A 60,948-nucleotide genomic window follows, 5' to 3' on the forward strand; every position below is an offset into this window, starting at 1 on the left:
TGAACTAGAGGTACGAGTTTTTCATCCAGGGTTTTGAACTCATAATAATACTCTGGTTCCATAATCGAGAAATACCACTCCAGTGACTTAGCTCGTGGTGAGCGTGAGAAGATGGCGGAGATCTAATCACGTGTGCCTTTTGTCTAAGGTAACAGGCTCGAGCTTTGTTTTCGAAGGATCAGGGGGAGCTGGCACAACGCTGGGGGAGAAGATCCAGGTGAACGACTCTCTCAACCGTCGACGATAACATAAAGAAAAACTATCAGTTGATACGTGTGTCTCTACTTAGAAGCTTCCAGGTCTGTATTTTTTTTACAGTTTATTACTTCCCGATTCTCCATATATTTGTGGTGTTTTGTGCTGGTGACGCAGAAGCAACAGTAAGATTTTCCTTACAGAAGATAGCTGTCGGGATTAAGCCATGAAAGTCGTTCTTTGAGACTCAGCTGAATTACGATTATAGATGTTTAATGTTATCGTTGATATAACAACCTATATTTGTTTCAAAAATAAAAAAATAATAAATGTTAAATCCTTTTTAACCTGTTTGTGTTGAGATGTTAGGTTGGAACCAAAATATTTAAATTTAACATTTATTGCAACATAAGTAAACTTCTGTCAACATAACTTTGTTTTTCTTTTCGGCAACAAAATATTTATTTATGAGTTCTTAGGTCACCATCTGTTTATATGAAGTTATCAGTTACTCATTAGAATGATCATACTGATTTTGTGTACAATCACGAAAATAAAATAAACAAACTGTCTTTGTCTTTAGATAGGAAACTGTTTTGTCTCATGTGAAATAATGTCAGTGTGTGTATTTTCTTATAGCAAAGCCACATCAGGCTATCAGCTGAGTCTACTGAGGGGAAACGAACCCCTGATTTTAATGTTATAAATCCGTAGACTTATCGCTGGACCAAGGAGGGCAAAATAATAGTATTTAAGAGAAAACTTGGCGTAAAAACTAGGTGGCAACGTTTGAAATACAACTATAGCGACCCTCTTTCTAAAATATTTGTCTTGTTACATCTGAAAATATATTATGGATATTCTCTGCGATTTTATCGTTACATTGTGATTGTATTGTTAGGAATTCATAAATAAATTGAGCAGTCTTTTCATTGTTAATACCCACGGTACAGTTTATGAAGCAAGTAATTTTTATTTCGTCTCAATAAGACAGGAAAGAAATAATGAGAAAAAATCACCTTTTAATGAAAGTTCTGCACATTTACAAAATGGCGTGATTACTGATCCATAAAATAAAGTAAAATAAAAGAAAAAAAGGCCCGGCATGGCCAGGTGATTAGGGCGCTCAACTCGTATTCTGAGGGTTACGGGTTCGAATCCCCGTCACATAAAACATGCTCCACCTTTGAACCGTGGGGACATTTTAAAATTACTGTCAATCCCACTATTCGTTGGTAAAAAGAGTACCTCAAGAGTGGGCGGTGGGTGGTAGTGATTAACTGCCTTCTCTCTAGTCTTACACTGCTAAATTAGGACGGCTAGCGTAGATAGCCCTCGTGTAGCTTTACGCGAAATTTAAAACAAACCAACTCAGATTTTATAAAAAGTCTCAGTAGGTGATGGGGTGAAGTTATACTAGATTTTTGATTTTTTAAAACAGCACATTAATAAGAAATATAGTTTGTTTATTTAATTTGATCTTTAAACTTGTCATTATCACGGACGTTGAAATGCAATTTCCAGTTTTAGAAGATAATATTGCGTCCCTAATTGATCAGTGATAAATTTCCGAGGTTTGCTCTGACACAGTGACAACAATGTCGCTGGTGTATTTTCTTTTACGTAACAACTTAAAAACTGTAAAACTACGTCTTCTTTGTACAAAATGACTTGTTTAACGTTGATCTGTTTAAGATGTTTATTAGTAAATATAAATTCAGTATGTTTATCAGTGTGTTTATTCAAAAACTCGTGTGCCCAGTCGCCAGAAGTTTTCCTTTGTAAATCAAATACGTTTCAGAGCACTTCATGAAGTTGAAATTCGACACGAAACCATTGGAATAACCTTCCCAGCTTTTCTACCCACCACGATATTAGTGTAATCCACGGCTTTAGTTAAACCTTTTTTTTTATATAAATGTATTACAAAAATGAAGTTGTTATTTCGTTGAAAACATGTAATTAGACGTAAGCTTCGATTTACGTAAAATATCCCTCAAGTGTGGAATTTTCAAAAAATATTATAGAGTTGAATATTTCGAGGGTATGAGGGTATTCCATTGACTGAAATATTTCTATTTAAGCGTAATTTATGTATGTTACAGTTGGAGTGACCCATATTAAAACAACAACAGTCTCACAGTAGTTTTTAAAATGCTTTAAAATTCGAGGTTTGATTTCCAACTGTGGACACAGCAGATAGCCCAATGCGACTTTGCTCCGAAACAAACAAACTGTTAACTGTTTCCACGTCAGAAAGATAGAAGTGATTTATCCAAAATTAAGACGTAACATAAAGGGAGGTATAGGGTAGGGTTTCCAACCTTCATTTCAGGCCTAATTAGTTACTTTGCACAGTACTGAAGTTGATGACTCGTTAGTTTAAGGCAATCACAGCTGTCCCGGTCTGCGTCACCCAACAACTGCTCGTCTTGCGTCCTACCGCTTGAAAAATCACCGGCTAAAAATTAGTGTGTCAAGGCTCCGGATGAATCCGAGATTCGAGATCTGCTCAGGAAGAATAGGATCTGTGCTTTTAGTTGAGGGACTGAAGAAAAACAACAATTTCTGAACACTTCTGATAGTCGCTAAATCCCCTTTGAGGATTGTCAGATATTAAATCAAAATACAGGCAATGTTAGTTGTGGCTGCGTTATAAAGGCTTTGACGTAGTGCATACCGCTGGCTGGCTGTCCTACACCTGGCCAGGTGGTTATGGTGCTTGACTCGTAATCTGGGGGTCGCGGGCTCGATTTCCCGTCACACCAAACATGCTCGCCCTTTCAACTGTGGGAGCGTTATGAAGTTCCGATTAATCCCCCTATTCGTTGGTAAATGAGTAGCCCAAGAGTTGGCGATGAGTGGTGCCTTTCCTCTAATCTTACACTGCTAAATTAGGGACGAACTGGTGCAGATAGCCCTTGTTTAGCTTTGCGCAAAATTCAAAAACAAACAAACAATATTCCTGGCCATCATTTTGAGATTAATGTCGAGTACTTGAACATTAGAGGTTTATAATGTGGCTAGTTAGTTCACATGCATAAAAAAGTGCCGCCCCGACTGGAAGTTCAATGTTCATAATTATTTGAAACACATTTTTTAATTTTCTCCATTGACTCGAAAGCTTTAGTTCATATATGACTTAGAACTATGAGAGGTCTTCGTTAACGATAAATTAATGTTTCTCAGCGTTAGAAGGTTTTGTATTTGTTTTTCACTCAAACAGCTGCAAACCCGATGAGTAGAGGATTTCTTACGTTAAAATTCAAAAATTTAGTACAGTTACCTCGCTTAGCAGCTTCGCAATAAATCAGAAAATAAAATTCACAGTGTATTCAAAATCTTGCTTTACTGTTTGACAATATTCAGGCTATTATCAATATCATAAAAAATAAACCAATAATTCTGGTTCATTTAGGGTACAAATAGGATTTCAAATGTTTTATTAATTCATATTTCCACTACAAACTTGAAAATATTCCAAACATAAAATAAGAACATGGTTTACTCGACCCATTTAAACTGTCAATACTTCACCCCCATATATTGTACCTAAGGTTTTTCATAACTTCATTTGGCTCAGCTTCATGCTGGTATTAGGTAGTACAAAGAACATTTAAAAATTATCAAAAATACATCAGTTTTCTTTATTCTTCATGACAAGAAACCCACTTGAAATTAAAATGTATTTCAGAACGGCTGGTGTGGGTATTAACACTTTTATTAGAGTTCGCAAAGTCTCTCTTTGTTAATCTGAAGATGACTTAGGAAAGTTGAAACGCTATTCGCTGCTTTAATAGGAAAAGTGTTAATACCCATACAAGCTGTCCTGAGATACATTAAATTACCTAATTAGTTTATTGACATTTTTAACAGTTTTAAAGCTATTAATCTTTCACAATGTCATTCTAAGTCTTATTTTGGATATTAGAAATTTGTCACTCAGTAGTCCAAGACACTTGTTTGCTAGGTCTGTGAAAGGAAATGGATTTTTAAGAGATATATATATATATTTAATGTTTTAATACTGTATTTACTAAGCAACCCATAAGTATTGACGATTTTCAAAGCAGACTGCGAAAACAGAATTAAACAAATCATTGCGAGTAAACATAATTTAGAAAATGCAGAAATGTTTGTTTTGAATTAAGCACAAAGCTACACAATGGACTATCTGTACTCTGCTCACCACGAGTATCGAAACACTATCTGTACTCTGCCCATCACGAGTATCGAAACACTATCTGTACTCTGCCCACCACGAGTATCGAAACACTATCTGTACTCTGCCCACCACGAGTATCGAAACCCGTATTTTTGCGATTCTAGTCCGCAGACACCTCGCTGTGCCACTGGGGGGCGCTAGTTGTGGGATATTCCTTATGTTATCAAACATGCAAAGAAGATATAGTTAACGTAAGTTATGTTACTTAGATGGAGACAATTTTTATAATTAACACACTTCTTTTTTCTAAGATAACTGGCATTGAATAGATGTCATAAGATCATTTTTTCAGTGATACCCAATCCGAAGTATAAGACTTATTATGTATGGATCAGTAGCTTTTAAAGAGAAACCGTGTTCTTGGCGGTGCGTTACTAAACATCCGTATATACAGACAAGCGTAAATCGAAACTTCCGTGTATACCTATACTTGAGCTGTTGTCAAGCTTGAATGTTGAATGAGTGCACGTGTCTCACAAGCGATCTTCTAACTCGAGAGTGAGGTCGAGTGGGTTTTAAAGACTTACAGAAAGGGATTAACAGTGATTACTGGATGGATAGTGTGAAGCATTTGGGACTTCTGAATACGGGGTTCCACCAATAAAGCTGTGCAGAGTCGCCGTGAAAATCCTATTTTTGAACCCTAAGGTGGATGGAGTTTGAAAGCGTTATTTCTCTGGAAAAGCTGAAGTGAATTTTCGGACAAGAGCTTCCTTTATGTGTATTATGCCATTTACTGTAAATCCAAATTTCGAAGCACTTACACCATTTTGCAAATCGACTTTAAACACTACAAAGACTTTTTGTAAGCAGCTTAGCGTTCAATGAAGAATAATTCTCTTAACACCACGCAGGTGATCTTTAGAGAAATCCAAAAGCGTCGTTAAACACTAAGTCTTCTGTTACAGTTGTTGATTTCCCGTCACTGATGGATCAAACTTGTTAACAAAGGTCTAATAACAAGATCTGTAATATTTCTACACACTGTTCCTAACCGCTCAGGCCTGGCATGGCCAAGTAGTTAGGGCGTTCGACTAGCAAGACGAGGGTCACGGGTTCGAATCCCTTTCACACCAAACACGCTTGCCCTTTCAGCCGTGGGAATGTAATAAGTCATCCTACTATTATAGTAATAGTATATAGTAGTATAGTTAATCCTACTATTAGTTGGTAAATGAGTAGCCCAAGAGTTGGCGGTGGGTGGTGATGACTAGTTGCCTTCCCTCTAGCCTTACACTACTAAATTAGGGATGGCTAGCACAGATAGCCCTCGAGTAGCTTTGTGCGAAATTAAAAAAAACAAACAAACAATAACGTGCTTCAAACGTTTCATTCGTTATACCCACATAAAAAACTAGAACCCTACTAAATGGTAAAAACATACGTTTGTCCCAAAGTATGACTAGAGACAGTCTTGATTTAAATGAAACGAGGACCGATTTTAAAACAATCCATATCCTCATAAATAATAAACATTCTAAAACAACTGGTATTTGTATCTTAAACTTTTAGATTGACTCTAATAAAAAAATCTATGCAGTGTAAAACTTGTGGGTTAAAGAGTAGAAGACTTGTGAAACATCCAACCCAACGTCTCTGTAAGTAAACCTAAATGTGGTAAGAAAAGAAAAATAAATGAGATGAACAATCAGAGACACCATTTGTTTTTATTAACACCTTTTGTCCATGGTGAAAATTAGTAGGCACACAAGATTTATTTCGAAATGAATAAAACATCTATGTATTATAAAATGACGTTATTATGTCAATATACAGAGTGGACGACAACGAATCCTCCAATAAAGAGAAATAAAACTATAAGTACCATAGCAAACTTATGTTCATGTTTGGATATTATCTGTGTGATCTAATATTAAAATATACATATATATCAATGCATATGCCACATAAAAGTGTTTATAAACAGTCACATTAGTTAAAGTAAAGTTTTTCCTAAGCAAATGGGCCAGTTACGAATAAGTAGTCAAACTGAGTCTCAGATTTTACTAAATTAGCTAAATACAATGACGGAATCCTAGCAGTGGCGTATTTCTATATGGACTTCAGGAGGCTCAGTTCCAGGGTTCCAGGTCTTTATGCAGACCCATTGATAATTTTATCCTATATAAAATTACATGGAATGTAGGGCCCACAAAAATTATGAGACCACACAACCTTATATCTGCCACTGACGCCTAACGTGGCGGCCCGACATGACCAAATAGATGGTTAACGCACTCGACTCGTAAGCCGAGGGTCACAGGTTCGAATCCTCATCACACCAAATATGTTCGCCATTTCAGCCCATGGGGGCGTTATATGTGACGGTCAATTCCACTATTCGTTGGTAAAGGAGTAGTCCAAGAGTTGGCTGTTGGTGGTGATGACTAGCTAGCTGCCTTCCCTCTAGTCTTACACTCTAAATTAAGGGCGGTTAGCGCAGATAGTCCTCGTGTAGCTTTGCGCGAAATTCAAAACAAACCAAACCTAACGTGGAATGTCAAGACAAAAACTATAGCTGTAACTGGAAAAGTATTTATTTATTTAATGTTATTCTATAGAAAGGTAAGAATCTTACAATCACAGACTTAAGTATAATATTAATAGTATTAACCCTCATAGAATCGTCTTATAAACAATGTCTTGACAAGTTTGAAACATTATGAAGTTATGACATCGTGCTCGGAATGGAATATGAAACTCAATTTGCACCCTAAATATAAATAGCGAGTTGTATTTTCGTAAAGAGACCTAGAATTTTATAAATATAAAAACTATAATAAATATATTTAATTTCATGAGACAAATGTTGAATGCCGTTTTATAGATAATTTACAGCAAAAATGAGTATCGGGTATGACATGGAATTAACGTGTGTGTAATTCTCTAGTTTTATTAGCAGAAAAGCGGTTTAAAGTAATTTAAAACTAATATCAAAAAGTTCAAAAATTGCGTATTTAAATTACATTCTAATCCGTGCAGCATAATCATACGTATGATGTTCCATATTATTTAGAATGAGAAAAGTCGGAACGATTCAATGAAAATTCACATTGGTGTCGTAGTCAATTTCTGAAAGGGCGTTAATAGGTTCCTGGCCAGATTATAAGTCCGCCAAAACTCGTGTGTAGCTGACTTTATTTGGGTAGGTGACAAACCGTGATCGATTGAACTGCGGCAACTTTAATAAAATACAGCCAAAGCGAGACTTAGGCAAGGACATTAAACGAGCAGCGACACCGGGACTAGGGATGAGAAAACCCGGCGAGAACCAGCATGAGGCAGGACGTTTCCGCGACTCAGCGTGAGCCTAAAGCCTCTCGCAGTCCGTAGTAGCAGAACGGGAGTGTATCGAGCATGTAGGAGGTCGCGGGCGTCTAATGCAATATTCGAGTTGAGCGATGTATGCGACACGCCGTGCACTATATTACAATGACGTGGTCTTGCTGTGATAGATTCGCAGGAAAGCAGAGGTGTCAACTATACATTAACATTTGGCTCAAACTAAAGCCGGCGTTGGTCGATGAAACGAAAGTTGCTATCACTTAAGTTACCAAAAATTAATCACTAACAGCATTATAGAACACGAATTATACAGAACGTAGTTCTAAAATCGATATGTTAAAAAAAATGATCAGTGAAAACTCACCAAAATAAACAGAGGTGTATCAAATCAGTTGAAGTTTTAATGACCTTATAATAAACACCGGGTTACTGTGTTAATGGGTCTACACTTCCCATTTCCAAGGAATCAAAACTTGGGTCCATGAGTCATGTGGGAAATTTTTATTAAAATATTTTTAAAAAATAAAATTATTTTTCGTATAATTAGATTTACATGAATTAAAACATTCAATTTTACAAATAGTTTTTAATGTTATGGAAATGTTTTTTTCAAAGTAAGAAATATCAGTAGGTTTGAGGGTCTACAAAAAAATTCACTTACAAAGGGTCTTTCGGTGACAAAAGTTTAAGAACCCCGATCTGGGGATTAAAGAAAATTTAGCTCAAGTTGAAATAAAGTCTTCAAATTCAGCTGATGTTTGTCCAGATTAAGGCGTGGTTTTGTATACTGATTTTGCACTGGTTTTGGTAAACTTCAAAACGATTTTCTGATTCTAAATATAAACAGATTTTCAAATGTTTTTGTTATTCTCTAAATTTATTTTCAGTTTAAGACTGCTTGCTTGGAATTCAGCACAAAGTTACGTAGTGGGCTATTTGTGCTCTTCCCACCACGGTGGTCGAAATCCAATTTCTAGCGATGTGAATCCGCAGATGTACCGCTGTACCACTGAAGGGATTCAGTTTAGGATTACAGAGAAATTGTAGCCTGAATACTTTAAGAGTAAGTTACTTATACATTATTTGAATGAATGTAAAAGGTTCTGCTAATACTTCTTATTGTTTGTTTTGTTATTTTTTTTAATTTCGTGCAAAGCTACATGAGGGCTATATGCGCTAGCAGTCCTAAATTTAACAGGTAAGACTAGAAGGGAGTCAGCTAGTTAACATAACCAACTGCCATCTCTTGGGTAGCCCAAGAGGTGGCGATGGGTGGCGATGACTAGCTGCCTTCCCTCTAGTCTTACAGTCCTAAATTACGGACGACTAGCGCAGATAGCCCTTGTGTAGCTTTGCACAAAATTTAAAACAAAATCAATTTAGATAATATTTAGACGATCATTTAACGCTGAAGTTAAAACAAAGGGTTTGTTTTAATCATTATTTTTAAATTTTTAATTCGCCAATCTAAAGAAACTACTGATTTGTTAAGACAACAAGCTCTTAGTTTATATTCCCAATGGTTTGGAAACATAAACATCAAATTAATAAAATGTTTAGACGATGTAAGAAATTAATTTAATAAAAATAATTAATTTACGAAAATATTGAGTTAACAACACACACACATATGTATAACAACCCTATCCTGTAATAATTGATCATCCAAGTGTTTCATTGAGTGCAATTCTAAAGAAGACTAGTCCTTAGTTTGAAATTTACTGTACTTAATAACTTAAGTTTCGAAGATTATTGATCAGGAGAGTTTTTTAGTAATAATAAATATCAAGTAAATAAATGGAATAGCGTTACCTTTTTTAACGACGACTTTGTATAGTTCAGATTACCAGTTTCTAATTATAACTCAAATTATTGGTAAAGAATAATTGAAAATGACTTCGAAAAAATAATAAATTTGTCATAAGTAAAAGTGATAAAATTAATTTTAGAGTAGTACTGTTATTTTAAATATCGAAGTGTAATAACATTTAGTATTAATAAGTTAAATTAATGAAGGTTCTACCAACGCTCGTGAAACTAAAACGCAGAGATTTTCTTGAAATTAAAACAAAAAGAACAAACTTAAACTCAGAAATTACTTCACTAAGAATCACCTGAGGATTTTTTTCAGGTTTCTAAAAGTGCATAAGGAAATTTTTCAATTAAAACTTGCTGTATAACCTCAGAACAATAAGATAGTGACCTTTAATAACAGGAGGTTTAAAAAGATAGCTATTTTAAAGTGATGATTCATGAATCTGTAAGAAATTAGTTTGTGAGAATGAGATAAAAAATTGTACACTTGTACATCTCATTTGTGTTTAAACGAGAATATCCAACAATCTTGATATACTATTTCAACCGTCATTGAAAGTCATTAGTGTTTACATTTGTACAAGTTTATAGTCAGAACCCGTGTTACCTCAATAAAATAGCAAAGAATGAAATAAGCTACAACAGCACCAACTTCAGTATATTCTATGACCAATCTTGTGCGTATATTTTATAATAGGAGAAAAATATTCAACGTTTGGAAATGCATAATAATTTATTATGTAAACTAAAACGTGCAATTAAAAACTAATTGTTTCTCTGGATAACGTTCCGCCATCTTCAGGAAACCAGAAGAAACGGTAAATCTCATTCTTTAATTTTTATACTGGCAAGTGCAACTGTATAATTTGCATATTATACAGTGCCCTCTACAAAATGGATTTTCAAAAATTCACTTTAGTTACACCAGGACCTGGAACTCTGTTCAAAGCCCTCTTATATTTAATCATTTCAAGAAACTTTCTTGCTTTTACTTCATCGTAAGCTTAACTTCCTCAATAAGTATTTTGAGCCTTATTCCATTCCGTGTTATGCTAAGAGTATTACATGTTCTGCCAGCGCTGACTCATCGGTTTTTAAACGTTCGACTGAGTTTTTCTGCTCATTAATTCGAAACTTCACATTTCTACCGTTTTATCCAGTATAATTCAAGCCACAATTGCAAATGATTTTATATATCCCACTTTTACCCTTTTATTAGAGTTTGTCCTTAATACCATTTAACCTATATAAAAATCAATGTGTGTCACGTTACGCTTGCTTTCATTTGATTTCTCGAAATAGAAATCATAAAAGTCAAAATCCATTTATCTAAATCCAGATTAAATAGTTTAGTTTACTGTCTGCTCGTTACGAGGGCGTAAGTTAGGGGAATGTTGTGAAATGTTATAAGTGTAATGAGAGTTGATATAATAAGCGTAAAGTATAGTAAAGCCTAGAACAAAGTGCATACAATTTATATTGAAAATAAAAATATAGATCTAATTTTAAACGTAAATTGTTTCTGAATCAAGCTACTTTCTGTTATATCACCAAAGTTTCTAATAAAAAAACATTTTTAATAAACGGAGATACCAAATTAAGAAACCAACAAATTTATCTTTCCACTTTTATTCTATATTCTGTTGTATTAAGTTATGCTTTCGTTGCTATACAACATGACATAAAATCCACTTTTGGAACGTAGTGCTACCAAAACGCACTGGTTTTTATATGTATTAGAAGTTTTTAATCTAACTTATTTTCATCATTAATCATTCTATGAATATGCCACGAATTCATTTCGTGAATGATTTTAATCCTGATTCACTCACAATGGAATTTACCAACGTTTGACTACCTTGACTGCACTTCTCTGACTCTTTCATTCGTTCAGCTTGATTTCACAAATTGATTTATTTTAATTAGCTATGAATTAGTTTAGGATGTACTATGGGGTTACTACTTTCCCTGCCATTTTTTATTGGTTAAACCCAAATTAATTATAATCCTTAGTTTTAATTTAGTAGTAAATGCTAATATGTATTTTTGTTAACGATGACAGAACGCATTATTTCTTTATCAACCTTACGTATTATCTGTAGTTTGGTGTATTATGGAATTTGCAGTTTGTTATACATGTTATCTTTAATACATGGTTCAAATCCTCTAATGATAGTTATATAGCTTAAGTAATTCTGTTCATGCCTCATTACGTGTGAAGAATTTAATGGTTCTATGGGCAAATGATAAAAAAGGAGATTGTGTTGTGATCACGATGGATATAATCTTGCGTACGGCACCATAGCAACTGAAAACGACTTTTTGTGTATCGAAATAGACAGAAACTCATTCTCTCTCTTCACCAAAACACCCAAAAAAATTTGAACAACTCTCACCCATTCATAAAGTGGGTTGTTTTCTGGGGGTTATATAACTAAGAACACATTCTTGAGCATATGTTATGTGAAGATTGCTCATACGTTGACTACCAGCTAAAATCTGAATAATACTGCACTTAAGTAAGATGTACATTTCTACATCACATTTGTTTCCATTTCTTTACTTCGAGTCTGTCCTCAAGCTGACCATTTATTTTAACTTTAAAACCAATAAGATTTAAATTTACCCTGTTTAAATAGTGTGTTAACTTTCTCTCATCAGGTGTTAACACTTGCACACAACACAGACATTAGCGGCGCAACGGTAAATTTGTGGGTTTATAAAACTAAAAAAATATTTTCGATTTCCATGGTGGGCTGAGCACACCTTTGTACTTAAGAATAATCAAATAAATTTTTAACTGCGAATTTCGGCCCTCTTACCAGAGCCCATAACTTGTCAGTCGAAGAAGGATCCAGTTAGTGTCAAAATCTCACAGTTAGGCCTAGCATAGCCTGGCAGTTAGGGCATTCGACTTGTAATCTACAGGTAACAAGTTCGAATCTTTGTCAACGAATGTGCTCTCTCTTTTAGTCTTGGGTCGAGTTATCAATCAACGGCCAATCCTACTATTTGTTGGTAAAAAGAGTGGTCCAGGAATTGGCGGTGGGTTGCGTTGACTAGCTGCCTTTTTTCTGTCACTGCTGAATTAGGAACAGCTGGTGGACAAAAACAACGCAAATGGAACACTTTGTTTATTGGAATTTCGCACAAGACTACAGAAGAACTATCTGCGCTGGCCATCCCTAATTTAGCAGTGTAAGACTGGAGGGAAGGCATCTAGTCATTACCACCCACCGCCAACTTTTTGGCTACTTTTTTACCGACTAATAGTGCGGCGGACCGTCATATTATATCACCCCTACGGCTGAAAGGGCGAGCATGTTTGGTGTGATGGGGATTCAACCCCCCGACCCGCACATTACGAGTCGAACGCCTTAACCACCTGGCTACTATTCTAGGACGTGAATTAAATTATTTTTATTCTGTCAGTTTTTTAAATTACTGAAGGTTTGATTAAGCAGCGTCCCCAAAGATGGCGCTAGTAGTTCCTGGCAATCCAACGGTTTGAAATAAAGTGAGCTAATGGATTAAAAGTGTATATTCAAATTGGCAAGCTATAATCATTGAAAACTTTAACTGTGATATCAAAAGATGGATTGTTTCAAAGCTGGTAGTTTTTCTTTCCAATGTTAGCTTCATGTTTAACGTTACAATTTTGTTCCTTGCAAGTCACACTAAGTAATCTTTGTAGATTTTTTTCACACCATACAATAACTGCGTTGTATATTTCAATTAAAACCAGTTATTGCATTGCGTAAGTCCGTGAAAATTTCTTAGACCTACTGTTTCTTTGTTTATTAAATTTCGTGTGAAATTGATCAAGCCGTCTTTAATTTTAAAGTGATAGACTAGAAGGAAGGCGGATAGTCAACACCACCTATCACTAACTTTTGGGCTTCTCTTATCAACGAATAGTGGCATTGACTCAATTTTAAAGTGCTAGACTAGAAGAAAGGCAGCTAGTCAGCACCACCTATCGGTAACTCTTGGGCTTTTCTTACCAACAAATAGTGGGATTGACTTTCACTTTATAATGCCTACTCGGCTGAATGGGTGAATATTTCGGTAAGGGCTTTTGATCACATGATCCACAGACTGTGAGTGTGCACCCTAATTACGAGACCCAGGCTTTATGTATGATGACCTGGATAAACATCTATTATTTAATATACACTAGATACTATAGCAAATTTTCTTTTTTTAAATACCGAGTTTTACAAACGTTGCAGTTCTTTCTTTATTTTGCAGTTCTGTCAAGACAAATTTGTTCAAGACATACTTGAGGTTTCAACGCTGTAGTTTCGAAAAAGTTTGTGTTTTCGTATAGAAAAGCCACTCTAGTTTATCTGCTGCGTCCACCGAGGTTAATCGAACCCTTGATTTTAGCGTTGCAAATCCGAATATTTAGCGCTGTACCACCGGGGGACTCGAAAGTGTCATGTCTTTAATATAATTATTTTTCCAAAATTAATATTTATTTGCTATATATCAATTTCAAAATCAATATTTTTCACATTCCCCAAAACAAAATGATAAGACTTGGAAGATCTCTCGGACTTACAACACTATAAACTGGGTTTCCATACCAGTGGTGGGTATTGCACAGAGAGTTCTTTGTGAAGCTTTGTACTTAACTTCCAACAAACAAACACTTGCGAAATTATCTGTTATTGTGTATTGTACTTATTTGATTTTTTTACATAAAGAAAATTAGATTAATATATGATCTTTTTTTTTTTTAATTCACTTCTCTTGTTTCATAGATAATTTAGCTGGTGGAAGTGTGACCTGCACGTGCTTTGTGTACTCTTTTAAGTAGATTCCTGACTTGCCAGTAATTAAAACGTTGGAAACTGGTGTGTTGCTCAGCAGGTTTCAGTTAGGAACCGTAACACTTGGAAGTTACCATCTAGACCTTTACACAATGACGCTTATATTGACAATCTTTTAGATGTTATTGAAACTGGTGGTGTGTTTGTAATCCCGAGGATTTAGCAATAAATTACTGTTGGTAGATCTATACCAGATTAGGGGATTAACCCTTGTCAAAAGTAACTGAATGAATAGCTCTGCAGTGGAGCCCCTACACTGTCCCTGGTTCGTGTGAAAGGCGAACAATTTCTCATGCCAGACAGTGTTGAGTAGAAATACAATCAAACTGTCGGGTAATTACAGTTGATAATGTTTGTGTTTATGTCGATTAACAACGACAACAACTCCTATGTCAATTCACGTTTATACTAATTAAGAGAACATTCAAATATTCAGTTACTGGAATTTAGTAAGACGATAATAAACTCCCTATAGATCTCTGGAATGTGTTTTTTATATGTCTTAGGGACAATGTTACAAGATAATCCTTCACGGTGAAGCACACAACTCGAAACATTGTTTCTCCCATAAAAAAACAACAAAAAACCCCAAAAAACACAACCTTCCGTTCGAAGTACACTGTGCAGATCCATATTGAAAATTCCTCCATATTAGTTTGTTCCTAAACATAGAAACACTAAAAGTGCTTTCAACTAAGTTAACGTTTTCATGAAATAGTGTAACATGTTTTGGGATTTTTTTCTAGAAAGTGAAAACTGGTAACAAAAATATATACACTTTTAAAATGAAATGAACAATGACAAATTAGAAAATAAAACTAACGACCCAGTAAGTTCATATCCATGTTTGTTGATTAAGACACAAATCGGTTTTAGAACTATTCTTATAGGTTATTTGAAAGTGAATCGGTTTCAAACTTCCTTCACTTGAACGTTTTCCGTAAAATGATGTTTTACAATACGTAAGTATACAGTGTGCATTTGCATTTTAATTATAACCGCATTAACCAAATAGGCCTGGCATGGCCAGGTGGTTAAGACGCTCGACTCGTAATCTGAGGGTCGCGGGTTCGAATCCCCATGGCACCAAACATGCTCGCCCTTTCAGTCTGGGTGCGTTATAATGTGACGGCCAATCCCACTATTCGTTAGTAAAAGAGCCCAAGAGTTGATGGTTATGACTAGCTTCCCTCTAGTCTTATACTGCTAAAATAGGGACGGCTATCACATATAGCCCTCGTGTAGCTTGGCGCGAAATTCGAAAACAAACAAACTGATTTAATCTGATAGTCATGGTACCTAAAAATTCTTATGTAATAATTCTCTTTTGATACTTGGTATTATCATTAATCAGGTTTAGTTTCGTCAGGTGCTCTTGGTTTAAAGGTCAAAACACCGATAGTAGCCAGCTACGGTACTGATGACCAAGAGCATAGTGGTCATAGAAGAGTTTTCTTAGTTTGTCTCTTACACAAAACTATTTAACTGTAACTATCGTTAGAGAGTTCTAGTAATTCTTCGGGTAGAAGTTACTAAATAACTGCAGGTTTTCCACAGAAAGAAAGTGTTGATGTAAGAAAATAATAAATATAATATATGGTTGAACAGGTATTGGTTTTTAGTTTTGAAAATAAATTATACATATATTTTAAGAATATTTTGACAGTTTGAAAATTACAGCTGAAATCACAGAATTAAGATTTTTTTTTTTAAATGAGAAAGCTCTCCAGAAAGTATATAATTATTATTTTCATATCGTGTTATTAAGCTTCTTAAAACTGTAATTGACTGTTGGTTGCATGAATTTATTTTACGTACAGTTTTATACTTTTATTTTCCCTAAAAGTAACTGCAATTTTTATCTTACGAAGCAAACAGCAACAAGATAAAGAATTTGTGCTAATTTGATACACACACATTGTCATTATGTATCTCAAGGTATATTTATGTTTTAATCTAGTGTTTTGATAATAGCTCGGAAATGATAAATTATCCAAATCGATAAGTTTGGTTTGTTTTGAATTTCGCGCAAAACTAATCGAGGGCTATCTGCATTAGCCGTTCCTAACTTAGCAGTGTAAGACTAGAGGGAAGGCAACTAGTCATCACCACCCACTGACAAACGCTTGGGTTACTCTTTTACCAACGAATAGTCGGATTGACCGTCACATTATAACGCACCCATGGCTAAAATGGGAAGTATGTTTGGTGTGACGGGGATTCGAACCCGCCATCCTCGGATTAAGAGTTACATGCCTTATCCACCTGGCCATGGCAAGCCCATGTATGAAGGGAATTTGTTCCTTCGCTTACATAACTGAGCATTTTCTAAAGATATAAAAATATCAAGCACTCAAAAATCGTTATTCACAACAACGAAAGGTGAAACATTAAAATAAACTTAACTGATCGTGACGTAGTGTTAAAGTGTCGATCCGACGATTTGCGGTCCAAGTTCTGTTGTTGGATAGTTGCGCACCGCAATTTGAAGTCACAGATGTACTTTATAAAACTGATGGTCAAATCTAAATATAGTAGGTCAAAAGCTGGTGATGTTGGTTAGCTGCCTTCTCCTTAGTCTATTAGTTTATTCTTAAAAACTGCTATTATAGATAGTCCTTGTGTAGCTTTACGTAAGTTCTCGAAACAAATAAACCTAAGCAAGTAATAGGCCCTCAAATTTACTGCCCAGCACGCAGGCCATTTGCTCGTGCTCGGTTCCAGGTGAACAGTGGTTACTTGTAATTTAATGAACAAATAAATTATATGAAGTTTGTTTTTTTATTCTTCATAAATTAGATTGTAATTCATCAATCTTATGTTTTGTTATTGTTTTTTTATGTTTTGCACCCTTCTTCATTTCAGGTTACATCTGTTATAGAACAAATTTGTTTTAAATAGATTTACTTGACCTAACATAAAGAAAAAGAGCTTCCACTTTAAGGAGAAATGGCAAATAGCAAATTTATCGATTATTCAAAATAAAATTGACAACATTTTACGTATGGATTTGAAAAAGTGTAGGATGTACGCTATCTAAAAATGTATATTAAGACAAATGACGACAACAGTTCGGTGAATAATTATGTATATACTAGCAAAAATATTTGGCTTCGCGCGAGTTATCAGGTTGATATGTTTCAGCGAGTGCATAAACTTTACAAAAGAAAAACATATCAATCTAATTTTAGACATAAATCGTTTCTGAATTACATTTTTTGTTCTACCGCCAACGTTTTTGGTAAAAAGGAACAAACCTCTTTAATCAACGGAGATTCTAAGTTAAGAAATCAACAAGTGTTCCAGTTTGGTCGTTTATACATTCCACTTTATATTTTCAGTACATAAAATAACAACAATATAAGATTATACTTCTGTTGCTAAGTAATATGATGTAAAAGCCATTGCTGAAACGCATTGTTATTAAAACTCACTGGCTTTCTATGTATTAGAGGTTGTTAGTCTGGTATACTATAGATATACTGTGAGATGTGCGTGCTCATACGCTCGTAGATAAGTAATAATACCCAGGTGCACACCCTTAGGGTGCACTTAGGATTGGTGCAAAATTCCATGTTTTTTGGTTCTTTCCTCTTGGAGCTACGGCGGTCACACACACATACACGCACAGAAACACGGCCTTTTCATGTTACTATAGATACATATGTATGTTAGCATAACTTCAAGCAATTACTCTTTATTTATTATTATCTCAGAATGAAGAGGATAGAAGCTGGCGACTCAGGTTCGAATCCCGCTTTATCACAAGCTATTCGTTACATTTTATTTTCTACGTGGATGGTGAGAGGGAGATAAGATGTTAACAGTATGCCTTCCCTCTGGTCAGGCAGTAGATAGCTCAGTTGCTTTGCCATAGATAAATACAAAATATTTTGCTACAAATTGCGTATAGTTAATACGTAGGCGGAACAAAGGTGAATTAAGAAGTTTTACAAATGACCGATTCAGCACAGAAATAGAAAAACGAAAGAAAGGAGAAAGATATATAATTAGCCATTCAAATGTTTAAATATAGTCCTATTTGCCTCATTTCACCTTGTTTCCATTTCATCTAAAACCTAAAAATGAGCTAACAAGCTTTAAATTATGTAAAATAAAAGAGACAAACATGATCATCCTATTGTAAAAAAAATCTCACTCTCTATTTTCGGTCAAATGATGCATTACAAGGGTGTCGGTTAACTCCAACTTTACGGTCAGACAAGAGTTGGCGGTGGGTGATGTTGTCTAGCTGTCTTCCATCTAATATATTAGTTCAAAATTAGGGGTGGCCCATCATGGCCATATGATTAAGGCACTCGATTTGTAAACCGAGGGTCGCGGGTTCGAATCCCCGTCATATCTAGCATATTCGCCCTTTTAGCCGTGGGAGCGTTATAATGTGACGGTTACTCCCACTATTCGTTGGTAAAAGAGTAGCCCAAGAGTTGGCGGTGGGTGATGATGACTAGCTGCCTTCCCTCTAGTCTTACACTGCTAAATTAGGGACGGCTAGCACAGATAGCTTTGCGCGAAATTCAAAAACAAACGAACAAACAAACAGGAAAGTGAGCTAATAATTTGTAAGCAATAATAAAAAAGAACAAAACGAACGATTCGATGAAAGAGAAAGAACGATAATAAATAACAAGCCACTGACAATGTTAAGCATAGTAGCAATTATATTATTATTCCTGTGGCTTTCAAATCCTTTCAGACCTCTGGTTTTCACTGCCTTAAAAGTCGTAGGTTTATATTTACGGAACTTCTTTGATGCACATAATGCTTAACTTTGCGTTTAAGAGTTTTAGCGTTTGATCGATGTTTCAATGACAAATCACGAAGAAAGTTCAGCCTCATACGAGCTAAGTGTGTCAAAAACTGTAACTTTCTGTTCAGTGAACCATCCACGAAACCAATAAATCAAAATTCCACGCAAAGACTGCAACAGATTCTCTCCTTCATAACGTCACAATAGAACTATCGCCAGAATGACTGACTGCTAGATACCGACACTTTGCTGTCCCTTCGCGTCCTTCTCGCACGTTACCACAAACACGCGTTACCATCGCTGGCATATTTTCTAACAAAAGTTTTTCGAGAGAGCAGTTAGTTGGTCATGCGATTTCTGTTCCTGCTTTTTGGGTCGCCAGTCTTTTAAAAGTCATTTGCTGTTTAATGATTCGAGTGTCTGATAAGTGAATAGACAAGAAGTAATCGTCCCGTTTAATAGTTTCTGTCTGTTTATTTGTTTATATCAGTGTTTACTATGACGTCACTTCTCCCTTATCAACTTTAAATAGAGAAAGTTTTGATAGCCTTTCTTTTTTTCGCAGAAAAGAAAACCACAAAAAATGTGTTGTGTTTCGTACACTGTCTTATGATCCTACTTCAAGAAGCTATGAGAGTGTGTTGTGTTTCGAACACTGTCTTATGATCCTACTTCAAGAAGCTATGAGAGTGTGTTGTGTTTCGTACACTGTCTTATGATCCTACTTCAAGAAGCTATGAGAGTGTGTTGTGTTTCGTAGATTGTCTTATGATCCTACTTCAAGAAGCTATGAGAGTGTGTTGTGTTTCGAACACTGTCTTATGATCCTACTTCAAGAAGCTATGAGAGTGTGTTGTGTTTCGAACACTGTCTTATGATCCTACTTCAAGAAGCTATGAGAGTGTGTTGTGTTTCGAACACTGTCTTATGATCCTACTTCAAGAAGCTATGAGAGTGTGTTGTGTTTCGTACACTGTCTTATGATCCTACTTCAAGAAGCTATGAGAGTGTGTTGTGTTTCGTAGATTGTCTTATGATCCTACTTCAAAAAGCTATGAGAGTGTGTTGTGTTTCGAACACTGTCTTATGATCCTACTTCAAGAAGCTATGAGAGTGTGTTGTGTTTCGAACACTGTCTTATGATCCTACTTCAAGAAGCTATGAGAGTGTGTTGTGTTTCGTAGATTGTCTTATGATCCTACTTTGATGAACGATGAGTGTCGTGTTTCATAGATTGTCTTATGATCCTACTTTGATAAGCTATGGACCCGGTATGGCCAAGCGTGTTAAGGCATGCGACTCGTAATCTGAGGGTCGCGTGCTCGCATCCCCGTCGCGCCATACATGCTCGCCCTTTCAGCCGTGGGGGCGTTATAATGTGACGGTCAGTCCCACTATTCGTTGATAAAAGAGTAGCCCAAGGGTTGGCGGTGGGTGGTGATGACTAGCTGTCTTCCCTCTAGTTTTACACTACTAAATTAGGGATGGCTAGCACAGATAGCCCTCGAGTAGCTTTGTGCGAAATTAAAAACAAAACAAATTGATAAGCTATGAGAGTGTGTCGTGTTTCATATATTGTCTTATGATTCTGCTTCAAGAAGCTTTGAGAGTGTGTCGTGTTTCGTAGATTGTCTTATGATAATACTTCGAAAGGCTTGTTAGCCTTTTCTGAATGAGCAATCGAAATGAATAAGCACAGTGTAAATTAGTTCAATTAACCCACAGCGTTTAATGAACCACGCGTGACCTATCATTTAGTTTGTCGCTATGTGAGTTAAGGGTCTGTGGTTCGTGACTCCATGCTGCTCCGTATTTTGGACTGTGGACTCGTTATAATATGTAAATATCCTTGTATGGTTTAAAATAAATAAACAAATCTCTTGTGATGGTTGCCCAACTTCTGGTTGGTATTTCAAAATTAAGGATGGCTATACCTGAATTCAATAGGAGTCTCTGACTGGGTGAGTTCACGTACTCAAAAGGTACCATCCAAGTGAAAATTCCATTTCCATAAAGTTTAATATATAATCTCAGTAGAGACCGAACGTAGCCTAATGATTAGCTTGCTCAAAGTGTGTATGCTGTGGTTTACGACTCGCATCCTATTTCCATATAAAAACACATTCCGCACTATGTGCGTTATAAGAGTGACTGTCTAATCCCACCATTCGTTCAAACAAGAGTTGGTGGTGGAAGCTGTTGTTCAGTTACCATCCATCAAGTTTGTGAGTTTAGAATTAGAGATGACTAGGTACAGAAAGCTCTTTGCGCATCATTATTCAAAACAATGTGTGTGACTTCCTTATAGCAAAGCTATATAGGGCTATCTGCTGTGTCCACCGAGTGAAACCGAACTCCTGATTTTAACGTTGTAACTCCAAAGATTCACCGCTGTCCCAATGGGGGACTACCCAAAACAGATAAACAAAAATATTATCGATTTTACGCCATTATTAAATTTGGAATTTGCTATCGAATTTGCGTAAGGGCTCGTAAAAAGGGGGTTATTTTACCTTTAATCTATAGTGTTAGTTTTTATTTACTTCTTTTATTTAAGGGGTACATTAAATCCAAAATATTTAACCGATTGAGCACATTTTTGTCTTTAGTCTGTTATTATCAAATACTGATACATATTCATATTTATTATGAAGAAATAATTGGATACACGAGGGCTATCTGCGCTAGTTGTCCGTAATTTAACAGTGTAAGACTAGAGGGAAGGCAGCTAGTCATCACCACCCACTGCCAACTCTTAGGCTACTATTTTACCAATGAATACTGGGATTGACCGTAACATTTAATGTCCTCACGGCTGAAAGGGGCGCGCATATTTGGTGTGACGGGGATTCGAACCCACGCCCCTCGGATTACGAGTCGAGTGCCTCAACTTTTGAAATAAATGGCACATCATACTTAACACACTTTAGAAAAATCAACTACGTCACTGTAAGCATTTGGTTCGTAGTGCGGTTAACACTCGGTGTATAAATGTCCTTTGGTGAACAGCAATAACTCGCATCCATAGGAAATGTTATTACAGTGTCGTAATATTTGTGTATGAACAGAATAGCGAGAAGCTGGAATGTAAGTGTTAATTATACAACACAAGAAAAACTAACTGGCTTGAACTAACGTGCCACGTTGAAATAAACGTCCCCATGATGAACTAATTTAGTCGAATAGATGTCAAACTAAATAAACTACTCTTATCAACTAGAATTTTCAACCCGAACGGTATCATATCCGCATTTAGACTAAACGACCAAATCACAGATTCTTAGGTATAGTCGTCCATAAGTATGAATTATTCATAGAGAGAAAGTAACCAGCTAACGGCACCATCCGCCACAAGAGCTTTGTCTGGTTCTTTTGATAAACCAACATGGTTTAGTGCAAATTTTATAACACTCCCAGAGCTGACATTGTGGATGATTTTAAGCAGAATCGTTTCTCAAACCACGGACTCTTGATCCAAGGGCAGAAACATTAGCCATAAATCACACTGGGACCAAATTATCGTAATCAGAATTACAAGGTATAAGTTGAAATAAAAAAACAACAACACTTGTCGAGTATTATTTGTTTTATATATATATCATTACACATTTCTTTAATACCCAAACATCAATTCATTACTATTGGAAAGTGTCGTATTGAATAAATAATTCATTTTTGAATAAAATATTCATTGCATATAAAGAAAACGTATAAATTTTGAAACTTTGTACAAATATATAAATGATTTTCTAACCTTTTAGTGTTTTTAGGAAATTGTAAAAATTAGATATACTTAATTTATATTTGTATTTAATTTCACATATTTAGCGCGGTATTATGTTTTAAATTTTATTGCTAAAAGCGATAGAAACCATTTTTTATTGATTCTCTTACTTTGCCGTCTCTATATGTAAAATGTCTAAAATTATATAAATAATCTTTTGTATGATAGTAACATTTCTATAAAAATACAAGACCAGTTTCACGAAAGCATCTAAGGAACAAGTCGTTCTTAACACCTAACTCAGGAAAGGTCCTTTCCAAACAGCATCGCCCTTCAGCAGCATATCTGCGGATTTGCAACACTAAAAACCGGGTTTCGATACCCGTGTTGGGCAGAGATTTGAGCTCAGTTGAAAACAACACCTAACGATATTGCTCCTTAGTGGCATGGTAGTATGTTAGCGGACTTACAACGCTAAAATTCTAGTTTCGATACCTGTGGAGGGTAGTCCATTGTGTAGCCTTGTGCTTAATTTCAAACAAACATCAAAATTTACGACAGCGACAGATAATTTTAATAGCTTTGTAGTATGCAAAACAAAGCTTCTCCCAAAACAGTTTTATTCATAAAAAATTATCCACCAGATTAAAAATTCACGAAAAAGAGGTGTGTCTAAACTGTTTTATTTAGGCTTCGATAACAAGGGGAGTTAGTGGCAGTAACATTCACTTTTACATACTTGAAATGTGTTTTTCCACAGAAATATCCATCTGAATATATACATTGTACTTTTCATTTGAACCATTTCCTAACTGTTCTCATAGCTGAGCTTCTATGAGTTGTTTTTTCCTATGATTATTGAAAACATATATACAGAATTATTAGCAAGATCACGGATTTTCTGATTACCCAGCTTCAAAACAAATGTTTGTAGTTGGAAGTTATATCACTGTGAAGACATAAACATGACGACATGTCTCCTTTGAGAAATTGTAAGAATTGGAGAACCCTTTACACCTTACTAGTACTATCAATGCTACGAATGACATGTCCTGTACCCCTTTCGCTACTTTTTTCTGGTGGATTTGGTTCTGACTTCAATGTAATCAGTGACAATAATGCCCCACTCCCTCTTCATGTTAAATTGACCAAAGATATTTGACCGACTGAAGTGGGCTTCATACACACCGGACTTCAATTCTGTAATGATCTGGTTGCTCTCGGAAAGTGTGTCACATTTCGTCAAATGATTTTAGAAAACAAAGATGTCCTGGAAGTAGTTCTTTTATAATCCAACCATAGTATCAACTTCTTTTATAATCCAACCATAGTATCAACTTCTTTTATAATCCAACCATAGTATCAACTTCTTTTATAATCCAACCATAGTATCAACTTCTTTTGTTATTTCTAGTTACACTATTCTATACTGAACTGAAATAATAATAATCGTAAAATATAACATCACACTTACTACCTGTTTGTTTCCGAGTCTAAGATGAATGACCAGTCATTTGCCCTTAAGGTCATATGCGTGATCATAAAAGGCCTGAAAATAAGAGAGAGAACTGACTGATGGTATTTATATAACGTTTCTATTGTCCTGTAATAACAGAGTACACGAAAAAATCCAGTTGTCCTTTAACTGTCTTGAGCAATGCTTTTTTGTTACACTGTACAGAAACAACAAAAAGATATATGTCAATTTCAAAACTGAAGATTTCAACCTTATCCATATATAATATACAGGAATTGGACTTTTAAAGAAAAATCTTGTTTAAAAATTATGGGAGTAATTTATTAACTTGGCAAGCGCTCTTTTTCTCGTCAGAAACAAACCTGTGACGCCACCAGGTAAATAGATTACTACCATAGTTTTTAAAAGCAACTTTTCTTTAAAAGTCGGGCCCGGCATGGCCAAACGCGTAAGGCGTGCGACTCGTAATCCGAGGGTCGCGGGTTCGCGCCTGCGTCGCGCTAAACATGCTTGCCCTCCCAGACGTGTGGGTGTATAATATGACGGTCAATCCCACTTTTCGTTGGTAAAAGAGTAGCCCAAGAGTTGGCGGTGGGTGATGATGACTAGCTGCCTTCCCTCTAGTCTTACACTGCTAAATTAGGGACGGCTAGCACAGATAGCCCTCGAGTTGCTTTGTGCGAAATTCCAAACAAACAAACTTTAAAAGTCTAATTTCTTTATTTTATCAGCTTCCAGTTTTTTCTACTTATAATATCCAGAAACCGAATGTTAAAAATTATGCTCAAATGATGAGTTTTGAACAATAAGGTTACTTTATTTGTATAAACATAATCCTGGAAATTCGGTTAACATATTATAAACAGACCAATAAATGATAATGCCCCGTGTACAGCATGTCGAACGCATCGTTGCTCTGTCATTATGATATTATATTACTAACATAATCATATAGCTAACTCTAACATATTGAGATTTACTAAACATACTTAATAAATACGTTGAGAAAACTATTGTTTATAACAAATGAACCATAAGACGTACCAATTAATTTTCTCTCCCCCCCTGCGGCACCAGAAGTTACATAAATGTATAGGTGAGTACGATGTCATACAACTTATTAATTCACTGAGATACTCATAGAGATTATATACTAAGACAGAACTATTAATATATCAACTATTTTCAAAGTGTGTTTTGTGTATTATTTTATACCGTATTGTTTTCTGATACATCTAAATTATTAAAATGTTTGAAAAAAAATAAATAAGCTTTTTGAAAAAATAAAAAAGTATCTTTAGTGATGCCATCTAGTAACCGTGAATAACAGCTTTTGTCAAGTTTTTTTCTGTTTTTGAATAATATTCATCTTTCTTACAGAAAATATTTTAAAGTTATATATATACAAATATTTGTAATTCACCGTGGAAAGTGTCATAATTTATTTTTCTAATAGTGTTTATTTAGTGATATATATTTATCAAATCATATACTTTTCACATCAGTGTCTAACTGTAAAATCAAAGAAGTCCATAGTCCGCGTACTTGTAACAAATTTGTTGCACCATTGCTATTTTTTGTAATCTCGTAACACTTAATAAAGTAAACAAAGTATCAGTGCTTAAATCACGAGTAATTTGTAAAACAGTATCCGTGTTTATTGAAAATAAAGAACAAAATCAATAAAAACAATTAGACACAACATTATACGAATACAACAAATTCGAAAAAAATCCCACTAGTGACGAAATTTGTGATAAAATGCTTTCCATCTAATCTATAGCGTAAAAAATTAATTCTTAAGTTATGCTAATAACTATAATTACTCACGAAACAAGACACCAAAAGTTTACGTAAAATATCACAGTTGTCTCAGTTCTCAAATTTTGCGTATTTTATTAAATGTTTTGTGTTAACGTTATTATAACTATCAAAAGTTCTGTCACGATCCAATGTTATATCAATTTTTTTTATTTTTGAAATTTAAAAGTGGGCATAAAACTAAGCAGTTAAATGTCGAAGTTTATAAATTGTTTAAATTTGCCAACAATATATATTTTTGTATGGTGAATTATAATAAAGTAAATCACCAACGCATAATACTAGATGTTCTGTTTAAAAATATTTAAAACCAAAATTAATACATTTTCATTTATTTCTTTTGAAATTCATGTCATGTTGCAGTCTACAGAGTGGATAATTCTTCTTGTCATTCATAGCCTGCGCTCGTTTTACTGACTTCATGATAGTATATGTTGCAAAGCTAACCATTCCTCATTTGACGTCATTTTATGTTCTACTGACTGACAGATAAACAATACACTGCACAGGAGAACCCTCTAAGAATTCTCAAGCCCCCATTTCGGGAAAAATATGAAACTGATTTGATATTTGTAAGCTCAATTTTTATAGAAAACTCGATTTAACCTGTTGCAAACATGAATATATTTTGTGCTAAAAAATGATGAGGTCCACCCAAAGAATAATTTTACCTTCTTGCTACAAAACTTACTGATAAAGAACTAGCAAAAAGACATCGCAAACCATAGTAGTAATCTGTAAAAATAACAGAACTTGAGGACATTTTTGTATATATTTGTGACCCGATTTTATTTTCTTAGTGGAAAGTTACATCGAGATTGTTGTGTTTGTATGTTTGTTTTTAAAATTTTGCACAAAGCTATGCGACGGCTATCAATGCTAGTTTTGTTTGTTTCTGAATTTCGCGCAAAGCTACACGAGGGCTATCTGCGCTAGCCATCCCTAATTTAGCAGCTTAAGACCAGAGGGAAGGTAGCTAGTCATCACCACCCACCGCTAACGAATAGTGGGATTGACAGAACATTATAACACCCTCACGGCTAAAAGGGAGAGCACGTTTTGTATGACGGGGTTTCAAACCCACTATATCCTTCTGCAAGGAATCTTAACCAGCTAAATTATCATATTCTTTTAATCACGTATTTGGTCCAGCATGACCAGGTGGTTAAGGCACTTAACTCGTAATCCACGGGTCGCGGGTTCAAATCCCCATCACACCAAATATGCTCGCCCTTTTAGCCGTTATAATGTGACGGTCAATCCCACTATTCGTTGGTAAAAGAGTAGCCCAACAGTTGGCGGCGACTGGTGATAAATAGCTCTTTCCTCTAGTGTTACACTGCTAAATTAGGGACGGCTAGCGCAGATAGCCCTCGTATGGCTTTGTGCGAAATTTAAAACAAACTAATCACGTATATAGCTGTTTTTAAATACGATAAATTATAATTTTGGTGGAAACTACTTTGTAAAGCACCTTCATTTTCCAAGAACGTAACAAACTCAACTAGTTTTCTTCCTTATCCTTACAAGTGTACAGAAGTCCAAGGGCAGATGTTCTATCAAAAGCAGCCAAACAAACTGTTAAAATCAATGGTGTTTTGTTTATCAGTGTGTGAAACAAAGATTAATTCAAGGACATCCATATCTGTAATATTACTCCACTTAATCACTATCTATATAACAGAATATCAATTGGAAATAGTTTATATGACAACAAAAAATAATTCAATGGAATGTGATAGTCACAGAGCAATTTCTTTTGTCAGGTTAGTTTCACTTGTTAAAATACTGAAACAAACTACGAAGGAGTTCACTACCGATATTCAGTATTGGTATATATTAAAATACCTATTTAGAATGAACACACACACACACACACACAACTCCGGAACCGAACTTTAGCTTTCTTTTGTTAACCTGAAGGTGACCTTGGAAGGTCGAAACGTTGTTCTCTGCTAAGCAATAAAAGTCTTACCCACACCAGCGGTTCTAAAATATATACAGAACTAACTTTGTTTCCAAATTTGATTTGTAACGCTTCAGTCTTAAGCCAATCGTTGTTCTGCAGGACATTCACAGTCGCTTTATGATGAATCTTAATATTAGTATTATGTGTTAATTTATCGTCCATGTTTTTTTTTTTATACTTTTTTATTTATTAAGAGTTCGATGATTTATTGTATATCTTAACCTCTCCAGTGACTTCTTGAATGGTAGTTTCGGACATGGAGGTCTAGTTATTGTTTTTGTTTGTTTCTGAATTTCGCGCAAAGCTACACGAGGGTTATCTGCGCTAGCCGTCGCTCATTTAGCAGTGTAAGACAAGAGGGAAGCTACATTATAACGTCTCCACGGCTGAAAGGGCGAGCATGTTTGGTGTGACGGGAATTCGAACCCACGACCCTCGGATTACGAGTCAAGCGCCTTAACCACCTGTCCAAGAGGTCTAGTTAAGAAAAAAATCAACACTAAGCTCCCAAATATACATCTGCGACTATGTAATACTTCTAACGTATTATAATCACAACAGTAGTGCCCGTAAAATCTATTATCCTGTTAAATTACCTCATCATCAAGTTGAAAAGCCGAGGGCCCGGCATGGCCACGTGAATTAAAACGCTCGACTCGTGATCTGAGGGTCACGGGTTCGAATCTCCGTCGCACCAAACATGCTCGTCCTTTCATCTGTGGGAGCGGTCAATTCGTTGGTAAAAGTGTAGCCCAAGAGTAAGCGGTGGGTGGTGATGACTAGCTTCCCTCCCTCTAGTCTTACACTGCTAAGTTATGAACGGCTAGCGCAGATAGCCCTCGTGTAGCTTCGCGCGAAATTAAAGTAAACAAAAGCAAAGCCGAATGTTAACATTGTGATATACATAGAACGATTGTTATTTCCCATTTGAATTAGAAAGGTGGACGTTTCTTACATATTCAAAAGTTAAGAAAGTCGTAATCACTTATACACGTTGCTTTCGTTTTTATTTTATTGATTGATAAAGTATATCTTATTACACTTTACGCATATATTATAGTATTGTACTGTATGTTACATTATTAATTTATTGTGAAAGTTTTATTGTACCGTTTCTAATTCTTTTAAATAACTTTTTTAAAAAAATTACTTTTTTATCTATTAAGCAGCAATACAATAAATCAAAGTTACAACGTGACTCTTTTTAAACAAAATTCAGCTTCATGTGCAACAGTTTTGCTGCTGTAAACTGTTTCAGTTTTTGTTTATTAATCGAATACTTTTCTATTTAATTCTGCATACACATGATGCAATTACTGAGATGTTGACATAAACAGGTCCTAAAATCCATGAGGTTGCCAAGACATTTAAACAAAGCTACGTTTCATTTATTTTCAGATATATTTGCTAATAATATATTAAAGAGTAAAAAAAACAAAAAAGTGACATACGATAACACAATGAAAGCTAACATCTTTATTATCAATTAAATGTTCCTCGCTAATACAGCGGTAAGTCTAAGGATTTAGAACGCTAAAATCAGGGGTTCGATTTCCCTCAGTGAACTCAGCAGATAGCCCGATGTAGCTTTGCTATACGAAAACACACCCACACATTATGAATTACAGTCGACTAGTTTGTTAACACAGTTATCATCATTAGACCTAGTTACCATAATCAGACAAGTCCCTTTTTGTGTTTTTTACTCACAATAAATTATGCTTATTATTTAAATGAAACACATACCATGTTTATTTCTTTAATTTATTTGCACTCACAGGAAATATTACGTTAAAGGATCTTTGATAATTAATAACACTTCCTACAAGTAAAGATTTTATTTCTACAAATTTTGATACGTTTTAAACGTATCATCAAAAATACAAAAATATTTACTTCTTGTCTGTAGCACTACCTATATAAACTACATACAAGAAAATTGATTGCAAAAATTACCTTACAAGGAAGTTTCTCACAGAAATGTGTGTTTTCTTATAGTAAAGCCACGTTGGGCTATGTGCTGAGTTCACCAAGGAAATCGAACTCCCGATTTTAGCGTTGTAAATCCGCAGGCCTCAAAGAAATGAAACCCCAAACAATAAACAGTTCTTCTGATAGTGTAAATGTGACTAACATACATAAATGATACTGCTGTTCATGACACACAATATGCAATCACCTGAAAACTGAGCTTAGCATAAGACAATTAGCACAATTCATGGGAAACAATTACTTTATAATGCCGGAAGAAACTTGGCACAGTAACAAAATACTTTTTATATCCTTGTATACAGTAATGCATAAGCTCTGTATTTACAACAGTAACAATACACACCTGAACGTTTTTTCTATCATTCAATGCAACTTTTACAGAAACTTTTACAAATGTAAAGATTTTGTTATCTCCATGCCATCTAAACTGTGGCTCATATTAGTCATAAAGCCATCAATAACTTTTATTCAAAGAAAATGGTGGTGTGTTTTATCATACATACTGTTTACTAGAATGTACACTGACTAGGCATAAAAAACAAAACAATTTTTCAATAAAACAACCCACATCAATCTTACTACATTTTAGTTATGAAAAAAGTTTGTGTATTTATGACTTGTAATAGTTTAAATCAAATATGACTAACACTCTGATATAGTGCCATACTGACAGGTGAGCTACAGTAGTGTCCTGAGTATATACAAATATAATGAGTATTTATCAACTGTATATGTTGAAATCAAATATGGTTAATAGTTCAGTATTAGTCTCAAGTGCCATACTGACAGATGAGCTATAGTATTGTGCTCAATATAAAAACAAATTATATTTACTTTAATGAAACACCAAACAATTTATAGATGTCTGCCTTAATTTATATTATTATTAAGGTCAGTTTGATAAGAAAGAAAACATAAACATACTTTTTAATGATTTCACACAAAATATGTGTTACACATCAGTAAACATATAATCTCTCTGACAGTATTACAATTTACATAAAGACATTTGTAAAGGCCATTCATTCAATCCATTGGTAACAAATTTGTTACAAAAAAAAATATTTGTTTTTCAATTGACTCATGAAAATCATATTTTGAATTAGCAACATTTCCTTTACAAATCACTTATGATTTTGATTTTCCCAAGAGGAACCTCAATTGAGGATGGATTAATAAAAAATCACACAAAATGACTTATAAAAAACATGCTTCAAAACTAGTGGACAGACAAAACTGAAACTACCATAAGAAATAGAAAATTGTGAGATACAATAATCTCTGGAATTAGTCTTACAAAACTAGAATTTTAATGCTTTGTAGCAAATTGTCTCAGATATAACTAACTAAGTATAACAATGAAAGATAAAAAACCTCCCAAAAATGATATTGTTAGTATGAACTTAAAAAATTTGGGTAAGTAATTCTACAAGAACTAACATTATCATCTGTAATTTTTTAACATCCAAGTTATTTATACTACAGTTGGGTTATGTTTGATTTTTGTTTTCACAAACTATACTTGCACTTCTGTTATACCATAAATGCTATATAATTACAAATAAAAGAAAATAATGTAATAAATGTTTATGATATTTGTAAGATGTATGGTGGGAATTATTGCTGTTGCTGTAACTAAGTCATCTTTGTTTAGGATTTAAAAGGATCTCCATTTTTAAGAATAGTAAACCAACAAGTATAAAACAGTAACAAATGAAAAGACAAAAACTTAACCTACATTACACTCAATGTGTTCAGTATTTAGTTACAACATACATAAACAAATATAAAAAACTATTAGCAAATATACTGATTGCCTCGCAGAACTAATAAAATCTGTCATGTTTACATGAGGGATGTTGATGTATACATCAGAGTGAAATCTGTACAGACAGAAACGGGATTTTATTTCCTCCACCCTAACTACACCAGGAGCAACATGCCTACATCAATGACTGCCAAGGACACTGATAAACAGATGACACTGATTATGGTTTGTTACAGTTTCTATTAAAAATAAACAGTTTTACACATTTCATAATACCATATATGAATCCAGTTAAACTTTTTTACTGCAGTAGCACTTTATGTACATGTGGACCAATCAGCTTGGTCAGTTTGCTTACCTCCCAAGTTTAAGATGTACTCATCCCTAATTTTGAACTATAGTCTGCAGGTAAGGCATCAAGCAAGCAGCACTCACTGCTAAAAAAGGTTTTATCTGGATCTTTAAAATGAATAAAAGAATTGATTGGCACACACAATTGAAAGTGCAAAGAACTATGGACCCTTTAATATGCAGCCTAACACGATAACACTCATCCTTGATTAGCCCTGTACAATTAAGTATAGCCACTTTAAGATCATCAACTGTCTGGAAGTATCATCCACACAGACTATCCTATATTTTTAGATCCATAGTTCCTCCACTTGTTACAGAAAAGTTAAAAACAATTAGAAATAATATCTTATCACTCTAAATGTCCTTATTCATTCATTTTCTTTTATAAGGAAGGTGAAGTCTAGTTTTCAAGACATATTGCCCTGCTTGGGTTATTTTATAGTTTTTGTCTTCTTATAAAATTTCTGTGAGGTATTCCTAGTGTTCTGATATTAGGTTTATTTTTGTTTTTAGTTTCCCACCAGGAAGCCATTCTGATTTTCTACTTCCTGTCTTGAGGTTTTGTAGTTTGTTTGTTGTTTAATTAGTCTAATTTCCAATTATCTAAAATTGTTTATTTTCCTTTGACTTCATGGGAAAAATATTTAATTTAAGTTTTAAAAATGTTTACTTCATTTTTGTTAAAATTATTCAAACAGAACAGAAAGAGCTGTTTTTCATATGCAACCAAGCAAATGTAGTTGTATGGTTAAGCTTTAATTTAATGACAAACTTATTACACTCGGGATGTGATGCTGTTTTAAGTTTATTTGATTAGAAGTTTGTATGTTTTTTCAACTATGCTCAGTGGAAACGAAACTAAGAGTCATGTGTGAGATAGCTACAAATGTTATTTCATTGCACTATTTACGATAGTGTGCATTTAGCTTTTTTATTATACACAGCTTTCCGAGTGCATTTTCACATTTCAGTTTAAGCTGTACTGTGTCTTCTAATAGGTATGTTTCTTGTCACATATTGGTGTTACATTTATGTCCAATAAGTCATGCATGCCTGTATACACTTCCCTTTTCTAAGATAAATGTTTCAGTTCAATTAACAGATATGCAGTTTAATGATAGCTGGATTAAAAATCTGCAAGTGAAGTTAGCCACAGAAACAACATAAAGTAAAGGAATGGGGAGATGTGGTTGTTATATCATGATTTCATACCCCTGTAATATCTAAATAGTTCCTGTATTTGTAAAATGAAAGTTAAAGGTCTGTTATAACTTGAAGAGATAGTTTATATCTAGAGCTGTTTTGTCCTGTCCTTAGATTCATCCTCATTTCCATAATAGTGAGATAGCCCTGCTTCTATTTTACTTAGGAATATCATGATCTTACTATTACAGCCTTATATAACTATTTAGTACATAATTAACATTTTAATCCAATAACATTTTGACATCAGTTTCTTTAATGTGCTTCACCTGTCTCTGTGCCAGTTTAAAACTGTAATTATTTTCAGTAAATGTATAATATTCTACCAGGTCTCAGCTTAATGTTAATTTATGCAATCAGTACAATAATGACTGGTACCTTATGTAATCAATACAATAATGACTGGTACCTTATGTAATCAATACAATAATGACTGGTACCTTATGTAATCAGTACAATAATGACTGGTACCTTATGTAATCAATACAATAATGACTGGTACCTTATGTAATCAGTACAATAATGACTGGTACCTTATGTAATCAGTACAATAATGACTGGTACCTTATGACAGACATTGGTTATTGTTCCTTTACTCACTGCTTTCATCTTCATCTCACATCCATGATCTTTCAACCACTGATCATGTGGAAATTAAGTGATTAAATATTTATAACCATAAATGTTATACTAGGCCAATCTTATTCTGAAACAGAAAAGGCCTTTCATTCAAAATTTCTCAATTGACATCCTTACTTAATTGACTAATTGATTACAGCACAATGTTCAAAACCAATATCATTCATAGATGCAGCTACTGTGGTAACACAGCACACAGTGCCACAAAAAGCAAGTGGGGTATCAAGCAATTACTTGAGAAAACCTTAATGTGTTCTAACCATCATGTTCTTACCTAAATGAGTTTTGTTTCATTTTTCTAATAAGATAAATGTTTGAACCTAAAGAGTTGGCTACCCTAAAACAATATTGCAAGGGGGGGGAACTGTATAAACCAACATTCTGAGTCTCACCCAATGATTACTGAACTTATTTGTACTACAAATCTAGATAATAGTATCTTATACACATTAAAACTTGTTGTTAGCTGGTCATACTATAGGAATTGTTGTTTGAAGCAAGTTAGTAATTTTATGTTTATAACAGTACCATATACTTACTATAAAAACTTCATCTTAATATTATATTACACAAGCATAGCAAAAAAACTAGACTAACCTTTATGTGTCATTCTTCCTTCAGTATTAAGACTTATGTAATTATGCATTATAATTCTAAAAATATAATTTAAAAGTATCAAGTAGAAAGTAATTTAAGATATTATTTTAAATCTTACATAAAGTACTTGTATAAATATAAGAAAAATATAATTCCTGAGGCACATTATGTGGGTTTGATAATTTATAACTAAATATTTAGAGGTTTCTTAACTTGTCATTTCATTAACAAGCTTTTTTCTGAGGTATTTCAGCTAATAATTCAAGAATAGCATTTAAAACCATGTAGAAGTTCTGTTAACCCTTTTGCTACAGGCTCATTAAATACACACAAGTTTGTCTACACATTTGCACATGTTAAGTATTTGCAATATAACTTTTGACACAGAAAGTGCATCTTCATAAAATTTTGTAGACATTTAGTAGAGATTACATTTGTTTGCATACAAAAAATCAGATTTTTTTAACAAAATAATTTTACTAAAGATTTGTTTGTGAAAATAGAGTCTGTTTTGTTACTGGTCTGAGTGCAAAGCAATTTCATGTTATGATTAAAAAAAATTCTTCATTCCAAAAATCTCAACTATTATTTGTGTAATCTCTAAAGCCTTTTAAATACATTTCAAACATTTGTTTTCAATAAGACTTCATACTTTAAGTTATTTTCTATATTCTAACTATGTCAGGTCTGTCAGTTGACCAACCTTGTAACCATCATAAAAAAATTAGGAAATAATTGTAAGTTACGTTGTTTTTCATGCTAGAATGACTACTTATTATAGCATGAAGATACAAATGTTTAGTGTAAGTAACTTAAGTCTCATAACACTATACATTTATTATTTTTTATTACTTGACCTTACAGTCATGTCTAGCTTTACATAACATAACATTACATGTTATGTATCTAATAATAAAAAAACTGACCTTTAGTCTTCCCTGTCTAGGCTGTGTTTCAGTGGACTAGTATTTTGCAATATATAGTCACATTTCAATTATACATTATATGTGTATATAGATTATTAATATTTAGAAATAAGTTATGAAACTTACTCTTCTTAAAATATAAAACAGTAAATCTAGAAGTAAAGCAAACAATTATCTCTTCTTGCTATGATCTTCAAACCCAGTTGCTGCTGCACACATGCAAGTTGCTAAGTCTTTTAAAATTCCGCACACAAGATATCAAAAATTTTTAAACATTTTTCATATATAAAACCTTTAAAATATTTTGATGTACACACACACACACATACATACCCATATATACACAGGTGAATAACCAAAAAATTGTAATTTATTAAGCTCAGTAACTAAGATGTATGAAATCAGATTTTTCTGCCTACCTTCTTGAAATCTTGTTTCAAAAGAACATTATGACATTTTCATAAATTAAAATGGCTGAGAAAACCATAAAAGGTACATTATAAGCTGTTAAATGGTTATTCACATATTATATACTGCAGTAAGTGTATACAAGGGACTGTTTTAAAAAGCAAAAATAGATGAATGAGGTCACTGTTTGATTCAGTACACAAGCCATATCTTGGCAAAATAAAAAGATACAATGTTCTTATTTTAAATTCTAGCTTGATGATATTAGTAATTTGAGTTCCTAATTTGTATGAAACTATAAACTTAGTGTTTTCATATCACAAACATCTAATTTTAAACAGTGCTGCAATCAATATACCACGACTCACTAAAATCTATATTTAGATGTCTTCTTTTAATATTCACTTTTAAATTAAGAAATTAACTCATACATAACATAAAAATTTGAATTATAATCTACAATTTGATTCCAAATTTGTTAACATAAATTCATAAAATAGTAGTTCAATAAAATTTTAAATGCAAGTCAACAAACATGATGACATGGTCTTTGACCCATGATGAAAGGGTCATGCAGCTTATGAAAACTTTTTCATTAATGCTGCAACATTATTGAAAATGTTTCTTCAACATCCTGAATATAAACCAAGGATACACAAGTAGAAAATGGACTTTAATTTATCACAACATTTTCTTTCAAGAATTCAGTCAGACAGTGGTGAATACTACAGAAATCCTTTTCAGTGAATCAAAATATTATTGCTATTATTGCTACATCTTTACAAATTTCTTACCAGTTAGTTAAAATCTTTTATCATTGGACCAAAATTACTATTTTTTACTCACACTTTTAAACATGTTTAATGCCATATGAAAACAAATAGCAATGCTCAACCTGTATCATGTTTGACATTTTAGTATTTCTTCTTAGTAATAACATGACACATTCAGCAAATATTTAAAAACAAATTTAAACTGAAACAGATACATCAATTTGAAAAGTTAAATGCCAGAAAATGTTACCATGTATTTCATTCTAATTAATCAAAAATAAAATCAGGTATGGAGAATACAAAATTAAGGTTAATCCAACTGTAAGTAGGACGTCTAAGTACATAAAGTTTATTCTCCAATTAGACAACAAGCATTGTTTGATGTTAATTTTTTTTTAGGTTTCTTCACCTTAAATTTATCAAGTAATTGTGAATAATTTTTTCCAATTTGCAAAATATTAAAAGTTTTACTCGACAATAAAAGGAAAACATTGATGCAATTAATCTTCACAGAAGTAACTTGAAAATCTAATACTTTTATCTCCAATAAACATTTTTGACATTACAAAAGCAGGTGTGACAAATACTGATAAAATCTCTTGCTTTAGATTATTACAAAATTTGAAGATTTAAGCCTGGTGTTCCATATTTATCCTTATATTCATTAAACAAGTTCTGAAGGTCTTCCATATACCTACTGTGAAGGCTATTAACTTCCTCATCAGTTGGATTCTCATTCTGTTCAACTTCAATAGGTTTTCCAACTATGATGATAAAGAAAAGAAACAGTTTATATCAGGCCCAAAATAAGTGATCAGTTATCACAAAGTCAAAAACAAATACACAACACTCTTCAATGCAGCAATTTCTGTGCTGGACTCTAGGTTCTGGCCAAATTAAGTTTTGTAATATAGAAACTATGCAAACAGAATTCTTATCATAAACTTACTTGCTGTGTATTTTTGTGTAATAAATAACTTTAATTATTAAATCCATGGAAACAAAATGTCTTGAACATCAATAATGTAACTTCCAGGAGGAAGTAAAGGCTTAAAACTGTTTTGAGGATGAATGAATAATTGTTTGGAAATTTTCAACTTTCTAACTGAAATCTTATAAGGATTCCTGAACAACTTTAAGTTGATATTTTAATTAAAACACAGATAAACAGTTTATTTGATATCATGCTAAGGTTAATATCTTTTTGCACTGCATACCTTTTACCCCCCAAAAAATATTTTAATTGGAAAAATTGATTATTTTCATAAAATTTAAAATATATACAATTATGTAAATATTTAAAATAATTAGATAGTTGTAATAATTAAAAATAGCAATACATAGCTGCATAATTAGAAACAATAATGTGGATCAATTAATTAAGCTGAACAAACTTGAATTAATCAAAAATGATAACGGCACTATTTTGATTACTGGATGGTTGGGATAATCAAAAACATTAATAGATTATTTTACATATCGATTAAGTTGTCCAGCATTTTATAATGAGCAGAAAAGTGTTCCATGCATTATAAATACATATATTTAAAGTCTCTCTAAAGTTATCACTTTCTAGGTCATATTAAAGAATATTAAAAGGCAGCAAATAAAAACCAATGACATACCAACAGTTGTCACAGGTCTCCTATATGGCAAGTAGCCAACATTGTACTGAAATACTCCTCTTCCATAGAAAAGAGGTGGAGAAAAGCCTAAGCGATGGGTTAGTTTATCCTGCATTTTTCGAAGCCAAGACCCATCAGGATTGTTAACCTGATCAAATAGATCATTTTCTCCAAAACAAAAGACTGGAACTAAAGGAACCCTAAATATAAATATACAGAAGTTAACAGTAGATGTCAGATCATACAAAATTTGTATTCCATCTATTTTTTTTTTTTACTGTTCATAATTTATGTCTTCTTCAGACATTTTTCTTAGAATGGTTACAGTGCTTTCTTCAAACTTCTATGAAAAATTAATAGGAATGCCTCTAAAGTTTTTGATTATTTTCAAATGGGACTCAAAACTGAGCACTTCAAACTGTCTCTACTTGAAAGCACCCAAGTTTGGGTCTTGTGATTCTGTGTGCTATCCTATTAATGAGAACTCTAAAATATTTACATCAATTACACAATAGTTTTTTTTTACAACCATTTAAGTTAACTACAAGGGTTACCCTTTAATATATAAAAAACAGCTAATACTAACCCATGTCTAAGGGCCAAACGAACAAATCCTTTTCTTCGTTTCAGAACAAGGTTAACAGTTCCTGGGTGGGCATCTAATGCTTCAACTGCACCACCAATTACAAGGACCAGAGCATTACCCTTTCCTTCCTTTGTTAACAGCCACTCAATACTTTCTTTAGAAACGGAGCAAGCACCTGCAAAGACAGATCAGTTAACTGTTAATCCATATGTGACTAATGTTCCTTTTAAACCATCCTCTCATAAAATAAAAAAATATTTTCAATCACAGATAATAACTTTAGTTTACACATTAGATGTGAAGGTTCTTTGCAAATTTAGAATCATTAGTTTCATAATATTGTGGAAGGGAGCAATTCCTACAAATGAGAAGTTTACCATCAAATTTTAACAATCAAAATTAATCAAGATTTTATAAAACACATCAATAAATTATATACCTTTTGTTTTTGAGTTAATACTAAAATCAAATGTAAAATTCATTGCATGACAGAGATGTTAAATACTAAATGATTAGTTCTTATAAAAATACCATTTACAACAAATAATGTTTTCTAACAGTCCCACTTCACTGTGATTATACTAATTGTAATATTTATTGTAATGGCATGCAAGGATCAACTGAATCATAATGACGATTTACTGATGTATGGACATTCAGCATTCTTAGTCATTCTTTTAACATTACTTTGTTAAATTATCTTAGTGTTACTCTGTTATATAATTGGCATGTTTTTGTTCATAAAGTGTAAATGCAAGGAAAACACAATCACGATACTACCGATGATCAATACATATATAAAATTCCAAAGAATATTTTCACTGAGTGTAGAAATACTGGTTGAAAATTGTATTTTCTATACAAAGTTGTAATAACCTATGAAAAGCATGTATAAGAACATGAAATTTTGATCACTCTTAGTTCTTTTAATCTAATGAACTTTTACTTGTAAAACTTTGGCTCAATTTCTCAAGTAAACCATATTTTTTTAAAGTAAAATATCAAATATTTATTTTTTTGCAAATATCAACTGAATTATTGTTTTTCTACTTGAAATTATATATTTAATAACAAACACAGCTTGGTACTTATTGGAATTTGGTAATCAATAAATCATTGTACTTATTGAGCAATCACATTAAACTAGTTGATTCTCCTCATGTTAGACAAATAGTAAGAAAATAGGTAACAATCTGAAGCATGTGTTTCAGTTAGTTGATTATTTTCATGAGTTGCGACATCAGTTAATGTAACTGAACAACCTTAAATTAATAAAAGACAATGTTTGAATTAGTTAGATAATTAGAATAAATAAAATGTTATTGTAAATACCAATTTCAATTACTGACTTATTTTCATGGCATTAATCAATTTAATTGTAGCATTGATTATTCTATTAACACTAACCTATCTAATTGTAATTTTGATTAACAAGGCCATATTTGGGGAATTTTGCTTTGACCCAATTTTTGTTGTTGTTGCCATATTTAGGGTTATTAAGTATAAATATGACTTTTCTTATATTCAAAAATGAGTGACATGCATCTGTATGAAAATTCACATACTTTCAGGACCACCTCTCTCACATTGATTTTGTTCTAACAAGAGGTATATTTTATTTTTGTAATAAATAACCCAGTTGAGAAATAAAAAACAAAATTATTTCAAACAAGGATGTACAATTCAAATGTTTGTTTTATAATGCATTCATTATTTTCCATTGTGATATAATAGTTGTGTATACATGTGTTTTTGTACCTAAACATTATTTTAAAATCATAACAAAAGCTGAAGAATAAGCCTTACAAACCAGATTCAAATAGTTCATTACAAATTTAAAGCACTGTGATTTGTATGATATGGAATTAATAACATATTGTGCATTACTCACACGTGAGTGATGAGGTACGTTACCACAAAATGATGCCATTTGTATACATAAGACTAGGGAGTAAAAGTATTAATGTGTTATTAACTAATACTAATACTCACAGGTAACAGACTGTTAATCAACCAGCTCTGTTAGCAAATATAATTTGAACTTCATATAGCAGTTTCTTTGTGTTTTTTTTTGGCTTCATGTAGATGGTGGGACAGTATGTAGTATGTATGTGCATTATTCACCGTGCAAATTTGCTGAATATTGGCAGGCAATGAGACAAAGGTACTTGTACCAAGTGTGGCAATAAGCATTACATACATTTGATATTGATTTCATGTAATAAAAACTGAAATGGTTGCTAAAACACAAACTGTTTGTCCAATTGCTTATCCATTTAAATGGAATCTTTCTTTTTTTTGAAGAGGGAGAGGGATCCACCACTTTTCAAAGTTGTTCAACTAACTAGTTTCTTATAAATACTTCTAACACAAATAATCCAGACAGATAATTTAGTTTTACCTACAGAAAACAGTGCATCAGTTGCTAAGTGCTCAATTACCATCACACGAGTTTCTTTTATTAGAGGTATTTTAGAATATCATAATGTCTGAATGTAGAACAAACATGTACGTTAACATTTTCTTACACTAAAAGTGTATTTCTGAAAGGTACTTATCTTTTTCACACAAAAGGCTATCTCAAGTGTTGACTGCCTTCTAAGCATTGCTAAAATAATTTTAATAATCAGCAAACCAATACTGTGACATTTCTAAATATGTAAATATCATGTGATTACTGTCCACCAATATTATTTTGCCACTTACAATGGTGCAGTTCATTCCCTCTGCTATTCTCACTCAATTCTCACTTTTGAGAACTGAAAGGTAGTGGAATAAAAAAAACATCAGCTTTAGTGGGGAGGAAGGATGGAAAGTGTGCGAGATAAGGTAAGTACCTATAAGGAATACATTTTCAGTGTAAAAAATGTAAACTTTAAAAAGACTTTCTTCTTCTCCCACTAAAGGTTAGAGTTGCATAGTGCAAAGATGAAGGACCAGTGTAGATGCACAAAGAACAAATTAAGTGGAAAGCTACCACCCAGAATAAATGGGTTTGTGCTAAGAGATGAAATTGTAGCACATCTGTGGGCACTGCACTACTTCTGGAAAAGGTAAGCTCTACACTCAGGAGTGAGGAAAGTAACATATAATGGACATAAAAGGTAATGCTTGCACAACTGTAAGAGCACTAAGAGGGTGTGAGCTGTATCAACATATAACAAGATTTAAAAAAAATGTAATAATAGTAGATGGCTAAAGTATATGGATTATGTGAACAATTTCCAACAATGCTAACCATAAGTGTCATATGTCAAGCAACTGTAATTATGAAAGAGAAGCAAGCAGCCCAGTAATAGCTGGAAAAATTCCCAAAACCATCATGGGAGCAAAAAGTACAACAAAGCAAAACTGACAATACAAGATCTCGGCATTGCCACGACTCAACTATTAGAACAGTGAAAGCTAAAACTGGTATTACAGGCAATGTCATTACTCAATTAATGGTAAATACAAGGTAGACATCCTGTATCCAGAATTATGAGGAGGACTTCTCCAACTTGATTAGAAAACTCACCCATGCTGCTTCCTGTAGAAGCAAACATGTGTGATTCATTAACTGTAAATGAGAATAAATATCCAGAAACAAGACTTACTGAGTGAAGATGACAAGCAAACAATTTGACAAAACACAGAGTTGAAAAGAGGGACTGAATGGCAGTGTCCTGAGCTGGAACACTTGACTCTCACGCATGAATTAAAGAAACTTACATGACTCTGGAGCAATGGTAATGTAAAGATAGGCATCAATCATGCCAAATTTGGTCATCCATTCTTGGGAAAACATCCACCAAAGTGAGAGAGAGGGCTCCATGGTCAAGCAAAGAAGTTCCAGAAAGGAATTTGGCTGGGACAATTCTATAATTGGTATCCAATCACCCCTCGTTTTGGTGAACAAAAAGAGATGAGAATAAAAATCTTAATGAGTGAGAACCAGCTGCTCATTAACTCCTTTGTATAAAGAGGTCTTGAACACCTTTGGAAAGACAACTGAGAAAAGAGAGATCCTAAGGAAGGAAGGAAGGAAAACAAGGAAAGGGAAAGAGCTTACAGATCTGTTGTGTAGTGCAGCCACACAGTTGAGAAGTGGAGCAATCTAGCACCCACAAGATATTAAAACATATGCTGTGCCACAGATAATTCATTCATGTATGAAAATGGATACAGCTACAATGAGGATAGTGATGGGAATACACTGAGAAAGGCAAAGGCCAGAATGAGAAAGAAGGGCAGGAAGCCAGGATAGGCAAATCCTGGTAGGTAATTGGAGGACAATACAAACATGTAGATAGGGAGGAACATAACCTAGCTCCATAAATTTGTGATCCTAGAAAATCTGGACAACTCTGAAAAACAAGATCATGCAGAAAAGGGCCCTTTTGGAGATCTCACAGGGAAGAAAGGGGAGAGTTAACACCTTTCAGTAAAACATTTCTCTCTAATAAGCTCAAACAGCAAAGCAGCCAAGTATTGAAGGAAGGTTTAGAGTTTGATAAACAATCCATGGTGACCCACAGGAGGGTTCTGAGCTCTTTTTAAAAGACATCAAGAGATTGACAGAAACCCTCAGACATTAACTAGAGGAAGGAAAGGTAAAATAAATGTGAGGTCAAGAAAAGGCAAATGCTGGAAAAATACACTTTACTGAAGTGGATGAAAGCCCAGGCTTCAAGCCCAACAGGTGAGGAAGATATAATCTAAACTCTGAAAATCCAAAAAGGAATCAGAGGTATGATTATATGTCAAGGAACATCATACTGATCTAACAAAAGATGGAGATAAGGCAGGCCTGTATCAGACTGTAGTTAATTAGAAAATATCTGAGAAAGAATAATAATGTTGAAATGAGGAAAAATATAACTGAAGGTGGACTTTCACCTGATAAGACACAGGAGGAATCACAGGTTAAATGGGAAATACCTAAAACATGGCATACCTGACTGACAAGTTGTAAGAAGGGAGAAAGAAGTGAAATGTCCTGAATGATGTAGATTGTGAAAGATCAAATAAAAGGAAGATATTGGAAAAACAGAGTCCAAATTTTCTTCCTAAGTAGGGTAGGCCTCTTCAAAAATGTGGTCAACTAGATGAGCAGAAGAAATCACTGGCCAAATGGAAGGCTAACTCCCCACAAGCCAAGGCTTGTACTTCTTCATCAGATAAAAGTTTTGGGAAGACTTGTCATGCATGGTGTTGTCTATGATAGAAATATCATTGTCCACCACATTAAATCTCAAATTCATATAAACAATGTAGAATCCAGGAACAAGAATTTAACCAAATCTAAAATTGCAATTTTACATTTAGGAACAAGTGCAAAATTTAAAAAAAATTCTGAGATTAAGCTTTCAATGAAAAAGTAACAAAATAAATCAAAAATTGTAGTCACATCTAAACCATGCCATGTAAACTGAGAAAGTGGGGACAGAGCAGGAATAGCAGATGGAGCTAGTTATGCCATTAAAGGTGGCACAATACTATTGGTTAAGAGTAGTCACATGATAGATACGTGTTCAGAGGTGGTGCCAAACTGGTGGGGTATAAAGACTGGGGTGCTGATTTCTACAATTGTTTTGGGAATGCTCAGAGAGTAAGAGCAGATAAGTCGGTTTTGGAAAAAAGCAAATTTAGAGTTCGTTTCTTGTATGTTTTCATGACAATTCACAGGTGAAATCACTTGTTTGAAAGCTATGAGAAATATTTTCTTCAAACTTTTGGAGGTGTTAAAAGTACTAAAATTTTCCCTTGATCATTATTACATGCTTCTGTATGAAGTTTCAGGCATCTTCCTGTACTGACCACAGTTCCTCTTTAGATTTCAGCTACATTTGCCTTGTTTCTTTTAAATTAAGATAGACTTCAATATTGTTTCAAGAAAGGTTTCATCTGCTTCCTTTCCATTTGGATACTGATTTAATGCATTCATGTTTAAGATATTTATGCTGGAAAATAATTTCTTTTCTCCCCTTACCTGTTGCTCAGAAGGAATAGCACAGTTAATGAATAGTTTTGTTTAAATTAGGTATAATCTACAACTCTTACTAGTCATGGCTAAACAGCCCCATATGTGAATACTATCCTCCCCCATGCTTGTAATCTCATTGCTCCTGCAACAAATGTACTGACATCTACTTGTTCCAAAAAATTCAAACTTTGACACATCAGACAAAGGTACATATAGATTTTGTAAACAAGTCTCTTCTGTATGCTACCTTTTCAAAACAATATATTCTTACCACAGTGGTATCTTGAAATTCTGTGGTAAGATGGCTGCTCGATTTACATCTGTCAGAGTTAAATAAGCCCAAGTTGATTAACATTTGACTGGGAAACTTTGAATTACCTTCATATATCTTTTCAGCTTTAAGTCTTGTTATATTTATCAATTTCACTACAACTTTAGATTACTTTTAGAACTTCACTTTTTGATATTTTTATATCACAATATAAAATCATTGTGCTACACCTTATTTCATTTCAGTGGATATTGGAGCCATGTTTCATGCTTGAATGTAAATTTGTGTTTGTTTGTTTGTTGCTTCTTTGTTTAATAAAAGGAAGTAACTAATAATCAATGGAAAATTTTAATACTTTTTATTATAGAAAATTGCTAAATGCATGAAATGTTGTTTAATGTTGGAAATTAATTTAATGGTGACACCATTTGAACATGTAAATATTACCTGCCTCACTTTTTATAAACATAATTGTTGTCAGTTCAGATATTTTTATTTCTCATTCTTAAAATTAATTTAATCCAAACATGACACAGAGTATATGAATAAGCTTTAGATTGACATTATTATTACATTTCAATCTCCTGCCCAAGAAACTAAAGGGTAGTCTTAATTTATACACAGAATTGCATAATTGATAAATGTGTAATAATTGTTGTCATTGTTTTGTTGATGATTATTTAAAAACTTCTACCAGTATTTTTTAATTTTCAGAAAACAAAATAATGCTTGTAAGAAAATGCAAAAACATCACAAAAAATGTCTATACAAACAATATTGAAGAGATCATGTAGATACTTGTTCCTACAGTACTAGATAAACCATAGTGTAACTAATTCTTTTGTATAAAGTGTATCTAATTTCACAGTTCACTGATTAAACTAGATATCAAAGTCCATTTGTTCTGTTCAACTGTAAGATAAGTTCTAAAGGGGAACCACTTGACAGAAGACTCTTATCTATGTTTTATCTACAGAAGTTAAAAAAAAAAAAGTTGTGCCCCTAGTAACAGAGCTAATGCAAGATAATTTTAACTTTCACAGGTATTGTGTACTAGGTTCACTGAAAGAGAAAGAAAATAATATATGCATCTTCCATGTTAATTTTATACAAATGGCAATATTTTTATGGCTTATATGCACTTTTATGGGACTATTTTCTTTCTGCCCTGGACACATAATGCCATACACTAATTAATTATACTTCTCATAAGACATTAGTATTAGGCCTAATATAAATGTTCAGTCCCTTATGACTAGCAAAGTTAACTAATTATGCTTTGCAAGATTAGAAATGGTACTCGCAATTTAAAATTGTTGATGTAGCAAATGATTTATGTATAGTGTTCTGACTATTAGGTGTTTGTTGTGTCCTAGCTGGTCAGATAAGCTCTATGAGGAAAAACAACTTTGGAATCAAATACAAAAATGTACTGTAGAAATATATAACATGTCTTATGACAAACAGTCAATTATAATCATGCTTTGCCAGATTAGAATAGGCATTCATACCATAATAGCACGAGGACTTTTTTTACTGGAGGCATTATTAAATTTGATGATCAATGTAAACTGGGTTTTATTCACAACTTGTTATCAGCTACACCTAAGACAAATACTGGAAATAGGTGTTCATCTTATAACTTCATTTAATGACAAAACTAACTAAATCAAGATCACTAGTGAGAAACATTTCTGTACAACAGAAATTACCTAACACTTGCAAGATTTACACAAACAGCTATTCTGTAGGTATCTTTTATTATAATAATGTTCACAACATAAGTAACAAAGAATTACATTCTCTAACAAATGTAAATCACCATCACCTTACATATCTTTCACCACTGACCACATATTTACTGATCATAATATTGCACTTCATAATAATGTTTTGACTCAAAATGATCAAAGGTTTAAATGCTTGGTAAAAATGACACAAAACAAGCAACTAGTTCATCACTTAATTATATTTAAAGAATGGATAAATAGTATTTAAGACACAAACAGGTTCATTACTAATAACAATGAAGATATGAATAAAAAATAGTATTACTGAATATGTAAATTTGCCGTACAGTAAATGTGTTAGATATGTGGAATTTGCATCACCTGACACACTTAGGATGTGTTTTACCATTATACTGTGCCACTTGAACAGCTAGTTTTCCCACATCATTTGTTCTGTTGGTATTAAAAAAACTTCAGGTAGAGTTTTAGGGAGTAAGCAAGATTTTGAAAATTTTTGAACTATGGAAGTCTGGAACATACATACATTTAAAAATGTGTACTTCTAAATTTCAAATGAAAACCATGTGTTTAAACAAAAATATACATCCATACATCTTCATTCACACAAATAGTAACAAACATATTTAAATTATTGCAAAAATGTTATTGCATTGCTTTCATCATGATAGGAATTTTTCAGTTTCACTACCAACTTTGAAGTACCCACATATATTAAACATCATTGACATTTGTGATAGCATTAATGTACAATTTATTTAAGTTTGAGTGTGGGTTACATGCTACAACATAAAATCCTCATGACAAAATGTTAAAAACCATAAAATACATGAAGAAGTTAGTTACGTAGAAAATACAATGTACCCTGTTCCCGGCAAAAACGAGATGTTAATGACAGTGTATTCTGTTCACTATTAAATATAATCTAAATACTAAAAGTTATGATGTACTTCTACCTATATTCTGTACATGGAATGGGAAATGAGCAACTAGATTCCATTGGATAAATTCTATTTTTTAATTTACATCCTTGTTTCTGTTAAGAAACAGTCTCTCATGATATAAGAGACTGTTTAGGGTTTTTCATGATTTGTGATGATGAGAAACCCACTTTGTTAACCTGAAGATGACCTAAGAAGATCAAAAGATTGTTTTCTGCTTTAGTAGTAAAAGTTTTAATACCCATACCAGCCATCCTGAGATAATGTTTAAGGTTGTTGTTTTTTTAATTATAAGAGAGTTAGAAACAAATGATTATTGGAAGCTGTGTTTGCAACTCACTGATGTTGATAATATAGCCAACAGATGAAAGACAGTCACATTCGGAAAGAGAAGAAAGATCTAATGATTAATATAGGCCTAACAGTTGATACGTGTAAGAATAAGACTAACAGCATTGAGAGAAATAAGAAAAATAGTTCATTTCGGCAAACAGAGTTCTAAAGTAATTAAAACTGCCTGTGTGGACTTTAAAAAAAAAAAAAGACCTAAATACAAAAAACAAGCAGACAATTTTAGAAGTGTAGGACACATCTGCGGTAACTATGAAAAGTAAATGAACTATGCTCAGATAATCTGACAATAGAGAGAAAAATAGTATGGTTTATCAAATGAAATTCTAAGGCAATTCAATAGGCCTAAATTGATTTTTGATATGAAGAAAAGAACTATATAGTGTTTATGATATGCCTATGATCATTTATAGTGTAAATTTGTTATACACAAGTTTAACTAGTTTGGAATATTATTTTTAAAACAAGTGAAGTGGGTGCTGTTCCTTTTTTTCAAATTTGTCACCAATAAGTCACAGACACTTACTGTACAAATACAACACAGTATGCATCTATACTATTAAAAAGTATAAGTAAAAGCCTCTAATTGACAACTGGTGAATATAAATCTTAAACATCATAGTCTTAAGTGTTTCTCTGAATTCAAATTTATTTTTTCCCATATGTCATAACTTAAGTAACATAAAATGCACAGACATTTTAAGAAGTACTATATTTCTAGTCTCAATAGTTCCTTACCTGAGCAAAGAAAAAGTTCACGGTGAAATGGAAATAAAAACTGACCTTCCAAGGTCAGCAGGTGGGGCTTAATTTGAGGAAATACTTCACTAAAATTGGTACCTTCAGTGGCAAAATTACAAAATGCTCCTGCACACATAATCCCATGTGGGTGGTAACCCAAAATGTAGTTTTTGTTGGGGTCAAGTTCTGCTGTCTTAATAAGCCTAATGGGAAAATAATCTCGGAAATATTTCCATATTCTCCAGTTTCTTACCCACTTCCAAGGTCTGCCACCTTTATTACAAATACTGTGATCATAAGCAAACCACGCTGCATATAGAATTGGTAAATAATACAGTCTTGTGAACAGCATAAAAATACATAAGAGTATTCCAACAGCACCAAAAAAGATAAAACTTGAACTGTAGTACAATACTGCCAAGGTCTGTAGCCGACGAGCTATTGGAATACGAAGTGGGGCAAATTCAATTCCCATAATGTTCATTGTTGTATCTTTTCTGCAAAAAACCAAAACCAAAAGTTTGTTGTTGTTTTTCTACTTTTTGAAATGTTAACTAGTTAAACTAATTGAGCCTGTTTTTACTAAGAACACATAAAGAAGTTAATATTTATGTTATTACTGTCTCCACAAATCAGAATATAATTTTGTAATAAAACAGCCAGGCAATGCTAAGTATGATGGAGTTAGGATAAGGGACCCATCAAGTAGATCCATGTTAAGCAGTAAGAGGATGGGCTATTGCCCACCCATGCCTATATTACTGCTTTATAGCTTACTGATTACATACACATGATTCATAGTCAAAACATTTAATATTAATATATAGTACATGGATGTCATAATGAATAAAATGCTACTCTGGAAGGTAAGTCTCAGATAGCTTTTAGTCCATGACCCAGTACACCTCTAATACAATTACCACCTAGTATTCTGATGTTTAAGTATATTAGCTGTGTATTTTGTTAAATTATCCTATTTTCTTTAATAGCTTGGCTACTTTGCAAAATAAAAAGTAGTTTTCTTCCAAGAAAAATATATCAGGTAAAAGTATTAACTGATTATTATAATAATATCTGCATATACATGCAACTCCTGAAATTACCCATAGGTTCAAATACATAATGTACAAAATGTTTGGACTTCAAAATCGTAGACTTACTGAAAGGACAAAATACACATTAAAAGGTTCCAAGTGCAATACCATGACATAAATCATCTTCATATATAGCTATATTTCTCTCAAGCAACATAATAGCTCATTGCAAATAATATTTAAGGTTCAATAATTAGATATGATACTATGTTACCATTTATTGATTATTAGCTGTGTGACAAGTGTTTGTTACATTTTTACAGTATATTACCAATATACTGATTATTATAAAAAAATACTTCTAATGTTTAAGCATTACAAAGTACAATATTATGCTTAAATAAAATGTTTAGTTAATAACAGAAGTTTAATTCTGAAGTAGTGTCATTTTTTTTGTGTAATAGCATCATTTAAAGAAATATTGTCTAGAGAAACTTTTCACATTATGAGATGAACAAGATAATTAATAAAACTAGAATGTTGTTGTAAGTGTTAGAAATTATTTGAGTTATGTACATATGAATTACACTGAATTTCTTTAGCAGAGTTAAACGAATTATATTAGTGAGTTTGTTAGTTCATTTGTTATTCTCAGCCACATAGTCAATTCAGTTTTGTGAACTGAGTATTTATCAGTGAATTGCTAGATACACAAAAAAGTGCTATAGGTACAAAAAATTAGTGACTAACATATGTGAAATTAGATCTACAGCTTGATGAATGTTGTATAAAACAACATTAACACTGGTATTTATAAAACATACAGTTGAAGAAATGAGGATTCACAATCATTAAGTGGGTTGAATTCATTTTCTTTTTTTTTACCCAATACTTCACCTAACAACATCATTAACAAGAAAAGATAATATGCATAAGAAATTACCATTGTGGTTCTCCACTAATAACAAGGGTCAAGTTTGACTGGACTCCATTAATAACTACTTGTTTATTCTCATCCAACCATACAACAATCATATATTCCAGCATTTGCACAACCTACATTTTTCTTGTTTAATCTTTTGCATACACCTCAACAAAAACTTTTGAAAGTCTCCTAAACCAATCAGGATTTGTTCTTCCAGGACATTGCATTGTATATTAATCAGAAGAAATTTCACTCTTGTGAATTCATGTAATTTTATTTTACATTTCACTACATTATTATGAACACCTTTTTATCAGGCTATCCAGAATGTTTCCCATTAAAGAAGTAAAACTAATTCATCTACAACTTTTATGAAAACACTTTATACTACTTCCAAAATAGAAATTACATTAGCAACTTTTTAAATCCACAAACATTTGTCCAATATTTACTGGACTATCAAAATAATGAAAAGTTCACATACCTGATTTCTGACATCCTCTAACTCCCCCCCCCAAAAAAAAAAAAATAAAAAATTGTCAGATGCTTTATTTCTAATCAGTCAAATCTTTCTTTTTAGCAGCCAGGAACTAACCTCATGATTGAGGTCAATCTAATAAAATGCTCAGTCAAGAATATTGCTAATATTCTTTGTTGCAAAAAACAGAGCATTATAAACCTCACTGTTTCACAATTATTAACAGAAACCTTACCATTGGTATCCTTTATGACAAAATATACTTAAATATCCTTACTGATAGTTTTGACATTATCAGACAGCTGTTTCTCATAAACCGTTAATGCAAATAGGTTACAAGAAATTCCAAATTTTCTTTTTACATCTGCAGTTTTTCTACTCATTGAAACCACCTTTACTAGCTCTCAAAATTAGCAACTTCATGTAAAAACATCAAGTATATGACTGAAGAAAAAAAAATACTGTCACAAGAAAGATAATTCTAATTGTTTCTCATTTGAATAACAAAAACTTCCATACATTATGCAAAAATTAAATTGCCTATATAACTATACTATTTAACAACCCTTGCACACTGCCTTACTTGACAGATCAGATATAATCATGTTTAGTATGCCTGTGTAATAATTTAAGGCAAATATAGAAGTTGATATAGTTCTCCACTGTTTAGAAGCCATCAGTTGGCAGATGTGTTATCCAATGAATGATTATTATGATTTCAAAAGCTTTCGATGCATGCATGAACCACATTCTGTGATGTCATCTATCATGGCAGCATAAGACAGTTCAATTTGTTAAAGGTAATGATATTGGAATGGTTTAATATCTATGTTGAGCTATATCTGTATTTATATTTGTATTTACTATAAAGTAACCTATTATAGCAGCAGGTTAAACTATAGCAAGTTATACATATGTGAAATGAGTGAATGAGTCTCAATTTTAAATCTATGTATTTGTAATTATGCATATACTATTTGCTACATTCTGTTTTTCTATATAAATAGTATTTTCCACTTCAAATAGCATGGTGAGAACTGGTTGTGAAATAAGTTGATAATATAAAATCATTTATCCTGTTCGAATGCTTCAGTACCTACTAGAATGAATGATTTTTAGTACTTGTGCATGCTAAAACTGAAATATCATTGCTTGATAACATAGGAACTTTGTCCTTTCAAAATACTGATTGAAACTTTTTTGTGACCAGGCCTTTAATACGTTTGATTTGAGCCCCATGATGATTTCTTAATAAATACATCTATGTATTTTAAAAAACAGCTACATAACATCTGGAAAATTTATTGATAAGAATTAAGCTAAAAATCTGGAACTGAGCATGTGCCATACCTAGTTCCAGATTTTAGTTCTGGTAAATACGTTCAGTGGAAAATAAAAATAAGAACTTGTATTAAATTGAATATAAATATTTATCTTTCATGTGCATAATATGTTACACAATATATAGTATTTATGAATATTTCATAGCTTATTTTTAAGAATCCTGTATTGAAAGCCAATACACTCATATTATGTGGAACAAATATCAGGTAAAGCTGTAGTGATTACTCTTTTACAAGAAACAAGAAGAGGGTTCGACAAATATATAAACAATCGGGGCTAGATCCATTAATAATTTTTTGCTTTCTTAACAGTAATGTTGATAAACCTTCCAAAGAGATTACCGATGCTCTATAAATTGTACAGTTCAAGAAGTTGGATATTCTATCTTGATTTATGAAAGAAAGAAAGAAAGAAAGACTTGTTAAGTGGCAAGTTTTTTTGTAGAACACAAAAGGTTACATAGAAAAGGTTGAAAGCTGAATGCTTTTTTGCACTAATACTTAGTACATCTGTAATAAATTGCTAAATTGAGAAATTTTGATCATTATTCGCAAGTTTTTCATTAGTATTACTAAGTATTTTGAATTACAATTACAAAAGGTAGATTTTATAAGAGATTCAGAAGTTCCATTAAGCAGTGGTTCACAGAAACATTTCAATGGTTCACATGATAAAGAAAAATATATTTTAGAATATAACTACTAAGGTATACATTTTATAACTTAATACAGAATTACTTTAACATGTTAATATTACATGAAACACTCCATAAACTTTTAGAATAGGAACTGGCCCTCAGTTGGAAAAAAAGATTAGGAATAACTGCCATCTACTGAAATAATGTTATAAACATTGTAGTTTTTTAAGGTCACATAGCACACAATGCATCTGCTTAGGCATAAAGATTAAATACATTGTATACACAAAGCACAAATGTGCCTGCTATGTAACATACAGCATCATTTATCTTCAATGCTTTATAGAATACAAAATAATTACAGATTTCAGATGACACATAAACGTGATTTTCACACACACAACATTAAAAAACAAATTGTTTGATCAAGATAAAATCTCAATAAATTAGTCAAAGACAGCTATTATCCAGAAAGACAGGGTTTTTATACAAAAAATGATGTGTACATATATTTTATTTACAAACATTCTATGTTTTTACAGAAATTTATTTTAAATTCAAATACAAGTCTATATTCTATTTGGTAGGTTTTTGTTTTACTCCTGCCCAACTACATACTGTAACAACATTACTATTTAAAGGATTTACCTGTTGAAAACATCCACCTTTCTTACATATGTTGGTATTTCTCTTAATACTTTGACTCATATGGTACTGCACACACTTCCTATGCAGGAGGTTGAGAACTCAATCTTGTCTCTACACAAAAAAATAAGTTTTTCCTATACAACATTTCACTATTCAGATAATTTTAGCACATTGAAGCAAAGGTTCACTCTCTAGTAGACAAGGTATAAATATAAACAAACATTTAAAAATAACAGGGAACTGTTTGTCCACCTAGGCTGTTCTATCCATTAAACTAAACTAACTCATAGCCAGCTCTTTATTATTTAAAGATTTATCAAATCCTCTTAAAATACGTTAAATTTAGTACATCTACCAAATCTGAAGGTAATCCATTTTAAAAGCCAACCACTCTGTTAGACAAATAAAACTCTCAGCTGAGGATGACTCTTACTCAATCAAAATTTTATATTTGTGTCTCTTAGTCCTATCATTTGCAGCTTTAAGTATGAAAAGAGGACAATACATCAACAATGATAATTCCTTTTACAATCTTAAAACATATCAGTTAGATCCCCTAACTATTTTTTTGCAAGAGGAAACAAGTTAAGGGTTTTAGCCTACCCTCATATGACAACTTTTCCATTCCCTTCTGAACCTTTTCCAATGATTAAATGTCTTTTCTAAAGTTAAAAAGCCTAATACAGAAAACAGTAATCCAAATGAGACTAATATAATGACATTATAAATTCTTCACACTTATTTTCAATATTCTTGTAGATACAACTTAAAATTGTATTTGCCCTACAGCTAGCAACAACACCCTACTTTAATAGCTTCAGAGTGCTCAACTATTGCACCATGATCATTTACTTTCACAACACTAAGTTTATTCCCATCAAAATCAATTCAGATAATGATAACTTGTATGCATTAACTTTGATTTATTATCATTAAAAGACATTGCCATTTAGTATTCCATTTTACAAATAAATTAATGTAAACTACTTGACATAAGAGATGAAAGCTATACACAAATATTTTATTACACAAGGTTGTTTCAACTTTTTTGAAGCAGTATCAAGTAAATACAACCTAAAACACAACAAATGTACCTAAATTCTGAGCACAGTATGAGGATTTAAAATACTAGCAGTTAGGGCTGTCGATTGTCAATTACTCCAAGACTTGGATGGTTGAAATAACTAAAAATAGTAGTAATCTGAAACAATAAGATATATTAGTCAATTGATTTTTTTGACCAATTGATTTAACCATAATTTTTATTAATTACTTGACACTACTCAATACAACTGATGTCCAAATAGAACAAACTGATTGAGTTAATTACTCAGATTTCCAGCAATCATGTTATTTTTGTTGTCCAAGTTTGAACGTAGAATACACAAGTTTGATTGATGAAAGTTATTGGTAAACTTCTGTAAAATGAAAGCTTAGTTACTTTTTAAACTTAGTCTTTTGGTTTGGAAAGTAAATATGTACCTCAAGAAGACTGGTATGGGTATTAAAACTTTTATTTTAATAAAGTAGAGAACAATGTTTTGACCTTCTTAGGTCACAAGTTTTACCTTTAAGCTAAAGACTGTATCCTAAATGGTTAAAAAACATATTAAATTCAAGTAATTACTGTATTTTACAGTGTCAAAGACTTTTTTCCCCAAAAATAAGTCTCAAGATTTACCCTGCATCTTCCAGGTCAAAGTTTATGTTGCTAATAGGCCTAAACCTAAGATTAGAGGAAGCATTTCGATACTATACAGTAATCAAAGCCATATATATGACCCATAATGAAATGTGCAAGTTACTTAGTATTAAATAAATACATAAATAAGAACAGGTCACCAAACATATGGGACTGTAATATCAGCACTCTTTTCAATTAATCAGGTTTAGAATAATGGTATTACTGGTAATAATACAAATATTCCAGTGGTAATATAAGGTATACACTTTCAAAGGTAGATATGGTAAGCATATAGCTCACAACAAACAAGAAGTAGGCAAGAGGATTTATATACCATAAGTCACTAAACAATCCACGAAACATTGTGGTAACACTGATGGAAGTGGTACAACCTTTTTTTTTTTTTTTTTTTCCCAAAGTTTAGCTAATCAAAATTGGGGTGCATCTTTGATGCCAGGAAATATGGTACTTACAAGTCAGTTTTACCTTAGGTGGTAGAAAAATAATGGTGTACAAGTAAAGAAATCACACTAAATAATTTACAAGTCATGTTTTTAAATAGCCACATTGTGATGGACTAAAAAAACTGCTAAAACCACAGTTGAAAAAAAAATTATACTTCAATGACCACAACAATCCATAATAAAACTTTTAAACAATTGGAATATAAAACTTATCTCTTACCAAAAAACAGTGAATAAACAACTGCCTCATCAAGACTTGATACTAATATTACTAAATAGTACAACATAAATCAGTGTTACTAGTTTCAGTTGATAAAGGAATTAAAAAAACCAAGAGGAGAAAAAAACAAAACAATATTCCAAAATTAAACCAATTCAAGATCAATAATAATATAAAATAAAAATCATGATAATTCTTTTTTAAAATGTATCTCATGAATTAACTCATTTAAGCTCAGGGCATGGTATGCAACTAATTAATTTACATTATTCTGACAACATTAATATCTGTGTATCACCACTAGGGGAAGTTTGCATCATAATACAAACATACTCAAATTTAACAAGTTCTAGTTAGAAAATGAGTTAGAACTTCAAAAGTTGAAGTAAACAGTCAAAAGGAATAATACATGAATGATAAACAAAATTATACCAAAATAAGTTTAGAATTTGCCATATCAGGACATGAAATTATGAAAGATAGGATTGTTTTTAATGAATCTGCAAACTTACTACAACTGAACGTTAATGTGGTGCTTCAATGCACTTCATTTTCAAAGACTTTTGATAAGATGCCATGAGATTTTGAGAGAAGATTACATGTCTAATAATTTGGATGGTAGAAAAAAAAACAATGGTATAAGTGGAACACAGTTATAATGGACTAATGTTACACAAGGTGGACTACAGAGTCCGTGATAGATCCTTTGTTAGTTTTCACTTTCATTAATGATCATTAATTGTAATATTGATTAACTTTAAAAGTGGTAATTATCATATTATTAAATATATATAGTATAACTAAAAATATTCATTCACATGTTTTCAATTCGAGAAACAAAAATAAAGGGCACAATTTAAGTTTGGAATTCAAAAATCCAAATGCTATGTTTAAGACACTTGCAGATAGTAAGAATACGGTTTATAAAATTTAAAATATGAAAAACCTAGCCATAACTCCAGTTAAGACAGTATTACTTTCCTAACATAGTAGTAAACCTATGGAATAGATAAGTACTTTGGATATAAGAAAAAGCTTTTTTTTGTTGTTTTATATTTATATATATATAGTTTGAAGTAGGTCAGTGGTAGGAAATGGACAGCCTAGATGGATCAAATGGTTTCACATTATCCTTCACAAAAAAAAAGAAGATAAAAACAGAATTTCCAGACAATTCAAAATGAGTCAAAATTAAAAATGTGGTTGAATATTAATGTTTGTTTTTCTTATAGCAAGGCCACATTGGGCTATCTGCAAAGTCCACCAAGGGGAATTGAACTGCTGATTTTAGCATTGTAAATCCATTGACTTACTGCTGTACCAGTGGGGGACAGGTTGAATATTTCACAAAAAGAGAAAAGATAAAATGGCTTAAAAATAGAATTTGAAACGCTCATAACCTGTAGTAGAAATTTGTTTTTAAAGAATCTTTATGAAACTTGTACAAAACATCTTATTGAAGAATGTTATATACAACTCAATTTTATGAAACTTGTACAAAACATCTTATTGAAGAATGTTATATACAACTAAATTTTATGAAACTTGTACAAAACATCTTATTGAAGAATGTTATATACAACTAAATTTTATGAAACTTGTACAAAACATCTTATTGAAGAATGTTATATACAACTAAATTTTATGAAACTTCTTCTCACTACCACTTTTGTCCCCTGCTGGTCCAGCGGCAAGTCTACAAAGTTACAATGCTAAATATTAAGGGTTCGATTCCCCTCAGTGGACTCAGCAGATAGCCCTGTGTGGCTTTGGTATAAGAAAACACACACTACCATTTTTATCCAAAATATTAATAATATTCTAAGCCTTTGATGGGTAAACTGATTGGCGTGTCCCTTGGTGGTAGTGGTAGTAAGAGATATGAAGAGTTAATGGTAAAGCACACAAGTAATTTTACCAACAGTAAATCTCCCAGTTATAACAATATCTAGCTAGAGACTTTAAAGAAGCTAAAATGACAAGTACCAATTCTTGCATACAGATGACTCAACCTGATCCTCCAGAAGAAACCCCAGACTTACACATTAGTATGCTAACACCTAAACTTTCTGCCATTATTAATATTAGCAATAGGGAATATTTAGTTACTGAACAAGATAAAGATGAGTATAAGCATATTTATTCTTACTTGAAAATTAAACAATTGCCATATGACTTTACTTTAGCTACACTATAAATTCAATGTCCTTCATTACGCAAAAAGCATTGCTAGCAATGGTAAAGAGACTAGTTATTCCCAAAATACAAAGTTTGTTTCTAAGCTAAAAGCTACATGATGAGCTATCTGTGATATGCTTGTCATGGGTATCAAAATCTGGTTTCTAGCACACTAACAATGTTAATAGAACTGAATGATTAGCCTATAGCTGGTCATACAAGTGTTAGAAAAACAACAGACAAAATATCCAGGTGTTGATAGAAGCCTGGTATTGGGGAAAAAACAAATAAAAAAATAAAAAATTGTATTGTCAAATCATCAAATGCAATAAAAAACAGCCAGCCAGGTTTATAGAAAGAAAACTACACTAATGGAATATGGTGAAGTAATAGAAGTAGATATCATGAGCTCTTATCTTAAATCTACTGCCACGAATAGTTATTTGTTGGTTGTAGCAGCTGTTTCTTTTTAATTTATAACAGTTTTGCCAAATCGATTTGTCCGTGGAAAAGTTTCAGCAGTGACAAAATACATATCTTCTCCCCAATAACAAGTTAAGTAGACCTTGTTTCTTGTGTGTCAGATATATTACTGACAAGAAGAACCTATGCACATTTATAATGTACAATGCATTTTATGGTAGTGAGGATTGAAGTATGAAATCCTTGAAATTATAACAAGCACTTAACTTCAGAATTGCAAACTTATTCTATGCGTGTGTGTGTGTGTTGTGTGTAACATACATCTTAAGTTTTCTGAATACTTTATACACACACACTTTTCATATAGACAACTTGCAAATTATCAGAAATTATATATTCAATAATAGGGAGTTTACCATCACCTTCCAGCTGCAACTATAATGGCCAATTAACTTCAGAATTTCAACCTTGTTTATATTATATAATATTAATAAAGAATAAAAACTGAACCAGTACTCCAGATGAGATCTTCCCAATGTTTTTGGCCTTCAATCTTCACGCCCACTTCCACGAAAACTATTATTACACATCACAATCATCTTTCACACTGTACGCGATTTAAAAGCAAGTGCATGACTTGTAATGCTCATACAGGTTATAACTTCACATTTGTGAAATTCAACTTTTAAATTAAAAAGTTAAACAAAAATCTAAGTTCAACTCTCACAGATGCTGTCACTAATACAATTAGTACTACTAATACAATCATATATATATATATATAGACACGATAATAATACATAAAACACCAGTTTAAAATTACTATATCAACACTCTAATAGTAGTATTAAATATTCGTACACAAGCTTAATCATCAACAAAAACTACGTTAAAATTTGTTCAAATTTCAACTATGTTAAGTTACTACCGCTAGCATCACTAAAATTACTAGAAATAATAACACATCTTACACAACAAACAAATCAACATCAATACAACACCCTCTCCAAGTAACAACGAATTTTACAAAACGTATTTTATAATACAAACGTCAAACCACCAATGCACATGGTCACAGTTTTAGCGTAATTGTATGACAAAAAAAGAAGAAGAATGTCGTCGATGTTTGGGTAAGAAAAGTTCATAACCCTGGAGGGTCAGGTTCTCTGTGACCTCTACCTCCTCCCCGTACTTATGTTCTCGACGGATTGGTATTTATAACTGTAGAACTGAATATTAGTTTGATCCTTTTCAGGGCAATGTCCATTTATTGTGGTTCGAATACAGTGATTATTTTATTCTATCAGCAGAATGTCAAGTTTGTTGGTGGAATTTCTTTTTTATTGTTTAATATATATATTATTTTTTTATTATTTAAAATTCATATATATTTTTTATTTTTTATTTATTTTTATATTTAAAATATAAGTTAACTGGGGAGAGATATTTAGGACTAGCTTCATCATGTATGAGGTACCTGTTTAGTTCGCATAGTAATTCGTTTTTCATCCAATTCTTATTAAAGTACATTATTGTAATATGTAGGAGTCTATCTGGTATGGTTGGTATGTTCGAGTATTTGTGAATGAACTGAGATGATATAGTTTTTGGAACTCTGTATGCAGTTGTGAGGAGTGTGTTTTGGATTGTTTGTAGTTTGGTTTTAATTATTTTATTGCTTACAGTTATCCATGCTGGAGCTGCATAATCTATTACAGGTCTAATATATGTTTTATAGATTTTCAGTACGTTATCTGTAGATGCTCCACTGTCTTTACCAGTTAGACTCATAGCATGTTAGTTCTTAACCAGACTTTATTTTTAATTTTGTTCACATGATTGATCCAAGTTAGTTTTGAATCATAGGTCAGACCTAAAAATTTTGCCGATGGGGCAATCTGGAGTAGT

At 32.7% G+C, this 60,948-nt stretch overlaps 1 protein-coding gene across 13 annotated transcripts; it reads right to left on the reverse strand.

Annotated features, from left to right (window-relative positions):
• Positions 1-29,578: 29,578 nt before the first annotated feature.
• LOC143243970 (2-acylglycerol O-acyltransferase 2-like) lies at positions 29,579-60,346 on the reverse strand. Of its 13 annotated transcripts, none has more exons than XM_076487871.1 (7): positions 60,012-60,310; positions 54,072-54,182; positions 49,003-49,502; positions 38,989-39,163; positions 38,403-38,602; positions 37,476-37,541; positions 29,579-32,076 (listed from the first exon to the last, which is right to left on the reverse strand). In XM_076487871.1, the coding sequence occupies exons 3-7, from the start codon at positions 49,487-49,489 to the stop codon at positions 32,033-32,035; spliced, it is 972 nt and encodes a 323-aa protein (XP_076343986.1). In that variant the 5' UTR covers positions 49,490-49,502; positions 54,072-54,182; positions 60,012-60,310; the 3' UTR covers positions 29,579-32,032. The 13 variants fall into 13 exon arrangements, with proteins under 13 accessions (XP_076343986.1, XP_076343988.1, XP_076343981.1 ...); XM_076487873.1 differs by having other exon boundaries at positions 37,472-37,541; XM_076487866.1 differs by adding an exon at positions 54,675-54,748 and having other exon boundaries at positions 29,579-37,541; positions 60,012-60,309.
• Between the last annotated feature and the right edge of the window lie 602 nt (positions 60,347-60,948).

This window comes from Tachypleus tridentatus, chromosome 2, assembly GCF_004210375.1.
Source record: "Tachypleus tridentatus isolate NWPU-2018 chromosome 2, ASM421037v1, whole genome shotgun sequence".
Classification (NCBI taxonomy): Eukaryota; Metazoa; Arthropoda; class Merostomata; order Xiphosura; family Limulidae; genus Tachypleus; species Tachypleus tridentatus.

Bases quoted from the DNA above. Each gene is read 5' to 3' on its own strand.
- LOC143243970 (XM_076487867.1), bottom strand. From the start codon at position 49,489: ATGAACATTATGGGAATTGAATTTGCCCCACTTCGTATTCCAATAGCT. The intron at 39,164-49,002 runs GTAAGGAACTAT...CTGTCTTTGCAG, and splicing joins TGAACTTTTTCTTTGCTCAG to GTGCTTGCTCCGTTTCTAAA. The intron at 38,603-38,988 runs GTTAGTATTAGC...ATTTATATTTAG, and splicing joins CGTTTGGCCCTTAGACATGG to GGTTCCTTTAGTTCCAGTCT.